Source organism: Carex rostrata, chromosome 30 (assembly GCF_964058835.1).
Source record: "Carex rostrata chromosome 30, lpCarRost1.2, whole genome shotgun sequence".
Lineage (NCBI taxonomy): Eukaryota > Viridiplantae > Streptophyta > Magnoliopsida > Poales > Cyperaceae > Carex > Carex rostrata.
In genome coordinates, this window is record NC_135947.1 from 5349523 (window position 1) to 5419932 (window position 70410).

General features: G+C 33.1%; 4 protein-coding genes across 4 annotated transcripts; 1 reads left to right on the forward strand and 3 right to left on the reverse strand.

Moving 5' to 3' along the window:
- Positions 1-4718: 4718 nt before the first annotated feature.
- Positions 4719-8191, reverse strand: LOC144546763 (uncharacterized). Its single transcript, XM_078295311.1, has 4 exons — positions 7824-8191; positions 5766-6996; positions 5252-5593; positions 4719-5144 (listed from the first exon to the last, which is right to left on the reverse strand). Exons 1-4 carry the CDS (start codon positions 8189-8191, stop codon positions 4719-4721), a joined length of 2367 nt encoding a protein of 788 aa, XP_078151437.1.
- A 4872-nt stretch (positions 8192-13063) lies between these two features.
- LOC144546660 (uncharacterized) lies at positions 13064-16648 on the forward strand. The gene is made up of 4 exons (XM_078295191.1): positions 13064-13262; positions 13859-15072; positions 15527-15613; positions 16044-16648. The coding sequence occupies exons 2-4, from the start codon at positions 13867-13869 to the stop codon at positions 16455-16457; spliced, it is 1707 nt and encodes a 568-aa protein (XP_078151317.1). The 5' UTR covers positions 13064-13262; positions 13859-13866; the 3' UTR covers positions 16458-16648.
- A 6051-nt stretch (positions 16649-22699) lies between these two features.
- On the reverse strand, positions 22700-34630 carry LOC144546661 (respiratory burst oxidase homolog protein A-like). The gene is made up of 14 exons (XM_078295192.1): positions 33700-34630; positions 33456-33615; positions 33309-33357; positions 32310-32423; positions 28237-28659; positions 26064-26447; positions 25790-25885; positions 25593-25708; positions 25075-25242; positions 24598-24757; positions 24108-24305; positions 23864-23992; positions 23679-23757; positions 22700-23116 (listed from the first exon to the last, which is right to left on the reverse strand). Exons 1-14 carry the CDS (start codon positions 34358-34360, stop codon positions 23007-23009), a joined length of 2847 nt encoding a protein of 948 aa, XP_078151318.1. The 5' UTR covers positions 34361-34630; the 3' UTR covers positions 22700-23006.
- Positions 34631-60309: 25679 nt separating this feature from the next.
- On the reverse strand, positions 60310-63928 carry LOC144546892 (putative WRKY transcription factor 43). Its single transcript, XM_078295480.1, has 2 exons — positions 63386-63928; positions 60310-60686 (listed from the first exon to the last, which is right to left on the reverse strand). The coding sequence occupies exons 1-2, from the start codon at positions 63799-63801 to the stop codon at positions 60509-60511; spliced, it is 594 nt and encodes a 197-aa protein (XP_078151606.1). The 5' UTR covers positions 63802-63928; the 3' UTR covers positions 60310-60508.
- Positions 63929-70410: the final 6482 nt, after the last annotated feature.

Below are 70410 nucleotides of genomic sequence, written 5' to 3' on the forward strand. Positions count from 1 at the left end.
GATCCAACGGTGAACCCCTGATTTTACTGTTTGGCAAGCCACCGTTGAATCAGCGATTTTCAAAGTGGCTTAATAAATAGCAAAAAAATTCCAAAAAATGTAAAATTTGGTCTCCAAGCAGATATTAATATGGAGAACAAGATGAACGGTTCGGATCGACTGTTTGGATTTTGAAAAATCGAAAATTGGGTGGCAGCACTTCGGGCCAAGTGCTTATGGAAGCACATTAGCCTATCTCATAATATATATGTTAAAATGTGCTTGCATATCAAATTTTATATTTTTTTGAATTTTTTTACTATTTATTAAGTATTTAACAAAATCGCTATATTCATATCATTGAATTTTTGTACCCATCTTAATAAATAGTGACACGGTCCAGAATTCAACAGAAAATCAGAACAGTTCCAGAAGCAGTTCAAATGTCTAAAACAGCCACATGTGACATGCTGCACTGTTTTATCCATATCTAAGCCATACGAACTCGGATTAAAGTGATTCAAAGTCCTACGGAAAGCTTACAAAATACTCTACAACTTTGATGTTTTGAGATTGTCCAGAATAATAACATATCATAGTAAAAAGAGCGTGTCAAGATAAGTAGTCTGTTTTGGGCTGTATTAATTAATTAGGTGTGAGTTTTGAGTGTGTTTTAATTAGAGTCAAATAGTATTTATTTCCAGCTGTATTTTGGGGTTTCTAGAAAGATAATTAAGTATATTTTGGGAGGATAAAAAGTAGTTGAAGTTGTATTAATAATTAGGTGACTTTTGGAGGTCTTTGTAAGGCTATAAGAGAAGCCATGTTGAATTTGTAAAACAGCTTATGAAATATTACGAATTTTAAATTCTGAGTTGAGTTTATCTCCTCTTTGCCTCTTTGAGTTGAGCTTACTCCTCTTTGAGTGTTCTCCGTTGAGATAGCGTGTGTCCTTGTGAATCTCATTGGCCGGGCCGGTGTCAAATAGTAAAAAAAATTAGAAAAATGTAAAATTTGATCTGCAAGCACATTTTAAAATATCCATCATGTTGAACGGTTTGGATCGACTGTTTGGACTTTGAAAACTTTGAAAATACCGATCGTTGAATGCCTACCGTTGAACGAAAACTTAAACTGAATTTTTGAGTCACTAAACGAGGGTTCCAATACCTCATCATACCTCATATTTTATATATTCATTTTCTTCATATTCAAAGTCTAAATTGTCGATCCGAACCGTTCAACATGATATCCATACGAAAATATGGTTAGGGATGAAATTTTATAATTTTTGAAATTTTTTTATTATTTTTTAAGATGGGTAGAAAATCACTGTTTTTTGAATGGTTCGGATCAAATAAAAAAATTTATTGAACGGTTCGGGTCGAATAAAAATTTTAACATATATATTATATTATGAGGAGGGATCGGATGACACTCTTTTTTGGTGACATCGAATAACATCGTGCATTTTCAAAGTTTTCAAAGTCCAAACAGTCAATCCAAACCGTTCAACATAATGGATATGTTAAAATGTGCTTGCAGATCAAATTTTACATTTTTTGGAATTTTTTTACTATTTATTAAGTATTTAACAAAATCGCTATATTCAGACCGTTGAACTTTTGTACCCATCTTAATAAATAGTAAAAAAATTCAAAAAAATGTAAAATTTGATCTATCAGCATATTTTAACATATCCATCAAGTTCAACGGTTTGGATCGACTGTTTGGACTTTAAAAATGCACGGTGTCATCCGATGTCACCAAAAAAGGGTGTCATCCGATCCCTTCTCTTATATTATATATACATATACATATATTATATTATATTAATTTTTCTTATGGCCATAAAAAATTCGGCATGAAAAATGTTGATCCGCATTATTTGTAGCAGTCTTTCGAATAAATCAAATTATATAGTATTTCATCTATTTTTTAAAAAATATGTTAAATATTTGTAATACTTCAATACAAAAAATAAATAAATTATAAAAACTGAAAAATGAAAAAAAAAATTTCGGAAAAAAAAATTTCCTAAAAAAAAAATCATAAATCCGGAAAAAAATATTCTGGATTTAATATCCAATTTCCGAAAATTGGTATTGAAACCGGAAATTTTTTTTCCGGTTTGAATAGTTTTCGAAATAAATAAGAGGTTTGGTTAGTTTTTTAAATTTATATTTTTTTTTTGGATATAAATAAAAAAATCGGACGAGCAAGTCTATAGCTAATTAATTGTTACATTCACTTTAAATTTAAAGATTGCTCTGAGTGGATTCCAGGTGACTTAATTGTACGGATATATATAGAGAGAGAGAAGAACTAGGGTGCTCTTAAGCTTACCAAAGTTTTGGTGAGCTTAACTCTAAAATTCATCAAATCAATTTCAAATGACGAATCCGAACCGTTGAAACCCGCCTACCTTACGTGTGATGTATCTACATGTGAAATTTTTAAACATTCGAATTAATTTAATATAAAGTCAAGCGGTCAAAAAACGTTCAAAAAATGAATGCACTAAAATTAATTTATTAACCTTCTAATTTTGACCGCTTGACTTTATACTAAATTAATTTGAATGTTTAAAAATTTCACATGTAGATGCATCACACGTAAGGTAGGCGGGTTTCAACGGTTCAAATTTGTCATTTGAAATCGATTTGATGAGTTTCAGAGTTAAGCTCACCAAAACTTTGGTGAGCTTAAGAGCACCCTAGTTCTACCCATATATATATATATATATATATATATATGAGTCCGGCTAATTTGCTACCGGCATCATTTCTACCCAAGATGCTGTCGCTCCTTTTTTTATTTTGTGATGTCCAAACAACAAATCCAAACCATTAGATGTTTAATCTATATTATAATCTACTTGGAGACCAAATTTTACATTTTTTGGAATTTTTTTACTATTTATTAAGCTAGTTTGAAAACCGCTGTTTTCAGTAAATTTCTACAGCATTGAAATCAGCGGTTTTCAAACCAACTTAATAAATAGTAAAAAAATTCCAAAACAATGTAAAATTTGGTCTCCAAGTAGATTATAATATAGATTAAACATCTAACGGTTTGGATTTATTGTTTGGACATCACAAAATAAAAAAAGGGGCGGCAGCACCTTGGGCAGAAATGCTGCCAGCAGCAAATTAGCCGGACCCTATATATATATATAGAGAGAGAGATAGGCTAATGTGCTTCCATAAGCACTTGGCCCGAAGTGCTGCCACCCCATTTTCGATTTTTCAAAATCCAAATAGTCGATCCGAACCGTTCATCTTGTTCTCCATATTAATATCTGCTTGGAGACCAAATTTTACATTTTTTGGAATTTTTTTGCTATTTATTAAGCCACTTTGAAAATCGCTGATCCAACGGTGGCTTTCCAAACAGTAAAATCAGGGGTTCACCGTTGGATCAGCGATTTTCAAAGTGGCTTAATAAATAGCAAAAAAATTCCAAAAAATGTAAAATTTGGTCTCCAAGCAGATATTAATATGGAGAACAAGATGAACGGTTTGGATTGATTGTTTGGATTTTGAAAAATCGAAAATGGGGTGGCAGCACTTCGGGCCAAGTGCTTATGGAAGCACATTAGCCTATCTCTCTCTCTCTCTCTCTCTCTCTCTATATATATATATAGAGTACGGCTAACGCGCTTCCTCTAGCATATGGGCCGAAATGCTTCCGGTGGAAATTTGAAATTTCAAAATCCAAAAAGTCGATCTGAACCGTTCATCTTCTTCTCCATATTAATATCTGCTTGGAGACCAAATTTTACATTTTTCTGAATTTGTTTACTATTTATTAAGCCACTTTGAAAATTGCTGATCCAACGGTGGCTTACCAAACAGTAAAAATCAGAAGCTACCGTTGGATCAGCGATTTTCAAAATGGCTTAATAAATAGTAAAAAATTTCAGAAAAATGTAAAATTTGGTCTCCAAGCAGATATTAATATGGAGAAGAAGATGAACGGTTCAGATCGACTTTTTGGATTTTGAAATTTCAACTTTTCACCGGAAGTATTTCGGCCCATATGCTAGAGGAAGCGCGTTAGCCGTACTCTATATATATATATATATATATAATTTTATAAGAACTAAGATGTCAATGAGTACCTTGTAACTTGTTTGGTGATCTCCACTTGCCACAAAGGATCCTCATAAATAAAAATTTATTTTCTTAATAAATACCTCATAAAAAATAGTTCTATTATAAAATTTGAATGTTTTAAAATTGGCCATCATATAATTTCACTTTTAAACAGCAGAATAAGTAGCTTCCAATTTTCAAACACCCAAAAAAAATTATAATAAATTATCATTTCGGGTAAGTAAGGAACAAACTTCGACACAAGCTTCAATGTTTCATCTACTTCCAGCTACCCACCTTGTATAACTTCAATGCGGCGGTGGATAGACAATTTTGTCAGACAGATTTAAGGCACTACACCACTTGGCACATCTCAAAATAAATTCAGTCGGTGCGAAACAAGTATCCAAAAACATAATCAACAAAATAAAATTACAAAATAATGCCAAAATAAAAATTACACTACATCATAATCATAAAGGAGATCATATACAAGAAAAAAAAATTGTTTGAATTATTGTTTTATTAATCATAAAAAAAAAATCTAATTACGGGCTAAGTAAATAATAGGTTTGAATAAATCAAATGCAAAATGTCCGAAAGGCCTTGCTTCAGAATTTCCTAAAGAGCCGCCTTGCTGCTTCATCTCCGGCCCAATAACTTGAAGGCCTCGTCAAGGAGCAACTCAAGACTGACTTGATGCTTGCTCAGCCAACTACCGGAGAAAATGTTACAGCATTCTAGCTCTGATGTTGTCTCTGTCACATGACTCAGTTCTCTAGCAATTCCAGCATCTTTGAACAACTTCACATACTTCCTATTAATCGTCATCATCTCCACTGTAAGCTCAATAGCATACCGCCTAATTCGCGGTGCTTTGATAGACGGTTTCCTGTAGGTTGCTAATATTCCGACCAACTTTTTTACGAGATCATCATCTGAGATGCAAGCTCTACGAAGCTGCTCGGTGAATTTATGAGGGCTCATTTTAAGCATCTGAGTAGCGAGGCCAAGAGATACCTCTAGCAACTGCACACTTCTCCTTTCCTCCATGATAGCAATCCAGACCTGACCAAAAAAATAATACAGTATTATTAATTTATTATGTTGTACTAAGTACTAACAATTCAGAAAGATGAGTAGATATAAATGTGGAATTAAAAATTTTAATTTACCGGAGTAAAGCCAGTAATGACTCTGATCAACTGCGTATACCACTCGGGCCCTGCGAAAGTGAACAAGTTGTGCAAAATCCGAGAGGAAATGACAGAGAGCAAGGGATCCTGGAGACCCTCTGTAAGTCTCTCCATGGTTCTCTCATGTTTGAGTAGTCTACTACAGTTGTCTTTGTTTTCTAGAATGAGAATGACCAATGCCTCACCGGCCTCTACTCTCAACATATTTTGGTCGCGTGCCTTTCCTGGCAGCGTGAACAGTCCAAACAACTCATTCACTATCCCACCTATGCTTCCAATTCGCGCTCGTGCCTCTCCATCCATTGCCAATTTTGTAAGTACCTAAAACAAATAAAATTAATAATGCATTCAAAACAGTTAAGGGTTAATTATTTAATACGTATCACTATTACTCACGGGAATATCCGCAAGAATAATGACACTGTTAAGCACTTTTATTCACGTTGATAAAACAGATTCTTCGAGTGATGTATGTATGCAGACAAACATGTACCTCCAAGGCTAGCCTCTGAAGTCCCAGAAGGTGCCCTCCATGACGAAGAATGTCCCTGATATTGCTGATGGTGAACCCAGCCTCTGATATCTCTCGTCGGAACACCAAGCCTGTGTTACCCCTTGTGCCGGCAAGCATCTTCAATATTTTTAGCGACCTCTTCATGGCCTTCAGGTTGATACCTTGGCAGATGCTTGTGAAATCAATTATCTTGCCGAGCAGGCCACAGGTGTTGCCCATTTTCACACAGTTGTCATGGTCTTTTGCAAGCTTCTTTAGTATGAAGAGCCCCAGCAAATTAAAAGCCAAGAAATCATATGTATCACCATGGGTCACGGGACTCAAATACAATAAAGAGGAAATCGACTCCATCGCTGCAGGGATTCCCGCTATACGCAGTGCATATTGCTTCTTATTAACTAATTTTGATACAATCATAGCTGCTGAGTATCTGATCTCCACTTCAGACGGGTTGTTTTCCCAACTTAACATCTCAATCAGCCGCTCAATCACAACCGTTGATGTTCCGATCTTACGAAGTGCAGCATCAGACAAGTGTTCATGGGTCAAGAGTGCCAGCAAAATCCTTGCGCCCATCAATTGTTCACTGCCGAAGCTTGAAAAAAGGAGCTCTTCCGCAAAGCTGACAAGATTCATTTTGAGCCCATCAAAAATGCTCCCACTCACGCACTTAGAGTACGCATCATAGAAGAACCTCTTAATTGAGACCATGCCAGATGGGCCGAGTCGGCACTCGGCATTCACTTTCTCAAGCAATCCGCAGTAACTCACCTTCCATTCCCAAACCACCTTCTCAGCAAGGAACACCAGTGCATCTGTGAGTGCCAGGGCATAAAACGCATTTAAAGCAAAGTCCCGGTTTGACTTATCTGCCTCTTCCGTTTGGCCAAAATCCTGTGAGGCTATCCGCATCATAGAGAGAACAACACAAGCCATGGCAGAGACAAGCTGGAGCCAGTAGAAGAGCCCGCTAATGAAACGAATCGGGAGCGGCAACTTTTGCATGTTATGTGAGTGCCACATGTTCCTCCCGGACCCTGAGCTGTGGTTGCAGGGTTCAAGTGCTCGACTGCTATCGGAAAGCATGTTATTTTCTACTCTCGAGTTGTTGGCCGAGAAGGGTGCGAAGATGAATTTCAGAGATTCGACAAGAAACCGAGACCTTGATTTGATTGCATGGAAGCAGGACTGACTAGCCTCAGTTAAAGTCCTGAAATTTTGACAAGCAAAACGTCAGCCACTAGACAGATGTGTAATTAATTATTAATAAATTATTGAAGTTAAATTTGAAAGAGCTGCACCAAGATTTTACAGAAAAAGTCTCGCATAGAATCTAAACGAATAAATCAAATAGTTCAAATGTTTCAAGATTGAAAATTTGTACAGACCAGCAAGACGTTAATTTCTTTTGTTTCTTGGGGTATCCTCTAAAATATATATTACATATGTGCACTCCATGAAAATTAACTTTATATATTAACAAGTTCACTTTCCCTTTTTGTGTGTATAGCGGTATACGTTTTACCCCTGACTCTGAGCTAGTTAACTTTAGCACGTACAGTAGCTAAGGACATGAGGGGTAATTGGTAACTCATCAGCTAGGTAGTGCAACTTGTGTGTTATAAATTAAACACAAATTAAAAAAATGAATACACTAATCAGAGAGCAGGACGTACTGAAATGTCTCATAGTGATTTTGTACCCATCTAGCAAATAGTAAGCCAAAATTAAAAATATATAACTTGATCTCCAAGTACATGTTAATAGGGAGTTCACACTGAACAGTTCGAATTGACTATTGGACTTTAAAATTGTAAATAAAAATGTGAAGTACGGTTGATTGAGGTACAAACACAATAAAAGATTTTAATCTTAGTTATATATGAGTTGAAATAATTGAAAAAGTTTTTTTTTTAAGCATGATTTTATATTAAGTTATTTTTTATATGTAAATACAGTACTTTGAAATAGTTTGAATTTAACGATTAATTAATTTCAAGCAAATAGTCATATCTATGAACTTAATTATATATATACCAAGTAGCTTGGCGGCGCAATTCAAGCTCATGGCTGCGGCCGAAGATGCGGGTGCCTTCTATGAGCAATGTCACAGTGACGAAGCCAAAATCCTTCCATTGCAGTGTGATCGCGAACCCACCCAGCAACACCACCGTTGCCCACACAAAACCTAGTGTTCCCAATCCGCTGGCTGCCTTCTCTAGCACAGCCAGCTGGAGCGCGCACAACATCAGCTCCTTCTCCGGTTCTACTATGTTACTGGAACTTGCTTGGGCATGATCACCAGTCGATGCGGGGCATGATGAATCCCAGTGCATGCTGGTGGTGCTTCGTTGGTCTCCAATAGGTACTTGGATGTATGCGCCTTCGTCATCATCATGCACCATTCTTAACAAATATTGAATTAGCTCCTTGAGAATCAGTCTTTGGCAAAGACTATATTTTTCGAATGAAAAATTGTAGGTTAGAAATTCAAAAGAACAATATTTTATGGTATTAAATAGTTGAATGGCTTGACCTCCAACCTCTACTCAAAAGGAAAAAATTAGCTCTCGAGATCGCCCAATATATATATAGTCGCTTAACTGAGGTTGCTTGGGAGCGTACTAATTTCTAATATCTGTTTGTGGACTTAGGAGGGATATATATACTTGTAGCTAATTTAACTTTCCTTATTTTCTCGATGACTAAAAATAGTGCCGCTATTTTGAGATCAAAATTTAGATTAATGACAACTAAGCGAAACTTTTATCTCTTAATGTCTAAGTTATCCCTATTTAATGCTATTCTATATATGGTTTGAAATTAAATATATTTATAAAAAAAACTATTAAAGAGATCCAAAATAAATTATTCCACATGTTGCCTTTTTTATTTGCTTTTGAAATTATTACATAACTAAGCAAAAAATTGACACCTCCCACTAAATATATACTAGTAATAAAATTTCTGTTTACAGTTTTATATTAGAACCAACCATTGAATTCATAAGAACCAAATAATTATACGTAATGCTTTTGTTTTTCATTACAAAATTTGAAACATAAAAAAGCCTCTTTCAACTAAACAAAACCTACTCCCAAATAATATTGAGACCTATTTCAAAACGGAAGAAATAAAAAACTTCTATTTGTATTCAACATTAAATTAGAATCATAAAATTAATACATCACATTTATCTTTATGTACGTGGCTTTCTATGATAAATTTTACCCCGTATTTACTGTTAGTCCGCATCCTCTAAGGTAACAAAATATTTGAGTTTAGATTCGGACCATTCAACCAGAATTCATATCAATATTCAGCCATATGCATATGCTATGGCTGAATTATATTGGACGATCCGTATATAAACTCCAAATTTGAGCCGAAATTTTTATTAATATTAAAAAAAAAATCAAATTTAACAATCTACACCCGTTTTCAATTTATTTCCAATTCTGATGGATCTGGAGAATTATTTTTCGAATCTAGCATCTCTTTTCTGAGAATAATTCTATGGATTCAAAAGTTCACTTTTCGAAAACTTATTCTCGAAATTTAAGTTTTTTTTATTAAATAGAAAATGTTATGATTAGTTGATTACTCATTCCCAAGAATAAAAAAGTATCCAAAAAATCAATTTCTTTAATAAAGTTAATAATTCTAACCCCATTTTTTTTTATCGGACCAGCATTCTTTTTTGTCAGTTCTGTAATGAAACTTTAAGAAAACTTTAAGAGAGACCGGGATCAAATAAATTTTTTACTAGTAAGTCTTGGGTAAAAATTACATTGTATCTTTTAACATTAATTTAATGTAAATTATATAAATAGTACGCTGTAGTCTGTACGCATCTCCTGCTTCCTCACAATTGAAGAAGAGCCGTGCTATTCTAAGTGCACAAAATAGTTGAGCACTCAGAGAAAACTTTCTCAGTGAATACCAGTTTTGCCCCTACTCTCTTTCTCCGACTTAATTAAGAAACAAAGCGACTAAATAAGAAACGGAGTTAATAAAGGAAGTGAGCCTTTCGAGAGAGAAAAATATACTTTCATGATATTCAGTCTCTAAATCTCCTTTCTCCTTTCTCCTTTCGAGATCGTTCTTCATTTTGTACACAAGAATGAAAACGAATAGATTAATTGTAGAATTAATCTGAGAAAATCAAAATAAAATCAAATTTTGTGATATTGATTCTAAGTTCCTCAATCAGTAGCAAAAAATTAAATCCTACTAGGATCACCAGATAGTTGGTCGTTGACTGAGGATTAATTGAGATATCTAATTTGAAATCAGACTACATTTTTGGAGCAAAACAACATTCAGTTTTTTTTACTCTGAAATTGTTTACGCAAGGACACTTAAGGGCCTGTTCGGACGAATCACTGTTCACGTGAGAAAAAAAAAAATTCAGTTGAACTGAATTTTTTTTTTCCCACGGTAACAGTGTTTTTCAGTTCAATTCCTGTGCCCATTTCCATTTGTCGGCCGAACAGGCCCTAAAAGATTCTGACTACAAACAAGAGAACAAGAAAAAGAGGTTATTAAGTTGCCCATCTTATTGTTGAATTCAACTCATAAATAATGTATTTATCTCTCATCTCTAAAAATTCATAAAATAAAATGATTAGCTGTATGTTAATTCCTTGTATATGACGTATGAACTATGCAAAGCTACTAATAGTTGAATACCATTAAGGTGTTTGATAAATTACTTCAAATAAAAGCTAAGAGAAGATTATTGAGGATTTTGTGAGTATGACTTCTAAAATTATGAATGAGAAACCGTGGTTCATGTCGGGCTTGATTATTGGTATTGGTTATATTTTTACTAGTTTGTTTTACTTGAATTATGATCACTTCTACAATAAATTATGGTTGGATAAGCTTAAAGGTGTCCCATGATTTCTTAAACCAAAAAAGTTACTATCAATTATTGAGTGTTCAAACCCGTCAATTACTAAATTAATCAACATGTATAGACTATATATAGAGACTAAACCACTTGATTACTGAACCAACTAAACCTGTGCAGGTGGTAGACTGGTTGCTAGGGTACACTTGCTCTGAATGACCTGCCAAAATAACCTGATCATTATTAAAAAAATAAACAACCTGAGCTCAAAACTAAAACTGATCTTTATGAAAACTACCTGGAGTAAGCTGGTCCCCTTTTTTCCAAATCTCTCAAGAACAGGTTCAGGACTCTGACTGGAAGCAGTGACGTTGGACAGCTATGGGAAATTTTACCACTGCATCATGGCCGCTTATGGAGTCTCAAAATACCTTTGAAGGTCAGAACCTTCCTCTGGTTAGCCATTCAAAATAAATTTTCGCCCAAGAAGCACTCATATCCAGAGGATGCAATATTACGCCGGAATATGGCCTTTGTTTGAATCAAAAGGAGGATACTTCAGACCATATACTGGGATCGTGTACCTATGCGAGAATTTTCTGGAGGAAGTTGACTGGAGAACTAGACGTACTAGTACCAGTTACTGGTACAGTACCGGTTACTGGTATAGTGCCAATCATCACGACATGGTATCCAAACCAAACAATGGTCTCGGCAGATATCAGGCAGCCTCTAGAGACCCTTTTTGGCAGCAGGAGCATTGGCCTTATGGCGCGAGAGAAACAGACGGCTCTTTTTAAATGAAAACAAACCGTTCGCATTGCTGACGCGAGAGACTGCATCACAAGTATGTCAGTGGATGGCGCTGCTATGAGTAGAAGGAACAGAGAAAGAGGAGATTTCTTTTGCAATATATTTCTTTCTCGTTACCTTAGTGGTGTTTTACTAATTAATTTGATGGCGACTAGTTAGCCTTAGAGTCGTACAAAATGTTTATTTCTTAATAAAAAAATTGTCAGAGAGCTAATTTTGAAATAAAATAATCATTTTTGAAAGAAAATAATCATTCTAGTAATTAGTCTAAGTTTAGGAATTTAATAAAAAGAACTAATTTTACCAAATACTGTAATATGATCGCAAGATAATATGATTATAAGATGAGGAGTGACGAAATATAATACAATGTTAATATAGCAATTGCCCAGGTGTGGATGTGGATGGGACAATGCCATAACAGATATTACACTTGGTCCTCCATTGAGGATGTTATACAGTTGGCATGCACTTTATCTAGAGTTAATAGAATAGCATTTCTTATTGTTGTTTGTGCTGTTATTTGGAGTATATGGAAACATCGAAATAACTTGTGCTTTAGTAATGTTAGAATTTACACTGCTCGTATCCTTATCTTACAAATCTTGTCTTTGATCACTTATTGGTCAGGTACCATTCAAGAGGACATTCAACAGGCAATTGGGACTTGGACTCCAGGTGATTTAGATGCGATTCCATTGCAAGTGGTTGATTCGGCTGATGATCTCATTGGCGAAGAAGATGAAGAATGATGCTGCTTTCTTTTATTATCACATTCATTTTGTTGTACTCAATCTCTTGAGTTTATCTTCAAGAGATGGGTGTAGAATGTGGTATATCCCCCTACATATATTTTGAATGCATGTGTGCATCAATAAGCACTTGGACTTTGTTGCTTCTTTAGTCTCTATGGTTGCTAGTAGGTACCTGTTAGGACTGTTATTTGACTCTATGGACTGAACTCTAGGTCTGTCGTATAGGGAGACTGTGTAAGTTACTGGTTTCAAATATATGAAATGGGTCTTTGCTTTTTTTTAAAAAAAATATAGCAATTGCCATAAACATACACTGATGCACGGCAGTTGTATATCAAATAGCTTCTATAAAAGATGCATTGTAATATTTAGACAGAGAACTTTTAATGAAGGGCAAACTAGGCATATATAAAAAAAATCTCTCTCTGCGTTCAAATTTGTAATTTATAGGCTGAAGAAATATACCCAAAAAAAAAGGGAGAAGAACGCTAAGAGTATTACATAAATAACAAATAACTCAGGTTTTGAATTACGATAATTAACCAACGGCACATACAAAATTACAAATCCACTTGGGCGGGACCTTTTGAAAGTGCATGTTACATAATAAGCCACAAAAACAATGTCACAGACATTGCGACCATATTCCCAAAAGTACTCCAAAGTTTGAGCTTTCATACGAACCGTACGATCAGAATTCGATCCGAGGTAATATGCCTTTGACCCTTTAATGTTCGTGTCCAAACCAATCCCACGGTCGAGATTTAAATTCAAAATTTGGGAGACTATAGGATATCCGAATTCACAGATATCGGCACCTAGCCACCAACAATTAAATACATTCCTTGAAAGAGCGCCTCCTTTGCGAATTCATCTCTCCTGCTGCTCGATTGCTCTTAAACCCTCTTCGTTTCTCTTCACAGAACCCTAGAAAGGACAAGATCTCTCTCTCTCTCTCTCTCTCTCACCAACGCACACAACACTGAATACACACTCGCACATGCACGCGATCGCAAAGCGAAGTAAGGATTTGATCGCGAAAAACTCAAGAAGGTTTGATCTCTGATAAATTTCTCTTCGTTTCTGATCTACTCTGTTTAGTAGCGTTCTTGGTTAGAAATTTATGTTATTCTTTGTCAAAAGTTAACTTCTTTGTTGGAAAATTTATGTTATTCTTTGCTAAAGTAAGTTCTTGGTTAGTTGGTTGGAAAATTTATGTTATTACTTGTTAATATTAAGTTCTTGATTGGATTTAAGTAATGGATAGCTGTCCCTTGCTCGTCCTTGTACAAGTTTTGATTTGTTATTTTTTCTGGATTTTCTTAATTTTAGTTTCGATTAGGTTTTCCAAAAAGCCCCTAATTTGCTAGGTGCCAGAAATTAGTGCAAATTTGATAGTGAGCAGCTATGTTCTGAGTAGTATGTGTAAACTAAGGCTCTTTTGCACTGTTATTATAGTTTCTTGATTACATATTTGTTTGTATTAAATGAATTGCACTAATTTGAGTAACTATTTCATGCACAAATGAATTGCACTAAACATATGTTCAGTGATCTAATTTTTTTAATTAAATATATGTCAATGTTAATTATTAACTCACTTGTGTTCTGAATTTCACAATTTTTTTGTTCTAAACTTCTAATTTCAGCACATATAATGGCTAAAGCTGCTAGCCCAAGCTTTCAAAGGCAACTACAAAATTCCCAAAATGCCTCAATTGAAGCTACAATGTGTCAGATCGAAAAACTAAATCCCAAAGAAATCCCCATGTTTCTGTCCCATCTCTCAAATGCAAAAGACCCCGAAAATTTTAACGGATATCAGAAGTTATCCATATTAAATGCCCTTGTCAGAATTCAATGCCAGAATATCATACCATATATAAGCCCAATCATGTCTGTACTTATTCAAGCCTTAGAATTCAGCCATGTGCATTCTACCTCTTCTCTTCACGAGATATGTGCTAGTTTGACATGTGCAATTGCTCAATACGGGATTGACCCCTTGGTACCAGAGAGTGAAAAGATCGAGATTATTAGCTCTCTTTGCAGACCTCTTTCAGATTTCTTAATGAGCCCTCAAAAGAATGTTGCCTCGGTTTGTGCATTTTGCATAAAGGCCCTTGTTGAAAGCAATAACTGGAAGTACTCCTCCAGCGAGCTGGTAAATCAGATTTGTTTAAAAGTTGTGGGTGCTCTTGAAGAAGAGGTTGGCCGTGCCGGGACTGGTTCACACTTGGGTTTGGCTATATCTCTGGTGAAGCAAAACCCATATGTAATAGAACCCTATGCAAGGTCTCTCTTAACATCAGGGTTGTTTTTCTTGACTGATGGTGGGCCCCAAATGAAGGTGCTTTCTGTGGAGATGATCCAGTCAATTATCAAATGTGTCAACCCGAGAGCTATCTCTTCTGAAATCCGAAATGTCATCAATGTACTTGAGAATTTGGCAGATGATTCTTTACCGGGTGTCAGTGGTGCAGTTTTTGAGGTGCTTGAGACAGCTAAGATGGTAGAGGCCAGAAGAAGAAGTGTTGGGTTGGAGAACAGCTGGAGCCCGGTTGCGGGTCTGGTTTTGAGCTCCAAAATGGATAATGGTTGCAATTATGGATCATATGGAGAGATTGATAGTAATTGGGAGACAATGTCAGCCAAAGATACACACTCCTTCAAGTCCACTGGTGGGCGGGTTAACAGGTTTGGTTATGCGGGTTCAGGATCTAGAGAGCATTATCCAATGGAGACCTCTCATTCTGGCGATATTGTTGGATCGGGTAGTGATGGATGGGGAATAACAAGGTGCATGTCGCATGATCGGGGTGACAGGTGTATGTTTGAGAAAACCCCCAACCATCTTCATCAGGTACAAAAAATTTTGTTCTAGACCCTTAATTTGGTTATTACTTTATTTTTTTAACATGTCATGGATTCAGATGGTAATTATTTGTTTGGCTAAGTGCGGTTCAAAGTGCCCAACAAAAACCTTCCAAAGTCGGTACCATACTGATATTGCTACTTATTCTAGATTTCTAGTGCCATTGACTAGTACCAATACTCAAACAGTTGACTACTGTTTGGATTTACCACACAGCATGGCCATGAAACCTGCACCATGTCCTGATCGATTAGTACCAGTAACTTACTATCACCACTTAACCAGTGTACCAGTGCACTAGGTGTCATTTAAATGCAGGTCTGGTAACATTACCAACTAAAATTCTTAATACATGCACACAGAGAAGTTAGCATTTTTATTTTTTGTTTATCCTTTCCCCCACCAAAAAAGATATAATTGTGTTTTGTTGTGTTGATTTTAGAGAATCAGTCGGCACAATTCTGTGGACAACTTGACGCTATTGTCAACTCCACAAAAAAGTTGTTCTACCCCTGACCATCTTCATCAGGTACACATTTTTTGTTCTAGACCTTGTAATTTGGTTATTCCTTTATTTGTTAACTTATCATGGATTAAGATGGTATTTTTTTGCTAAGTGCTGTTCAATTGAGATTCAAAGTGATCGTAAACCTAAATTTAATAGAAAATTGTGAAATGCCCAACAAAAACCTTCCAAAGCTGGTACCATACTGTTTTGATTTACCACACAACATGGCCATGGCCCATGAAACCTGCATCACATTCTCATCCATTGATACCAGTAACTTACTATCACCACTTAACCAGTGTACCAGTGTACTAAGTTTCATTTAAATGCAGGTCTGGTAGCATTACCAACTAAAATTATTAATACATGCACGCAGATAAGTTAGCATTTTATTTTCATTTATCCTCCATGCGCCAAAAAGATATAATTGTGTTTTGTTGTGTTGATCCAGAGAATCAGCCGGCGCAATTCTGTGGACGACTTGAGGAGGTTATATTTGTCAACTCCAAAGAGTTATTCTACCTCTGATCAGAAGCTGCAGAGTCAGTTCTCTCTTAGTTCAAATTTCTTGCACAGACAGGGCCCACTCGTCAGTCCCGAATCAGCAGAACACAGAGTAAACCTTCTCCGTGGTAACAGCTCTGAAACGGAACAGAGAAAGACGGGTGGTGGCAACTTGGATGGGACCCACGTGCCATCTTGCAAAGCTTGTGGCGAATGGAAGAGACGAGAAATAATGAGCAGAGGAGAACGCAGTTTTGGGGTTTTTAATCTGGTTTTGGGAGCTTTGACTGCCATGTTTGCAATTATTTTTGGGGTTTGGTTGATGGATGATGATCAAGGGTGTCAGTTAGTTCCTACTTAACAATTTTTCTTCTTGTTTTCTTTCTGGTTGTTTGATGTAAATGTAGTTCATTTAGCTCTTAGTTAGATCAAAAGAGAAAATAACCCATTAAAATAGCTGCTGGAGGGTATAAATGTAGTTACTCTTTTTAATGGATAGAAAACCTCTTTCTTTGGTTAATGCTGCTATTTTCATGTTATTTGTTCTGCTAACGACAAGTTCGTAAACTCTTAACATATTCCAAATAAATTATGACATTTTTTTTATTATTGTGCGTTAGACGTATTGACTATTGAGAAACATTAACTATGTAAAGACTTCATTATTTATGTTTTAGTTTCTCAAACAACTGCATTCAACAAAACATTGAAAATAACAATTAAACAGTATCTTTTAAGAAGAGGTGATAAGGATTACAGTGGATTATATTTTCTCCATTGGTCCAGATGTTGTGCACTAAAGATTACTAGAAGATTAGGAATATAATACTTAATCGAAAGAGTATCACTTTTTGCACGAATCTCTCAAAATATATACTTGAAAATAGATGGAATTTTTTGAATAAAAAGCATACAAGTTGTCGTTTTGTATATGAAATATGATATGTAAGTTACATACTACTGATATTGAAAATAGATGAAATACTATATATAAAATACAGAGAATCATACATTACTAATTGAATGAATATCACTTTTTGCACGAATCTCTCGAAATTAAAAGAATTGCGCAATTAAGTCTCTCAAAAAAAAATGCCAGCCCGCATGCCGTTACAGAGTTGTATTTCAGAATTCCTAGTACATCATCTAAAAAAAAAAGTTCGTTGTGCAAAATCAAATATCACATTTTTGATGGCTTATGAAAAGACACAGATAATTTATAGAAAGAAAAATTTCACAAATACCCTTCAAAAAATTTGAAATTATGTATTTCCCATCTAAGATTCATAACATCGTATATACTCTTTTAAATTTGAAATACTCAAACCTTCAAAAAAAATTTGAGATACTCACAAATTTATCCAATTTATTATCTTTTCTATTAGAACTCATTTTAAATTTATAAAGTTTCCATTTTACCCTCTATTAAAAAAATAAAAATATGTAAGCATGTGCAAGAGAAATATTTGTTCTTCTAATTTGCCGGTTTGTGAAAAAAAATATATTATTATTTTACTTGTGATGTACACATAAACGTATGCCAAAATATCAATGTGCGCATCATAAGTAGTTAAATAAATCATTTGCCCTCACAAATAAGTCAATAAGAAGACTGAATATTTTATGTTACACAAGCTGCGTATTTTTTTAGTTTTTTAATAAAGTATAAAATGGGAACTCTATAAAATGAGTTTAATAAAATTAATAAAATGGGTATTCTCTTATTTCTTAATTTTAAAAAGATAAATATAATATTATAAATTTTAGAAGGAGAAAATACGTAACTTTGATGTCTTTTAAAAATATACATAAAAATCCTCCCAAATTAAATCATGGACCTTCTGATCAAGATCGCATCACATGCTCCCAAAACAAACTCTGCACAGAAATGCAGAGAGTGCCGATCACAAAGACATTTCTGAGAACAAAATAGAGAGGGAAAAAAAAAAAGCCAGACTGATCGGACGATTCAAAACTTTTGCTGCTCTCCAATCGAATTGATCTGGCGGTCAGACACGTGTAAGAGAAGCCAGTTGTCGCAGTCTCAATGGACTGAATGAAAGATACTAGCGCGGGGCCCGCTATGCTTAGACGCGCTTTCTTTTTCTGTTCTTATTCGTCCTTTTTTTTCAAAATGCAAGACTCACTATTCAGTAAAGATCAAAATATCCGCCCACGAAGACTTTATAATAACCTACCGCGCTCTTTTTTTTTTATTTTTTCAAACATTCACAGAAGCTGCGAAGTTGTGAGGGAAATTGAACTCTCGATCTTTGAATACAATAACTTTAAAACTTTTTTCTAACTAATTGTGCTACCTCCTCTTTCTTAACCTACCGCGCTCTTGATCTTCGAGATTGTGCTAGAGCAAAAAACACGTGTCATGACATGACTAGCACGTTGTGACTTTAGTCTCGTGTTGTGCCGTACCGTACTGTAATTAAGTGAACAATGATCCGTGCCGTGTCCAAACGTAACTGGTCACGTTTCTCACGTTTATTCAAGATTCACCATTTAATTAAGACCTAACGATCATAATTACACGTGACTCGCGTGATTACGTGCCATGCTGTGATCAGATCCTTCGTGTGCCATAATCAAAATGTCAAGAGATGATCACGGCATGCGACACGCAAGTCACGGCACGGAACAGTAACACGTTACTGTTCCGTGCTGTAATCGTGTCGTTCCGTGACAGAGCCGGCTCCGCAGTGCCATTTTTCCCACTAATTGTGATGCAGAAAAATTCTATAAAGTTCTAGAAGAATCTAATCTCGCCGTCCAGTGTAATTGATCAGACGGTGTATATCACGTCCTTTGGTTCGATGCTATGCCACCATTGCATGGAGCAGTTGGTTAAGGCATAGTTCCTCTACGGAAGCGACATGGGATCGATTCTGCTTGGGAGCAGAATTGGAGTCTACGGACTTTACTCAAAAAAAAAAAAAAAGATGCTATGCCACGCGGCATCTTGCTAAATGCTAATGGTCTCAATGTTGGGCCCTCCATGTGCGGCAATTTCTTTCTCCATTGTTTCGCTGAGCTTATCCTCTGTGTTTCCAACACCCGAAAAAAGTAGAATAGACAATTCCCCGGAAAAAGGCACCAAAATTCGACGTACTGGCAACCGTTTCATCTTAATTTATCAGTATCATTGTATCACGGAGCAAAAATGCACTTTAAGTCTTTAATACATAGTAATAAGATTTGTTGATAATTCAAATTTGAGTTGTTGGCTAATTAATTCCCATAATATTTAGATTTTTTTTTTTAATTTTACGAATTATTTTTGAATTATTTCTGAACTATTCGCAAATTTCTTTTGCTCGCTTGTGAGATATTGTTTTTTTGCTCTCGATGTATAATTTTGAATTGAGGAGGGTTCCTAATGAAAATCGAACTAACTCGGACTCGAATTCAGACTCGGACTCGGTACAAGCTAATTGTTCTTTAATTTTCAGTATCATTGTATCACGGAGCAAAAATGCACTTTAAGTCTTTAATACATAGTAATAAGATTTGTTGATAATTCAAATTTGAGTTGTTGGCTAATTAATTCCCATAATATTTAGATTTTTTTTTTTAATTTTACGAATTATTTTTGAATTATTTCTGAACTATTCGCAAATTTCTTTTGCTCGCTTGTGAGATATTGTTTTTTTGCTCTCGATGTATAATTTTGAATTGAGGAGGGTTCCTAATGAAAATCGAACTAACTCGGACTCGAATTCAGACTCGGACTCGGTACAAGCTAATTGTTCTTTAATTTTCTTGAATGACCAAGTACAAGTTCCAGGGGTACCATAGGTTCATCATTTCCTATGAAGAATAATTACAATATTAAAGTATGTGGTGTTTTCTATAAGACTTTATTATATTACTATTTTCTAGGTTTGTCTATTTATATTTTCCATATCATTTTAATTGTGTTAGAGTTTCCAAAAGTTAGTCATTATGTGTTGTTAATTTCTAAGTTTGACTTTTATATTTTCTATGTGATGGATGTACTATAAGAAGAGATGACATGTCTTCTTCTTCATGTTTTTGATAATATATGAATGTTTCTTATCTTCTCTCTTGTGATTTCTTTCTTCTTGTCTTGATTCTTTTTTTATTTCTAAATTATTCAATATCTCACTAAACCAAACAAAACCTATACACGTGGAGTAGAGTTTGGAACGTGCCAATGCCTCATGTCTTTCATACCTCATATTTTATATCTTCGTCTTCAAAGTTAAAATTATCGATCCGAACAATTCAACACGATATATATAATAAAATATGATTAGGAGTGAAATTTTATAATTTTTGAAAATTTGTTACTATCTTTTAAGATGGGTAGAAAATCATTGTTTTTTGAATGGTTCACAAACAGTGATTTTGTACCTATCTTAAAAAATAGTAAAAAAATTTCAAAAAATATAAAATTTTATCTCCATGCATATTTTAGTATAAATATTATGATGGACAGCTTGGATCAACAATTTGAAATTTTTTTTTTTTTTGAAAATGAGGCTGCTTAGGCCCGTTTCATTGTAGAAACTTAAATTATAGTACAAGTTTCAACTATCAAGTAAGACCTGATAGTATAATGGCCGTTCTCCTAAGCAACTACCCCACTGTAAAGTGGTACTGGTAGAGAGGATATGAACAAAATCAAACACAACAAACACAAAACCAAAGGGTTCAGCTGATCATAGTCAGCAATTATATCAAGTTTGGAACAACAATTTGAACTTTAAAAACGAAGATATAAAATATGAGGTATGATGAGGTATGAAAAAAGATGAAGTATTGGAACCGTCTTCTTTTGAATTATACTCAAATTATTTTCGAGTTATGAATTTTTTATCCCGTTGAATTTTTTTTCGAATTATTACGTTGTCAATGTACTTTAACATGCTAATATACATGAAGTTTTATCCCGTTGAATTTTTTTTCGAATTATTACGTTGTCAATATACTTTAACATGCTAATATACATGAAGGGTAGGGGACCAATATAATGGCTTTACAAAAATGGCAACTTCTACGTGGGATTCTTTATGGGATGTCGGATGTTGGACAATATAAAATGAACACAACCCCAGAAATATTTTGAAATGGAAGGCCATGCTGCTATGAAGTTTGATTGAGGTCTGAGGAGGCAGGCCAACCTTAGACCAAGAAGGAGGTTGTCAAATTGTTGATACCAGCAAGATTGAAAAACAATTGTATATTTGTATGGGCAATAGGTGAAAGTAGCATACAAGTTTTCTTTTCATTTATTTAATAAAATTGTTGGTTGGTTGGCAATCGGACCTAACCGTAAAAGTCTTGTATAATTACACTATCACCAAACATTGAACATTTGTGCATTGAAAATGACATTGACTTGGGGGTGTAAACGGATAAGGATAATTCACTCCGTGTTCGCTCTGTATTAAAGAAATTATCTGAATAATTGTGGATACAGATATATTTTTGTATATGATGAAATAATGATGGATACGGATACGGATAGTTTCATAAAGATGTAAACGGAGTAAATATTTGGATGTATTTGAATATGAAATTGCTCTTAATCGGCTTCGACTTTACTGCTCCAGATAGACGTTATTATATAATTATTTCATATTTATTTCAGTCTTGGTTGTGAGATAAATAATAATACGATCCGGTTTCTAATTTAACATCTTTTTCATTGGTGATGGTGCTATAATAGCGTTATTTTCTTTCTTTTTTATCTCCATTTCTTCACTCTTCATTCTTTTCTATTGAAGACTTTTGTGACTATAGTCTGCTTTTAGCTTCTGTTAAGCCCTTGTTTCAAGACAATAACAAGACACTATTTTGTCTTTATATTATTTTTATTAGGTAATTATAACTTTTTATTTATCATATTTTTATTTATATCTTAAAGTGTACAACTCAATTATCCGACATATTCATTTCGTATATGTAATCAAATTCGTATTCGTAGATTATTTGCTCCGTATCCGTATCTGTGTCTGTATTAGCTTTGAATTGCGGATAAGAATATGCTATTAGCATTATCCACTCCGTTTTCACCCCTACACTGAATTCTCCAAGAAAAGTAAAAAAGATGTACATAACCAAAACATTGAATAATTTGTACAATATCACCAAATCATTTGCTGGCGGACGTTATCAAATAAATGTTCTTTTCATTTTATTTTTGTGGTTTACAAGCTCGGATAAATACATATACAATTAGATATATCAACCACTAATGGCTTCAAAATCAATCGTTAACCTAAACATTTTTTGGACCCAAAATAACACCTATCCAATCCTGATCAAACTTCATTTTCTCCCATAAAATTAAATCAGTAAATCACAAATACACATAAAATGCTGCAAAGTGGAAACATAGACATACTAAAGGTGCTTGTACCAAACTACCCTCAGAGTGGCCCCCAGGCCACAGATGTTTGTGCGCTTCAATTCCGAAATAACAAATGTTTCCCGGCCTAATGTTTCTCCATGCTTAAAGACAAAAAAAAAGGTCAAACAACAGCTGTAGAGACCTCGACTCCACCTTCTTTTTCCCTCTTTTTTGCCCCTTTATTTGGGCCAGTTGTCCCTCGAAACGCCAAAAACTGTACATAATTTCTTTTTTAATTTTTCAACGACGTAACCTGTATGCCTATAAGTACATTTACATTAGTATTTCTTTTGTTTGTTTTCTTTTTAAATGGTGAAGAAGGCTCCATTTCCTCGTCCTGTCTTCGACCAAGTACTTTAGTCTTTTTGTCTTTGCTTTTCTTCGTCGTCCCTCGAATCTCAAACAAAGTATAAAGACAAATCACCTCTCCTATACTATTATAGTGCACATTTTTAATTATGGACAACAAAACTAAACAAAATAAATAGTAAATTTTATGAAGTTATGTACGTGCAGATTTGCTCAAAAATGCTCCTTGTGGAACTCAAAACGGGTCACACCTCTTTGGTTGAACTCAAAGCAAAGTCTGCTTAGTTCTTGGGCCAGTAGTGGGACCCCACAGTAAAACACTCCTGCATAAACATAATATTACACAATGACCTCAAGAAAATGCAATATTATACTTAAAAAAGTACTTTGTGTGCAACTAAAGGTTGTTTCTTTAATTTGGTGTATGTTTGGACGTTTGTTTATCATAATCATAGTTATACAGTTATGGAAAAAGTTAATGCTAGTATTGTACTAGATTACACAATTTAGGACTAGTGGGTATAGTTGAGGCAAATTTGGAAAAAGTAAATGCTAGTATTGTACTAGATTACACAATTTAGGACTAGTGGGTATAGTTGAGGCAAATTTGGAAAATAAACGTATAATATTTGGCTGGTTCCTTATGACACCACTACTATTTGAGTGAATCCCTAGAGAAGTTATGACCAAATTTTCAATTGCTTTCACATCAAGCATTATACAGTAGGGTATATCTGAACAGACCAGCAGGTATGGTATTAGTATTCCCAGGTAATTATTCCTATGCCAGTCTGTTAATGTAACGAACCAGCTGATCCAGTATCTAAATCTCCAAGAATAGTTGTGCTTTTCTGGTTAAAAAAAAATCGCTGTAATTGAAATTACCTATTTTGGCATAAGGATGCTTGGAACCAATTTTAGACAAAACCTTCTTCCAATTTGGTTTTGCAAAATGGGTTCGAACCTACAACACAGAGAAAGAAATAAAGGTTTCATCACCATGGTTTTGTCATTGAAAACAAATAAGGAAAAAAATGCAATGAATTGATAAGAGGGAACAATGCTCATACTCTGGTTCCAGAGACCACATCTACACCATTCTTGGCATGGTTTAGTGCTTGGAGCATTGTAATAAGAGCTGACCTGGCATCACCTTCCTCATAAACACTTGTCAGGTAATTGTGCATCTCAATTATACCCTAAAAGTATAATTATTAGGTTAGCATTCTCGATGGGTACCAAATATACAGAGTTTCTTTTTTCTTATATCTTATTCTTAAGTTTGAATGATTGAGCATGATGAGTAAAATGTACCCTTTGGTCTAGCTCAGCAACCTCGTTCATGACACCCTTGAACCAATCAAAGGAACCCTGTTCACGTGTGACCCAATAGAAATATGCATTTGTCGTTTTAAACAATCTTTTTGGTCGAGATGAGATTCTCATTAGTGTTCCCAAGTCAACATGCGCACGGTTTATGGGGAGTGGCGGATACAGATCTTCAAATGCTTCCTTTAGGAAAAAAAAAGGGAGAGACATTAGATAAGTAGTTAAAGGTCTGTAAAAGTCGTGAAATACATAATATAATACAGAAGCCCGTAATCCAATACTAAACAAAGAAGGGTTACTCCGCAAATAATCCATCCTAAATACTGTTGTAATAAAATGCAACTACATATAGGATGCAAGTAAATATTATGTTCTCATTTTCCATTTTATCCACAATCGACAGGGATAGCTAGCATGAGTTAGCATCTAGCAGTAACAAAATCATGGTTGCTAACACAATAACAAGAAAACTTACATCTTCTTCCTCCATTTTCAAGATATTGTTGAGTAGATCTTTCAAAATACTAATAAATGGTGTTGCCCCAATCCCTAATCCAACAAGCAACAACACATCATAGTTTTTGTAATCTTGTGCGGGTGAACCATAAGGCCCATCAATCAAAAGCTTTGGCAAGCTGCAGTTAAAAATTACGTCAATGAAAAAGTTTTTAAAAAATAGCATGTTTAACTTCTATGATTTTCAAGAAGAGTTAAGAAAATTGCAACATTTTCTGACAAACAACCTCACTTTAACTCTTTAGATCAACCACCAAATTACTTTCGACTTCCTAACTGAACAGACCCAATAAATTACAAATATACAGGTTTTTTTTATTTTTGTTCTTTATATCTCCATCTGGAGCGAAGAAGAATTTGAATTTCAAGTTTTTGTCATCATAATAACTTATTATCTCTTCCAACAAACAACCTAAAAGATGGAATATAAATATACCTCTTTTTGGTATTTTCATCTGCTCTGAGGAGGCCGCTTTTACCAGCAACAGGAGGCTCACAAGCCAATGAAAAGACTCTTTTAAGCTCTCTTGTCCAGTCACCGAGTTGCCTCACATGAATGCTTAAAAAGTCATCCCCAGGTGCTGAAGTAATTGAAAAGGGATGCCTAATAAAAATGTAACCAGGAATGGTTGAGACAATATACAAATTCATATGACAAATGCCAGTTTTAACTCAAAAATTTCATTCACACATTTGAAGTTGAATTTTAAAATATTCAAAAGCATTTCAAATACGAATATCTATTTAGTAGTAAAGCAAAAAGTTTTTGGAACTTCTAGAGTTATTGAAAAAAATCGACTTTAAATGCAATACTTCCAGCAAAGAGAACAAGCTTTAATGCAGTTGAATGTTTGGAGTATGAAAATAGCAAACATGATTATCATAAATATGAAGTTTTCAATTGTGAGGCCTGTTTGCACCTTATCAAATAATATGAAATAAAAAGAAATGTACCATTCAAAGGGAGAAACAGCCGGACATTGAACAAACATGTATTGGCCACTCTTGTATCTGAAAGTTGGCGGCTTTGACATTTGTAGTGTTAGAACATTACCAGGGTAAATGGCAACCTACATAACACAACTATAATGTTATAATAGAATGGACATCCTAGAGGAATGTTATGCCAAAAGGGTCTTTATTGTACACACCTTTAGCAACCTGACAGAGTAGTAACCAGATCTGAGCACTCGTAGTGTCCGCTCACCTCCATAGATTAAAACTGGAACAGCTAAATACATCCATGTCTGTATCAGCACCAACAAAACTCATAAGGAGATTGAAAAAGAAAAGCATTTGCTATCAGTAAAACTTACATAAGAAGGCTAGGACGTAGTTTGGTTTCAATTAGTAAAAAACAACTGGTATATAAAACTAAACTACAAACCAAAAACTTAGATAAATGCAAAACATAACAAAGCTTACCGTCTTTTTGTACCATGTGTGGATCAGGTACAAGCATTCGCCATGCACCACCAAGCAGACATAAACAATTGCCAACAAATGGTGAGAGTACCAAAATGCATTAAACCCAGTTAGTTTGTCAAAAGGTTTTGGCAACTTGACAAGGCTCCTTCTGAACCAATGGGTTGCGAGTGTGAATGCAATAACCATGCAAATTACCATGATAACCCCAGTGATGCCCTCAGCACCACGCACCAATGTCATATATGTCGGTTTTGTTTCTCCGAAATAGGGCTTTAATGGTGCGTATTTTTCTTCTGATGCATTTATCAGACGAGGGAAGTCACATGCTAGATGGTTGCCAGCATGGAGGATTACACCTACCACAATTGCTGCTGCTATAGTCTGTTACAAGAATGAGTTTAAAATATACATTAGCTGACAGTCCATAATTCAGACTTCTATTGAAGCATTTTGTACACATTGTTGCAATGGCAGAGTATGGCTCAGAAGCGACAACTGCCACATAGGCCTTGTGCTTCAATTTGAAGTCAACTTACAATTCAGTCCCACAATTTTACAGGAAAATCTTGCAAAGATCCAAATTAACAAATATTGGTGCAAAATTGATGCCTATAAAGTAGCCTAGTGATGCTGAGGTGTGAACAAATTAAAAGAAGTAATTATCTATTGAAAAGAATCTCAACTAACTGGAATAGCCTAAGCTTGTTTTTCTGTGGAAAGCTCTTTTATTTATAAAAGGATAAAAGAATATTCCTTGTAAAAGCTGTTCTTAAAAAAGAGTAAAGGAAAGAGTGAGGGGATAGGTTCACCACCACAATTATTTTAGCAATTAAATAAGTACTTCTAAACAATCCAGGGATTAAATTGCAAAATTTAACTAATTTTATTCTGCAGATTCCTCAGAAAACTTTTTAGTTTTCAATTAGAAAATGATGTCCTTCATGTCCAGATGTCTCTTGGTGTATGTAAGAGGAAAAGGTAGTGATAAGTGGGAAACAGGGAGGGAACTCTTAGGAAACACACTAACACTAGGTCAGCTACTAAACTATCTAAAGTGGACGCAAGCAGTATGGTCCAGTATGTGTCCCCACTGTATGAAATGTTATGTTTCCACCTAGCATAAGGATGCATAACTTGTGTATAAAAGAAATATCTTGTGTCTAAGGACCAGAAAGAGACAGATTATGTAAGTTTTAAAGTAGTGACTAGTGGCATGGTATTACTAGAGCAGAGTTGCAAACAGCAAGGACTCATCTTGAAAGTTACTGTAGACTAACAAAATTGTGATATGTTAGAGCACAAAGGTGACAACACACATGAACAGAATAGTGAGTTCCAAAACAGAGTGACAACTATTATAAACTCACAATAAAGGAGGCCACACAATAGATTCATACAATAATTGCTGCCTGCTGCCAAAGCCACATGCATTTGTTGTAAATTATAGAATGTACCAAAATTTCATGAAAGCCCCTGTAGAACATCAAGATTATCCCATTCAACCAGTGAAGTTATGAAAATTCTATAATATGATTTCAAAACATATAAAAATATTCAATATCCTAATAACCCCCTCTCCCACACAATTTTTGAAAATGCTGAAGCTATAAATTCTGCAGGTACATAGTGTATGAAGAATGTTTCCACACACTGGGGGTATATGATTTTTGTGGTATATATAAAATGCTTCACATTTCACAAGGTAATAACATGCACTGTGAGATTTTTCTTGAATCATGAGTATATATAAAAGAGGAGGGTTCAAATGCCTCCATCTCTCTCTATCATTTTCAAAGTTCAAACAGTCGATTCGAACCGCTCAACCTAACCTCCATACTAAAATATGTTTGGAGACCAAATTTTATATTTTTAGGAATTTTTTTACTATATTTTTAGATAGGTACAAAATCAGTAAATCTGAACCATCTAAAAACAGTATTTTTGTACCTATCTAAAAAAATAGTAAAAAAATTCCTAAAAATATAAATTTTGGTCTCCAAACATATTTTAGTATGGAGGTTAGGTTGAGCGGTTCGGATCGACTGTTTGAACTTTGAAAATGATGGAGAGAGATGGAGGCATAATGGAGGCATTTGAACCCTCCTCTATATAAAATTACACTCTCTGAAATTTCAAATAGAAGGCAATAATAAAGAAACATAGCACTAACCTTGTGAAAGTTAATATTATCATCAAATGGAACAAATCTCGAGGCACGAGTCGATCTCAGCCATGTAATTGTGTTTCGACAGACCGGAAACAAAATAAGAGCCATGTTAAGTTTTAAAGTCTCAGCGGCACCTTTAGCAACTGTAAGGCAGTACCCCATGACATGAAAAGCGTATCGGTTTCTATACTGCACGAACTTCCAAATGAACAGGCCAATCATGACCATGATCCAAAGGGATAGGACCCACATGCGGCGCCAGTTGTCTTCTAAATAGTAGCGTAATTTGGTGCTAAGTTTACGCATCGGGCTTTTCTGTCTAAGCGCAACTAGGTTTTGACTTAGCGCCTGGCTTGTATAGCTGAGTGCTTGGCTGTAGTTAATGTATGTGTCCTTCTGTAGCAGTAATGTCTCTAGTTGCCACAACTGTATGTCATTGTAATATATTGTTAGTTCAGAAAATCACAATGATAGTAAAAAAATAAAATAATGGTCATTGTAAGGAACTTATCCTTTATGCTCTTGTAAGTAGATATTTTTTCTGGAAAATTGCTCCAATACACGGTTTTTGTTGGATGGTTCATATTCATTTGATCGATGGTTATGCTGTATTATTGATGTTTTCTATCATAAATGACGATGATATAAAAATAATTATCTAGTTATCCATATTTATAAGGAATATTTTCTTACTAAAAGTTGGAACAAATTTAAAACGCAAATTAAACATTTCCTATTTATATTTGTTTAATCCGACGGTCAAAATTTAACACTGAACAATATTGCTCCTTTACCTCAGACCGAAATTTTATCTAGCTATATTTTTTTTATTTTGTAGCATACATAAACCAGTTTATTTTGAAATATATTAATTAAGCTGACTAGTATTCCAAGTTGAACTAACAATAAAATTGTAGAAAATAATTGAATTGGTACAAATAAATTAAAACCCTTAAATCATTTGGAAACCAAAGAATAAAACAAAAGAACTAAAACAAAAGGAACATTTATGGCGCCACATGTATGCATTTAAGTTTACTGTTCGTTAAAAGCGGTTGGTGGTGGGGTAAGACGTGAATAAAGGAGACAAGCAAGGGAGGTCAATTTCATAAAAATAAAAAATAAAAAAAACCGTAGAATCACAGTTGCGTGCAGCATGTCAATTTCAATTCATAGATTATTTCTGACAGCTGTTGAACCACTATGAAAAGGATGATGAGATTTGATTTGAAAACAAAATTCTGTATTGAAATTCCACAAAAAGTGGTTGTGTGATTTGTGGTTGTGGTTTGTAGATAGTGGGAAACTGGAATTGAATGGGAATACTTTGCTTTTAAGGAAACCCAGAGTCCCAGAGTCATGAAGAGGTCAAGGATTTGACTAAACAGTCCTGCACTCCTGCCTTTTCTTTTCGAGTGCATTCGTTGCCGGAGTAGCTAGAGTTAGAAGTTATTCTTAAAAATAAAAACAAAAAAAGAGCTAGAGTTAGAAATTGTTGGTTCGTCAGCTTTTAAAATATGAAACATTTGCCCAAGTAAACGAGAATTACTGAAAGGCAAATGTTAAAGAGATTACTAATCATAGTGCGTTAGTTAATATGGGAACATAAATAAACTCTCCACCGTCTTTGGTGGAGTGGCAAAAGTACATGGTCTCTATGTAAGAGATCATGGGTTCGAAACTCAAATGGAAAAAATCATTTGTTATATTACAAAGATATTAAAGAGTTTGGTTAATATAACATCAGTGTCATTTTAGCCTATATAACACTAACTCTAAAACCTATCAAATCGACTTCGAACAACTAATTAAAACCGTTCAAACTGATCTACTTCATTTGTTGCTCGTTTACATGTAAAATTTATAAGTTTTTGAGTTTATTTGGTATCAAATCAATCGGTAAAAATATTGAAAAATGAATGTATTAAAATTAACTTAAAAACTCACACATTTGACCACTTGACTTAATACTAAATAAATTCGAAAAGTTATAAATTTTGCATGTAAATGCACAACTAATGAAGTAGATCGGTTTGAGCGGTTTGGATTCACCATTTAAAATCGATTTGATAGGTTTTAGAGTTGGTGTTATATAGGTTGAAATGACACTGATGTTATACTAGCCAAACTCGATATTAAATAGTTAGATAATTTGACCTCCAACCTTTACTCAAAAATAAACTCTCCACCAGAGTACTATTCAACGAGAATATTTTTTTGGATATCTGGAAAAAATAAGGTGAATATATTTGGGATAGTATAGAAGATAGAATTCTCCCGAAATTCTGTTTACAATCAAGTCTTAGTTACTTATTTTAAAAATACATATTATTGAAGTTTATAATATGTAACTTTAATAAGTACTAGACAATTTAGGATGGACTTTCCTGATGTGATCTCTCGTATCAGGAGTTCTGCTTCAAGCAAAAAAAGCGAGTTGTATAAAAAAAACAACAGAAACGAAACGGAACAAAGACAACATGCTCAGTACATGTGACAAATCTGTGTACGCAAATAGAACCATTTTGGGATAAAGCCGGAAACAATCTGACAATTTCCCAATTGCAACGCTTTATGGGAATTGGGAAGTGAGCACCATTGTTATTCTAACAAAAAGAATATTATTCACATTTGGCAATGCAAGGGGAAAACAGAACTTTCTTGTGCTTTGCGTGTTTTTGTTTTTTGTATGGTTGTTTGTAGTTACCACAGAAAAAGATAATCATAATTCAAAACATTTAATAACCAATTTTATAGGAGAATTTATGGATTATTTGAAAGCCAAAAAAAATGTAATAAATGAAAGGCAGTAGGTAAATGTGGGAATTATTTCGCAGGAAAACTTAAAAAAAAATATTTAGTCAACCAGTGATGAGTCATGAGTGCATAACATGGGGAGTGGATCAAGTGGACCAAGTCCCAACCAACATGGCGTTTTCACATAAGCACAATGCGCTTTGTCCTGGCTTCCATGTTACTATTTGTATTTTACCCCCACGAAATAATCGTTTCTTTGAAACTGGACAGAGAGTCAGGAAAGAGACGAACGCTTTTTCTTTTTTTTTTACTGTTCAGCTCCCAGTCGATCTCGGACGGGGAAAAGTTCAAGACGACGTATAACTTTCCAAGTATTCACTGCATTGCGTTTCAATATCCTGAACTTTGTTGCTTTTAAATTTTTTTATTTTAATAAAACACTACTAGATTAATATTTTGAAAAGTATGACAAAAAAAAATAAAGATCATATTTTTTCAACGACTTATCAAAGCGATTGCAATTCGCTGTTTTGGGGTTTGTAAACGAAAATACGAGTTTAAATTTTGAAGATCTAGCAAGATAGAAAATCAGCTTTCCCATTCCAAAAGGACAGACATAGGTCGACCAAGAATTTTTTTTTTTTTTTTAAATAGAATTAATTTAAATTTTTTTTTTTGAAAGAACAACTTTAATTGTTTTAATAAAACAAGCATCATTGATTAATATTTTTTTATAAAAAACAGCTCCACTGATTCTAGAGATCTGTCGAGGAAAGAATAAGTATAAATGATCAATGCAGATTCTTTAGAATAAAATTTAAATTCTCTCTCCAGTGATCGATTGAGCTGTTTTTTGTAAAAAAACAAATCAATATTACTTGTTTTAATAAAATAATTAAAACTGATTCTATTTTCCAAAAAAAAACCTCGACCAAGAATGAATAAATAAATATTCTGGAAACAACTACTTCTAAAGTGTTGAGTATTTTATTTAGAGAGGGCATTATTTGATAATATTTTATTTTATACAAACGTATCATGTCTATCAAATGACTTAGAATTATAATGTTCGGAAATTAATAATTTTTAAGCATCATCAGACAAATATGTAAATTGTATGAAATCTAATTGTTAGACTATTTATATAATTCAATAATATACTTATATATTTACTTTCTCAATTTTTAACTATATTTAATATTTTTAAAATCATTAAGTTGTTAAAATAACCATTATCAAATAATTTCTCCTCTTTAATATATTACTTCATATACGGATTATATATTCAATAAAATAAAGTGGGTTTATTGTGTCAAGACCTCAATGTAACCCAGGCCTTCTGGATCCAGCTCTTCCATGATAAGTGCTGCGTATTCCTCCGCTTGCTCCTTCAGTCTTGACAATTTATTGGCTGACGCGCTGAGCATTATTATCTGAAAAATAATATTCATACAGACCTTGTCAAATCAACTATATTAAATCACAAAATTTTATTTAGAGAGACTTCTTCAAAGTCTCTGAACAATATTAAAATTCATTGGTGATAATAAATAATGTCTAGATTATTTAACAGGTATCAGACTTTGCCTGACATTGAGACCCAAAAAAGTCGAGCAATTGTTGAAAAAAATAAAGAAAGAGTCAGTCAATCTGCCAATTTATCTCTTTTGGGTAAGATGTTGAAAATACCCCTCACCAACTACATGTATGATATCTATGATTTCGATCCTAGGGTGGAAAATGTAATTTAATCTTTATTGCTTTGTAACAAAATAACAAATGGTTGATGTTGCTCGTTTCGCTCAACGACTGCAATTGGATTTGGATTTATACGGGATATTGGGAAATATTTCTTACGCCCAAATCCCCAAGAAACTACAAAAGCTGCCTGGGACCCCGCACGTAATTTACAAAACAAAAAAGGAGCCAACAATACTTTTCAAAACATTTAAAGCCTAGAATTACAAAAGCTGTCTCTTATCAAAATTTACGAAAATTTCGTATATACCCACAAAGCCTACCAAAACTGCCAAATTTTCGTTTGTGGTCTTTTCAGAGAATTTATTGCTCGTGAGCCCCGCGCCCCCGCCTAATTTTTGGAGTTGGTGAACTCGTATCTTGTCAAGTTTTACTAACCTGGGATCATTAATGAGTTCCATGGTTTATAACACGCTATTATTCATACATGATACATGTCTTGTTCAATTACATTCAGCACTAAGAAATTTAATGGTCTAACTATAGTAAAAAGTTAATTTCTAATGGTCAACTCTGCAAAGTAAAATGTAAAACGAACGAACCATGCCTGGTTAGCGTACCTCTTTCACTTCCGCTTCTGTAATTCTTCCATCCGCATTCTTATCAACCCTGAAATGAAAATTTCCAAATCAATAAAACTAATAAGTACTTCCATTGATGCACATGCAGTAGGAGAAAACAAGGATAATTGAAATATCAATTAATACATTTCAAAGAAAATCTGGAGCCTGGAATCAAAGCTCTGATCTGTGATCTGGGACCAGATCTCTCTCAGCTCCTCTTTACAGATCTTATCCATCTTCGTCCTCCTTCGCCTTGACAATGTGTCGAACAGTTCAAATGCAAATTCCTTCGATTCCACCATCCCTATTCTCAATTCAACAAGAACTCTCAGAACACGAAAGTAAAACAAAATCACCAAAGTACAAAAAAAAAAATCAATCATCTCACCAATGCATTGTGCAAAATCAGAGCGGGGGATGAATCCGTCCTTGGCAAGCCGATCAAAGTTGCGTTGAACCTCGGCCCACGAATTGGCACGGCTGCCACTGATGAATTTGAGACCACGCAAGGCCTTGTGAGCGCCTGATTTTGTCCTATCGAGCTGTGCCCGTTGTCGTCTGGCCGCACGGGCCGCCAGAGCTGACTCAATGCCAGATTCACTGGCACCGGCAGGACCAGCATGGCTATGAGTTCGCGATAATTTCTTGAACTCCGCCTTCAAATCCTGAGAGAATTGCTTTGCTTTCGCCACTGCCTCGGCCTTCAGTTCTTGTGAGAACTGGACGAGCTTGTAAGAGGAGGTGCGCCTGATTGAAGGAGTCCTTGAGGTAGTAGTGGATCGGGATGAGACAGGGGTGCTAGTGGATTCTGATACTGGATCCGTTCCAGCAGCTGCAGCTGTGGCCGGCTCAACACTTCGAAGTACAATTGTATTGTCATCTTGGAGATCAAGCGTGACCTCAACAAACTCCTCAGAGTCATTATCGGATCCTCTAATGGAGCTCCCTGGGGAGGATCCGGTGCTGCTGAGAACCTTACCCTTTAAATATTGATCAGAGACGCATCTCCGCATTTGACTGGTGGAGGCGGAGTTGCCTCCTCCTCTCATGGCGAGACCAGATATAGAATTTAAAAGAGAGGAAGAGAGAGAGGATTGGTTGTGTGTCAGTATGCGGAGCTAAGGAGACAAGGGGTGTGGCGAGGTGGGGAGATCAAGGCGTAGTAATAGCCCGCCTGGCAGTATGTTAGTAATATATACGAGTGAAAAAAAAAAAAAAAAAAAAAACAGAGGCGAGGAGATAAATGGAAAGGAATCTTTCGGATGGAGAGAGAGAGAGAATCTCTCGCTGGAGTCTGGACTGCGAGTTGATTACAGAGAGGACGGGAATAGCGGAGAAAGAGTATATATATTTTGGTATTAGAAACCTTTGGAAGGAGGAGAAGTTTTCACGCTGGGTTGGTCGATGTGTTATTTATTTTAATTTTTTGTAATGATTTGTTTAATTTTAAATGAAAAGGTACACCAAAAGAAAGTTTAAAATAAAAGAAAACTAGTGTTGATAATGAGAAATTGAGAATCTGTTAGGGAATGTGAATTTTCTGTGGCGGGTGATGTCCGCTATAAAAGGAATAGGTCTCTAACATTAATAGCATATTACTATTTTGTTAATAGTATACATTAATATTGCGAGTCCGGGTAGTATGATATTAATATCATTTCAATTTATATAACACTAATTCTAAAATCTATTGAATTGACTTCAAATAAAAAATTCAAACTAATTTACTTTATTAGTTGTGCGTTTACATGCAAATTTTATAATTTTTCGAGTTTATTTACTATCAAGTCAATGGGTCAAATGTGAGAGTTTTTAATTTAATTTTAATGCCTTTTGTTTTTCAACATTTTCTTTCTCTTGATTTGTTATAAAATAACTCGAAAATATATAAAATTAGCATTTAAACGCATCACTTATATAATAAATCAATTTGAACGGTTTAGATTTATCGTTTAAAATCTATCTAATAAATTTTAAAATTAGTGTCATATGATACTAATGTCATACTAACTGAACTGTAGCATATTACATATTACTATTATGTTAATAGTATAGATTGCGAATTCTTTGAGCATAAACACTGCATTGACTTCGTTCCTTCCAGCGCGATTAATTGATTGTGCTGAGTCTTCTATATTTATGGAAGGGAAATTGAGTTTATAGAGTATACCTTACAGATTATTTTGAGTCAAAGGGGTATGGAGGATAATGTAAGATCTAAAAAATAATTTGTGCCCCGGACCATGGCAATGCCAAGGCCGCCTTGCAGGGGAAATAAATCTGCTGTTATTCCTTTGGAATAAAAGGAATAACATGACCCTGTTATTTTTCATCAAGTCGTTCAATTTCGTTGAGATTCGAATATAAGAAAGTATTTTTGTTGAGATCTGCATATGAAAAAATTGAACGGCTGAATGAAGAATAACAGGTCCGTTATCTCAAAGAAATAACAGCAGATTTATTTTTGTCTTATAGGGGTCAAACAATATGGACAATATCCGATTAGTATTCAATTTATATTAGAAAAATTAGATATAAATATTTTATATTCGAATATTCTTATGAATATGGATACAAATATAATTTTATATTTCAATTATTTGTATTCGAATAGTAATATAAATCATATAATTTAATATATATTATGAAAAAAAATCTATGTTATTCACCGTTATAATTAAATAAATATTATGAATTTCAGTATTTTTCTAATAATAATTTTATATTTTTTTTTAATAAATATCCGATCTAATTCATATTCATAACCATAATCATATTTATCTCATATTTGATTCGTATCTATATTCGAAAAAATAAAGAAATTATGGATATTATTTTACCATTATACGCTCCGTTTTCACCCCTGCCACCTTACCATATTTTTCTGTTCCATGTTTTCTACATCTGTAATTTTTTACTTTTAATATAAAAAATAATGCATAAATCATATCAAGAATATACATACAGATACCGAAAGATAAAAAAATTTTAAGGTTCGAAAAATAATATTTTACTTTATTATCATGTGTGTTATATTTTATTATTTAGTATAGATTGAGAATTAATTGATTCACTAGGTGCTTTGAGTTGGAACGCGTATTCTCTGCATTAACTCAAAAGAAAAAAATTTGAGTTAATAAATTTTAAAGATTTCAAATGAAGCTAATTTAGCTCTTATTTATAACATAAGGGGTCTTCTAATATTAGTGCGGATCTAGTTCGTACAAATTTTAAAACAGATTGGACGATCGAGATTCATTAACTCAAAAGATTTCCTTTTGAGTTAATGCAGAGGATACGAATTCTTTTGAGTTGTGGCTATGCTACAACCATTATATTGTTGGTGTGCGTGAATATTAGCTTGTTGTTGCTGCCTTGAATCTTGATGTCACGCCTTATTAAAAATTAAGGTTTTATAATTTCATTTTCAGTGTATTAACTGTGTATTGAATTTTGAATTTGTGACTTCTTATACAGAGATAATGCTTAACATAGACAAAGTTCCATATAATGTGCATTATGTTTTTTTTAGATTATGATTAATTAATTGTCTTTGCTCTATTACACATTGGCTAAAAATTATAACCTTATTAATAAGCTCGGTTTTATGATTAAAACAAAATAAATAATAACGATTTCCTGTTACGATATTATGCTTTGATGTTTGCACAAAAATGCATATGTACTAATTTTAGAAACTCACATAAAGAGAAGAAATATACGTTTTAGTGGAATACATACATCATTGAAAGAGAAAAAATGTGCTTGATAAGAAAAATTATATACCTATAGTCCTATAACGTAACAAATGCTGTATAGCCCTATAACGTAACAAATGCTGCACATAATTCCTAAAGTGAATAACTACAATTTGAATTTTTCATGTTTCTATTTTTTTAATAATTTGGCTGCTATGATTTGAATTTTTTTCTAGCCGTCTCCCCTCTCTCTTCTTCCATTAATTGATCCATCTCACTCTTTCTAGATCTCATCTTCAAACAACAAATATTCTCTCCTCTCTCTTGTTTCTATCTCCTTGAACGGAGAAGAGAATGAGGGAGAGGGGAGAGAGCTGAGTCGAGCAGAGCCAATCGGAGCTAACAGCATGGTATCGTCGAGCTTGAAGTGTAGAGTTCTTATTTTGCTCGAAGTACAATGGTGAGTAAATTCAGTCGTTGAAGCATGGTCACTAGTAGAAAAACTGGAATTATGATCGAAATTTAACTGATCTTGATCCGGGCTATACTAATACGAAACTAATCTGAATCGGTTAAACAACCGATTCTAAAAGTTTGAATTAGGATCGGTTATTTGTAAAAACCGATCCAGATTAGTACTATTAGGATCGGTTATTTTAAACAACCGATCCTAATAGGTGTTAATCTGGATCGGTTGTTTCAAATAACCGATCCTAATAGTACTAATTAGGATCGGTTATTTGAAACAATCGATCCTAATTCTTTTTTTTTAAATGTTGGTTCTGCAAAAAATAAAAAGGAATTAGGATCGGTTATTTGAAACAACTGATCCTAATTTTTTTTTTTTTTGCAGAACCAACATTTTGTACCTCGACATCCATTTCTTTATTTTAAAGAACCAATCCTAATTTGACACAATTAGAATCGGTTCTTATAACATTAGGATCGGTTCTTTATAATAACCGATCCTAATACTATTAGGATCAATTATTTTAAAGAACCGATTCTAATGGTGTCAAATTAGGGTCGGTTCATTCTAATAACCGATCCTAATAGTGCCTTAATTAGGATCGATTCATTTTAATAACCGATCATAATAGTAATAGGATCGGTTCATTCTAATAATCGATCCTACTAGTAATAGGATCAGTTATTATAGAGAACCGATTCTAATGGTGCCAAATTAGAATCGGTTCTTAAAAATAACCGATCCTAACACTATTAGGATCGGTGTTTTATAATAACCGATCCAAATAGGCCGATCCTAATTCTAGTTTTTTCAGTAGTGGGTGGCGGTCGAAATAGCGGATTCAATTATGGAGCGAAATGAAGAATTAAGGTATTAGAGTGATTATGAGTGTACATAAGTAGGATTAGAAGAGTAGATTTAGGAATTTAGAGTGGTTAAGAGTAATTTTTGAGTAATTTTGAAAATTTCGTGAGAATAAATGAGTATATATAAAAATTAGAGTCACTTGATTCATTATAAATACGTTTTTTATCAATCAAATTGTTAGTTGGTATTAAAATCACTCACCTTAAAAAAAATTAAAATTTTCTTATTGAATTGTGTTCGATAGTCTTCCTATTTTTTTATTATTATTATTATGTTATTGGTAGATTCTTTCCTTCAAAGTTAATTTATAGTTTTATACATATCATTATGTGTTGTGTGCGCTAAATTATTAAATAATAAATAAGAAGGAAAAGAAAGCGCGTGCATTTATATTTTGGCATACTTTTAGTCTTTAGAAATAGTAGATGTGTCAAGTAGATTTCATCAACTTTTCATAAAATAACGTAATGAAAAAAATGTCAGAAAAGCTGTAAGAACTAGCAAACCATGTATCATTATAGATGTTTATCGCATAATATATCTTCATTCTTTAAAATGTCATGTCTTAATCTTATGCTAGATGATCTAGTTGAAGATTTATAATTAACATCTTTATAAGAATATGTTTTTTTGTCGATAAAAGATAATATTCACCAAGTGAGACATTACATATTTAAAATTCTCATTGAAAATATCTCATAAACATTAGATAGTTGGATGACTTGATTCTAATCTTCTCTAAAAAAAAAAAAAAAAAAATCCTATTTTTAGTCCATCGAGACGAATTTTGATTCAAAAGTGGTACATACCGTTCAAAATAAGATCTGGGTCATTTGTTTTATTTTGATACAAATCTCAAAGCAGTCCCCTCCCTAGTATTATAAATAAATTTCAAATAAATTTTTTTTATGAACTCATATATATAGTATTGGATTGTTGTCCTACTAAACTTTTTTTTGTCCTACATGTAAAGTCTAAATTTCTCAACACATAATACAAATTATAATTTTTGAATTTGTACTTTAATATTTTGATGAAATTATAATTGTTAATGTTTTGCTCACCCTTGCTTTAAATCTTGACTACGCCACTGTCGGATACAACATTTGTATCCAAGTTCCATTCACCTTCTTCTAAATCACCATGCAACTCGTTACACAGTGGGATGCCTCCCAACAATAGTATCTGCCTCATTTAATCAATAATCCGGTTCCATTCCATGAATGACAAAAGAACTCCGTATTGCCAACCTAATTTTCGATTGAAATTCCGTTTAATATTAGCAAGTGAAACAAGTTGGTACTAATGTAATTCACTCATCATATGACCATTGCAATTAATATACTGGAAATAAACATTCCATGGACTCCCTAAAATTCTTTTTGGATGAAGTACAGTATGCCTTTTTTTTTAATGAAAAGTACAGTATGAAATTAAAGTTATTTCACAAGTATGTGTTTTTCAAGTAACTGAAGTACAGTATGCCTTTTTGGATGAAGTACAGTATGAATTTTTTTTAATTAGTTATTTCCTTATAACTATATTTTATTATTGCAATTAATTTTTTTTCCTTATTTCTCCATTTTCTAATCTACTTAGCAATTTGTTTCCTTATTTCTCTTTGCAACTATATTTTATTCTTGCAATTAAATTATTTTCTTCTTTCTCCATTTTCTCCGTTTCATTTCCCTGCCATCTATAAAAACTAATTAATCTGTGCATGCCACATTTTGTTAACTCTCAATGAAGGTTTTAACAATAATCAATTGTCATTAATATATGTAGACTAACTTATATATAAAGTTTTTTAAATACCGAAAAATTAACTCACATAATGAACAAAGATAGAAAAATACAACCCAATGTATTTTATGAAATAATTAATAATACCACAAGTTATCTAGAGAATAATCATTATAATGAATATAAAAATATAAAAAATAATAATAAGAATATCACAAGGTATTCTTTATACAAAGTTATCCAGAGAAGAGTTTCAATATAACAAATTTAAAATGTGCAATTTGGGTTATAAATTTTCAAATATAAATAAAAAATAAATTTTGCTACAAAGTGTCGTAGCATTATAGAGATTTTTTTATTTTTTAGAAATTATTATTAAATAATATAAGAATATAGATTCAGTACGTGAATTTTTTTTATGTCTTAAGAGGCGCTGAGTGGGTAACTCAGATTTAAATTTTGGACTTGAGTTAGTAGTCTAGGTTCAAAATTTAAGTCCGAACCACTAATTTGGTTTCAAATTTTACATGTACATAGATAGAATGATGTAGATCATATCCAACCATTTTATTTTAGCTTTTAAGTTTCAAATTTTGAGTTATTAAAGTTTAAAAAAATAGATACATAATAGAGGCACAAAAATAAAGGCATTTGAACCCTCCTCAATGAATATACTTAAGACATTTGTATCTCCTCTCAATGAATATACTTAGGGCCTGTTCGGCAACCCCATTTCCCATGGGTATTCTAAGGAAAAAGAGAGGTAATGGTATATTTACCTATACGGTGTTCGGTAGCTTGATAAAATATCCATTATTGTATCCATTTTGGAACCCACCATGCTCTTTACACTAGCTTTTGTTGGGAAAAAAAAATTCACTCAAACCTCCTGTTTTTTTTTCCCAAATTGACTTGTGGCATCACTCAAATTAAAGATGGATGAAATTAAAAGATGAAATTGTACTAATCAATGCTTATTTAAAATTAACTTGTACAACGCACCACCATTGTAAATTGTGTATAATATTTTGTTATAATTTTTTTGTAAATTGTTATAAAATTGCCGCATCACTATTGTTATAAATATTTTCGTTTCTATTAAGTCACCAAATTTATATTTTTATAAAATTACTTATTTCTAATATTTTGTAAATTATAATTTTTTGCATGAAAATCTTATTGGTAAAATTTAATTTTATTAAATTGTAGGTTTTAAATTGGTTTAATAAAGAACATTATATATTTAATTTATCTTTTTAATTAGCTAAAATATGATTTCCTTAATTCTAAATGTGTCGCAAAATTTGTATTTTAAATTACGTAAACATTTAACATTATATCGTTACCCCTTATTCATTTCGGATCTAACGTCTTGATTTACCTTTCGGATTTAATTTAATAAATTTTATTTTTTTGTGTTAGTTTATTGTATGTCTTCATAATTTAATTTATTCTTTAATTAACTAAATGTTTTAATTAGCAGTGATTTACAAATTGTTAGTTACTTAAAGATTTAAAATTGTTAGTTAATTAAATATTTAATTTTTTTTAGAATATGATATATACAATTATATTGATCATAATCAGTGATTAGTATTAATACACTTAATATAGTTTAATTGTAGTATTACATTTTCTATAAAAATAAAAATAACAACCAACATTCTAACAAATTTTCCATGCATTTGTCGAGCACCTATATTCTAAAATTTTTCATGAGTTAAATAACTTTGGTTTTGACAAATTGAAATCTCCATTCCCATATTAAAAATTCTCATTTCCACGAAATTCCCGTGTTGCCGAACAGGCTCTTAGTTTGTCATGTATTGTTATGTGAAATTTTGTTAACCAATATTTATTTTGTATTCGAACTTTGAGAGTCGTGTCTATTAAGATACCTTTTTTATGGAAAGATCTTTGTTAAAAACAGACCCAACAATTTTGCCTCGATATAAAAGAAAGAAGTGACAAAAAAAATATTGTATTTAAATTTCTCACGAGAGAATAAATAAAAATGACAATATCACCCTGCCCTGGAATCAAATTGTGCGTGTTGAAACTTGAAACGATTGCAGGTACAAAAGTTCATATCCCATTCCAAATATGTATCTGTGTGAATGGAATGGAGAAAAGATCTATAGATTTTTGCGCTACATTGTGTGCCGACGAATACCAACTTACAAAACGGAATGGACAAGTTTCCCCACACACGTACGTGGCACATCTATGACAACTATTGTTGAATGTAATTTTAATTATTGTACGTACAAACAGGAGTGGATTTAGAATTGTTAGGTGACTGTGTTTTTTTTTTTATAAATAAAATTATTTATTTATTATTTACACTCTATAATATTTATCTGTTCTCTTATACAAAGAAATATTGCCCTACCGAAGAGTTCAATGGAATCGAACTTATAATTTGATCCCACTAATTTTTATAATTTACCACCCAACAACTACACAGTGTGAAAAATTAATAGATTTGAATCATTGATTCAGATCTATTGACCTCTCCCCATTGCCATTGGGAATCAGGCAGAAGACAAACGAGGAAGGAGAAGAGGGCCGGGATCAAATCAAACTAATAATTTATTTAATGAAAAAATAATCAATTCTTTTTTCAATATATATTTTTTTTAAGTTTTGTAGTGACTATCAAAATAATAATTTAATTTTTTATTGTAAAAAATTAAAAAATTGCTCCCTGCTCTCTCCCAGTCCGACTAGATCTTGACTGCACTAGGCCTCTCTGTTAAGACAATATATATAACTTGTTAAATAATAAAACAAACCGAGAGAAACTAATCAGCACGTGTCTCGTAATTACTGCATTATACCAAATAACCTCGAGGCATACGGTAGGTTTTGCCCAAAATTTACTTGACAACGTCACAATAATTATTGAAATTTAAAATTATAATTATAATTATTTAGATATGTTACCTATTAAATTTGATCTAATTTAAAAACCGACTCGCCATTTATTTTGAACATCAAAATTTTATCTGTACTTCATAATTAACCATATAATTCTCGCATCATAATAAATTTAATATACGATCTTTCTAAATAATACCTTTAGAATCCTAGTTTTCGATTTCAACAAATTATTTATAAAAAAGAGATATCTGATTAAGTCTTGATTAGCCGACATTTTTATTTTTACCCCATTAAAAAAACATTTTAATAATAATAATCAAAGTTTAGTAACAATTTTAAAAATACCCCACCCGTGGAATTTTTCCACGGGTTGGAATTTTTTTTTTTTTTTATAAAACAGAAATTTGTTTTTATTTTTTATTTTTTGTATTGAAATATTAGAAATGTTGGATATATTTATTTGAAAATAGATGGAATACAATATAATTTGATTTATTAGAAAGACTGTAACAAATAACCCGGATCAATATTTTTCAGGCCGGATTTTTCGCGGCTGTAAGAAAAATTAATATATTTCTTTATGTGTAATTGGAAAAAAATAAAAATGCTTAGATTCTGAGTTATTGATCCCGGTTCAAAAGTCACTTCTACGTAATCTAGAAAATATTGTGATCCTTCTAGGACATTTAATTTATGAAAAGTTGTATCTATTTTTGAAAAAAAACAAAAACTTTAAGTTATTTAATAATTATTATTCAAAAAGATTTCTCAAAATAGATACAAATTTTTATAAATTAAATGTCCTAGAAGGATCACAATATTTTCTAGATTACATAGAAGTGACTTTTGAACCGGGATCAATAACTCAGAATCTAAGCATTTTTATTTTTTTCCAATAACACATAAAGAAATATATTAATTTTTCTTACAGCCGCGAAAAATCCGGCGTGAAAAATATTGATCCGGGTTATTTGTTACAGCCTTTCTAATAAATCAAATTATATTGTATTCCATCTATTTTCAAAGAAATATATCCAACATTTCTAATATTTCAATACAAAAAATAAAAAATAAAAACAAATTTCTGTTTTATAAAAAAAAAAAAAATTCCAACCTGTGAAAAAATTCCACGGATGAGATATTTTTAAAATTGTTACTAAACTTTGGTTATTATTATTAAAATATTTTTTTAATGGGGTAAAAATAAAAATGTCGGCTTGATTAGTCATAGAAAGTACAGTGAAAAATCATATCTATAATATATTTAAAAGAGTACTTATTCCAGAATTGGAAGTATTAAACGACTGGGGACGCATTGAGATTTGTGCCATCTGTTACTGGCATTTGTCAAGATCATCTGTACGAAACTGACGACCATGAACATGAATGCGCTGCAAAACTTGCAGTCTACAGAGGATAAGCATCTCACAATTGACGCAATGTATCAGAATATGTTTTGGATAAATATAGCAAAGACGTGTCAAGATAATTTCTCTGTAATTTTTTATTGCATGATTAATTCATACTTCTTATTTTCTTTGGTAGAAAACTTGGAAGTGACATGCATGATTTATACTCGTACAAATATTATTATCCATGTCCGGACAAAGAATAAATTGGATGAAAGGGTCGAGGTAGACTTTCAACTTATGATATTCAATGTAAACAAAAATCAATCATATATATTTTTTATTCTGCATTAGATCAAATTATAAGCATATAATTCTATCAAGTAAAAAAAAAAAAAAATAATAGTGGACTACTCCACCGATTTCATAAATCAAAACTATACAATGTTAGGCAAGTACTGGTACCAGTGGTACCAGTTCTTATACCAATCAATTACAAAAGAACGAATGTAAACCAACCTACAACATATCAAAGCGGAAAACCAAAATCCAAGAGTAAAAAACAATAACCAACCAATTAGCAAACACTAATAAAAGAAACGGCCTCAAAACTAAAAAAAAAATGGCTGCACTCTAGTATCAAATTTCACCGTCCTCCCGTGTGTTGGACCCATTTGTAAGTAGAGGGACCCTATACTCCTGCACTCTCCCATCCAAATCCTCCTCCTGTGTAATCAAATCATCACAAAAAATAGAAATATGCAACACATCAGTAGGAAGTACTAATGATAATTTAAGGACAGATCCATTATCTTTTGAAGTCACCCAAAATTTCGCGAGAGAAATAATTTTAGCACCTATTACTCGAGGTTTAGCTCTAAACCCCTGAAAACACAACTTATTTCTTGCCAACCATAAAGACCATAGAACAGCTCCTCGCACTAATTCTATTAATAGCCTATCTTTTAATGGTATTAACGCATCAATAAACCAAAGTTCCTCCATAGTGCTAATATTAAAATCAAAGTTGTTATATTCAGCAATCCAGTTCTAAATTATTTTAGCAAAAGAACACTATAAAAATAAATGATCAACAATTTCTGATTCACCACAAAAAGGACAACCTACGTCACCTTGCCAACCCCTTTTACTCAAGTTAACCCTCGTTAATACTTTCTTTTGCTTTACTAACCATAAAAATATCTTAATTTAAAAGGAATTTTGGCTTTCCAAATAGTATCAAAATATTTCTTTTTCACCCCACCATATTCAAGCCAAGTGTAAAACGAATGAACTGTAAATCTACTAGTAGTGTTCCATCTCCAATGTAAAACATCCAATTTATCTCGAATCAAATGTATTGAACTCAATTCATTTATCAAAGTAATCCATTTTTCTCTATACGACCCTGTCAGCTGTCGTCTAAAAGTGAGATTAATTTGTCCATTTCCTAAAACTGAAACTACTGTCAAACCAATATCTGATGCAATTGAAAATAAATTAGGAAATAAAGCACTAATAGGACACAATCGAGTGTCAATCTGCAGAAAATAAGATCTAAGATCTTGAACAATCAAATCACAACCCTTTAAAAGACTTGACAAAATCATAAATTGAGAGTTGTTGTGGTGATAAAAGATGCAAACTTCGTGTTTAAAGAAAAGTAAAAGTAAATATAATAGTAAAATAGGAGATGTTAATTCTTAGAATTTTGACAAACTATTGTTACTTCAATCCGCTTTAATTCTTACTTTGTTTGATGTTGGTTTTCAATTGTTGTAAGAGAGTTTCTAATCCAAACACAGTGACTACCGCTTTCGCTGTTACAGCCACACTACTAATCAAGCATTCCCGTTAAAGTTTGACTTGAAAAGTGTAAGGAGACATGTGATTAGCCCAAAGTCACAACCTTCACTTGACTAGGTGTCACACCCCAAATCCACGGGGGTCTGACAGCCTGCCGCGTGTATAAATCAAGCGGCACATATACACGCAAGGCAGTGGATCTTTTATATGCATTGCCAATATCCTCATCTGCTGCGTCCGAGCAACAAACCTGAAAATAATCGGGGAGAGGGTGGGGGTGAGAATAAATTCTCAGTGCGAATTTGCCACAGTTGAATTATTGGACTTGCAATCAAACTCTATATTCAACAATGAAACCCAAACAATAACAGTTCAAACAGATATATATTCATAAAAACATAAATAACAGAATGCCAATGCACGACAACAATTTATCAACCTGCAACACAGTTTACGGAATTTCCAAGATGAATTTCAAACACAACATATATTTTGGCTTAACTCGATTCATAACTCAGTTCATTAGGGCTTGTAGCAATTACAGATGTTCTTTCGAGCTGAACCTTTATCAAACCCACATCTGTAGGGTTACTGACACCTACAGATGGCCAACCGCTGGACCCTTTATCTGACACCCATCTGCAATCGCTTGGCTTAACAGTTTATTAAGGTCTGGTTCGAATCATATAAAGAAAATCCTCTTTGGAATCATTCCAATAGTCGTAATATTCAATTGACCTTTCCAAATGCATTAACACGTAGGAGAATGCCACCGAGCCACAGACGTTACACAAGTCACTCACGACCTCAAATCACATATCATAACATATCACATATCATCACATAATCACCCTCCCTCGTCCCAACCGGTACTGGGAATATCGAGGGCCGTTCACCTAAGGCCATTTAGGATCCTGGGAATCCAAGTCAGCATACAGCCCGACTTGGCAAATTTATTGGATCCAAGTGCTTAACTTCGTAAATCCATTCACATCCATATCAAATCATTTAGTTCGTGGTGACTTTCAATCAAGATCAGATCACAATAGATCAACATAACCTATAACCATACCAGCATGCAAATCATTCAATTCAGATCAATTCGAGTTTAATTTGATTGGGCTATGCAAATGCTCTACACAATTCAATGATGCAATCAATGATATTCAACATGACAAACGAATAAACAGTTTAATTCCTGAAAATAAAGTATCAAACAAGTCCAAGAATCCCGCACCTGTTTAAGACGTACCGCTTAGTTATGGATCAGGCGTCTCGAATTGCCTCGTTAAGTCTTGCTCGACCGAGCCTACACCTATATTATACGTATACTTGGTTTAATTCGGGTTCAGTGGTCTATACGTTCACTTTTAGTTTACAAATGGTTCATACAATCCTAATTCAATTCTTATGCTTTGGTATCGGTTCTTTTCGGTTCCTTCTTTCTTACTCAAAAACCTTTAAAACTCACACAACTTACTTCTGGGTCCCTCAAACCCTACACAATTCCACTTAGGTTACCATTCATTCACCGTTTCACTACTTTGGTTCTCGGTTCAATTCAATTTACCTTTGGGTTAACCCTAATTTGGTCAAAACCTCAATTTAACCGTTAAACGTTCTAAAAATTCACGATCAAGAGGCAACCCTACCGATTACAAGTCTAATTGGTCGGGTTAAACAAATCAAATCACGATTATGCCAACTTTCATTTTTGGCACGAAACCCTAGAAATCAGATTTCACAAATCGGAGGAAATCGGGAAAAAGATTGACAAATAAACAACCAAGGAGTGTAGAGGAACTAGTCCTCGAGCAATTCGAACACAAATCTCGAGTTTAAAACGAAAACCAGAGAAATCGAGAAATCGTAGATTTTAGAGAGAAACAAAAAGAGAAAAGAATACCGAATAGGAGAGTTAGAAGAGATCCACGGGCGTTTACTCGGTTCCGGTTTTGATTTCTCGCAACAATCGGGGGTTTGAGAGGAACGAGAAACTCTCTCGCTCTTTTTCTTCTCTTTTGGCAGAAATTTCACTTAAAATGGTAAAGGAATGAAGTGGGAGAGAGAGAGAGAGCAGGAATTATGCAAATAAGCCCTTGGAATCACCCAGTGCGGATCACTCACCCGCACTGGATCTGAGTGCGGACGCACTCGGCAGTTTGTAGGTCCTTCCAGCACTTTCCAGTGCAAAAATCGATGTCGGTGCGGGTCCTCCACCCGCAGTGCGGGTCACTTCACTCGCACTCAGCACTTAGTCAGTTTTCAGAAATTAATTTTAACACAGAAATCACCCGCAGTGCGGGTGGCTTCACCCGCAGTGAGGGTCAGTTCACCCGCAGTGCGGGTCACTTCACCCGCAGTGAGAACTTAGTAGATTTTTGACAGAATTTCAGAAAAAGTCCGAGCCCAGTGCGGACGCACTGAGACTCCAGTGCGGGTCGGCCACCCGCACTCAGGACTTGGTCGATTTTCAGATAAACACAGAAATTCATGAGTGCGGCCGCACCCACCCGCAGTGCGGGTGGCCTCACCCGCACTCACAGAAATTTCAAAGGCAATTTAAGGAAAACAGAAGTCAGTGCGGGTCAGTCACCCGCAGTCACCTACCAGTGCGGACGCAGTGAGCCTGTAAAGTCTCAAATTCTCGAAATTTTGACGCGGTTTCGATTCACACTTAACTTACTTAATTAGAGGAACCTAAATTAAGGTTTTAACTTCCATTTTGTTAATACAATTCTCGATTCTTGCTTTTAAATCAATTCAAAATTAATTATTAAAATTTCGGAATGTAACACTAGGTCACTCGATTGATCCTATAGGGTGTCCCCATGGTAAGGCACAACAATACAACATTCATTTACGAATGTTGAGACTCCCATGTATACTTTTGTTGATCCGACTATTGGCTTCTTCCGTTAAGATCTCCCCCAATAGTCTAGTATATTAATTCTCCCTTTCCCAAGCCAGTTAATCTAATAGTGACTAACTTCCATGTGTGGCCATCACAGTGGCGATCTAGAATAACAACCAAAATCAAGAGAGATCGAACATAAAGCACAAAAATAATCAAACGATAAAAGACTAAACAATGATCAAACCAAAATGTATATCAAAGCATCATGAGTAACAAGGTCTACTGCCTAGCCCTAATAAATATGCTTAGCCGTTGAACAACATGATTACAAGAGAATAGAGGAGGGATACAACCATACACGATGTACTCGCCTAAATTTCTACACACCCCTCTCGACTAAACTATAAAAGAAAAACACAAAGTAGATCTAAGATATCTTCTTCTTTAGTCCAGATGGCTTTTTATAGGAGTTAGGAGCGCTAGAGATGAGTTGGAGTCCAATGGATCTAATATGGATACAATTGGAGCAGTTATTCACCAAAGGGCATCTTTGGTTACAGTCCGTATGGAGTGATACAGACCGTACCCATACAATATCGCTGCTTGATTTGTCTATCTCCTATTCCGTAATGGGTTTGGGTCTGTATGAGTTCGGGTCTATACGAGCTCTACAACCCGTAACAGAGACTTAGAATCGATGATGCACTTTTCCGATCGACCCAATTCTTCCTTCATATGATGTAAAATAGCTCCAAAACATAGTTTCTGCATCAAAACATAAATTCAGACAATAGTAAGTAGATTCATTAATTAATTAAACATAAATGTGAGAAAACAAGACAAAATCTAAGCTAAAATCCTACGTAATTCATCATAAATATAATTATTTTAATCTAACTTAGATTGGAGATTAGTTTGAAATTAAACCACTTATCTAAGTTAACTTATTTCATCTATGAAACCCATTCTCATAGAAAATAATTTATTTTTAGATTTGTCTCTTTTCTTAAAAGTGAAATTTAACTCATGATTAAAAAAAAAACCAGTTGAATCAAACAAGAATAGTGTAAGTATTTAACTTGAAATAAGTTACTTAATTCTTCTCAACTGTAAGTATCACCTAATATCTCCGTTAATATTTACTGTGATCTAATGTATAATTATTTATAGATTAATCACATATATGCTTTTCAAAAATGTAATATAATAGACATTGTTAGAATTCCGACAGACGTGGTCTTTTTTTTTGCAATATAATAATACATATATTTTTTGCAATTGTGGAAAGGTCCAAGTCAACATTTCGATCTCGTGCAGGATAGTGGTTAATTACCAAAACAATTTCTTAGACAAAACATGAACTGAACTTGATATTTTATTTTTATTTTTTGATAAATTTTCCATGGCGAAAGTCAACAGTCGTTGGAACGCTACAAAGTCCGTATTCGTGCATAGTATACGGTACTGTACCGCTTGCTTTTACCAACTGTTCCCAAACAAAAAATAAGGAAAAAAAGAATATGGAAACGCGTTTTCTAATACAAAAGTTTAAAGCCACTAGAAAAATATACATGCTACTAACATGCAATAGAATGATTATTTTGCAATTTTCATCATTTTATTCATTCGATTGATTCATAAAGATTTTTTGCGTGGCATGGCAATGACTCGATAATTAATTAGTAAGACTTACATCATAGTAAAAAGATTTTATTTATATATTTTTTTAAAGAGCTTTGTAATAACCGAACTTTCCCCATTTTTAATGAATAATGAATAATCATGCGGTCATTCCCCTTCAATGAAAAGTCTCAATGAAATTAATTAAATGAGCTGTCAATTGCCGATGATCTCATCTTTGAACAGCAAAACAATAAAAGAAAATATACCATAATAAAGGCCAGAGTAGTAGTACAAAAAAGGACAATAGACTATGTCTAAAAGTACAAAAATATATTGAAAAGGAATTGTCTTGATTAAGACTCCAAATGATAAAATATATTATGATGATGTCCAGCTCGGAACAAAGGATTAGAGCATCTCAGTAAAATTAAGAAGAAGAAAAAAAATTAAACACAGCTGTTAAGTACTATATAAAAATTAAAAATCATTTTTTGTTTAGTGCAAAAGGGTAACTTTCTCAGTATGAGAAATGGATTCAAAATCCAGATGGAAATCTTTTGTGAACAATGAAATTTGAAAAGCAAAATCTTCATCTTTCTCTTTAAAAAAAATAAAAAATAAAAATTAAGTTAATTTAAAATTTTAAACCTCTACACTCCTGCAATAACTTTTAATTACTTGTACTACAAAAATAGAGCGACGGAACAAAAGTCAACACAAACAATTAAAAAGCGATTCTTACTTTATGAAAAGTTACGCTACGTCTCAAAATATAAAAATAGAAAATAAAAGCGTACTTTTATAAATAAAAAAAGGTCCAACACAGATGCTATTAGAAGATTTCAATTCAATTCAAAATTTCAAAGTTTCAAACAGAAGTTTAAAAGAGACGAGACGATTAAATGAAGCCCAAATACGAAATTTTCAGTAATATATTGGCCTTAAATTGAATAAATTGTAACAGCAAACAAGGCCTTGTTTGGAACTATCCTAAACATAGCGTAGGACCCTCTTTTATCAGACTTCACACTTCACTGAAAAAATCATACTTTTATTTGCACAGCTGCAAAAGCATCATTATATTTCTGACCCCCTACATCACCCCCGAATAGACACCGGACACGTCGGTCACGCAAAAGTTGAGATATCTCAGAGGATACTCACTCGAGGGGTGAGTTTGTGTGTCCGCGCGCGTGCGTGTGTGTGTCTGATGCCCATCGAACTGAGTTCGGTCCGATGGGCAGTCTAAACCGTTTGATCTTGATTTTGCGATCGATCACTTGATTAGCGGATTGATGAGTACCAATACTCAGATTTGAACCCGTTATCTCCACCTGAGTAGAAAAGATAGACTCTGACTGTTACCTCGACCTAATTCTAACTATTACCAGATTATAAGTGCCTTGATTGGTTGGAATTTGAGCTTAGAAGTGTAAGGTTACTTGATTAGTAGATTAATTTCTAATTATTAAACCAGACACATCCTATGGTATATGTTGATGTCATTGATACTATTTTAATGCGATTATTTTTATGAATCAGTGTTTTTCAAATTTTTCAAAATCAGTGTTTTTCATAAAATTCTAGACTATCAAAGTAAAAAAAATTTCTAAAAAATATAAAATTTGGTCTCCAAGCACAATTAATATGGATATCAACTTAAACGGTTGGGATCGACGTTTTGAGCTTTGAAACTAGAGATATGAGCGCAAATTAAAACACCCACTTTAATTTGCAAAGCATGGTAGCCTCTCTGTCTCTCTGTCTCTCTCTCTCTCTATATATATATATAGAGGTTGGCTAAGCTCAAAACGTTTTTTCTTAGTCTCCGGAACAAACGACTTGATTTTTCGATTTTCAAAGTGCAAATAGTCGATCCAAACTATTAGATGTTCAATCAATATTAAAATGTGCTTAGAGACCAAATTTTACATTTTTAAATTTTTTTTTACTATTTATTAAGATGGTTTGAATATCGTTGTTATTTTTAAATTTTTGTACCATTGAAAAACAGTGATTTTCAAACCATCTTAATATATAGTAAAAAAATCGAAAAAAATATAAAATTTGATCTCCAAGCACATTTTAATATAGATAAAACATTTAACAGTTTAGATCGAATGTTTGGACTTTGAAAATCAGAAAACTAAGTTGTTTGTTCCAGGAGTTAGGAAAAAACATTTTCAACTTAGCCAACCCCCCCTCCCTCTCTCTCTCTCTCTATATATATATATATAGAGAGAGAAAGAGTGACTAATATGCATTCGGTAGCATATGGGCCGAAATACATACAGTCCAAATTTGAAATTTCAAAATCCAAAACGTTGATTCGAATCGTTCATCTTGTTCTCCTTATTAATATGTGCTTGGAGACCAAATTTTACATTTTTCTAAATTTTTTTACTATTTATTAAGCCACTTTGAAAATTATTGATCCAACGGTGGCTGCTGATTTTACTATTTTGTTAAGCCACCGTTGGATCAACAATTTTCAAAGTGGCTTAATAAATAGTAAAAAAATTCAGAAAAATATAAAATTTGGTCTCTAAGCACATATTAAATATGAAGAACAAGATGAACGGTTCGGATCGACGTTTTGGATTTTGAAATTTTGAATTTGGACCGTATGTATTTCAGCCCATATGCTACCGAATGCATATTAGTCACTCTCTCTCTCTCTCTCTCTCTATATATATATATAGAGTGACTAATGTGCATTCAAATGTATATGGGCCGAAATACATACGGTCCAAATTTGACTTTTCAAAATCCAAATGGTCGATCCAAACCGTTCATCTTGTTCTCCATATTAATATGTGCTTGGAGACCAAATTTTATATTTTTCTAAATTTTTTTACTATTTATGAAGTATTTTACAAAATTGTTGATCCAACGGTGGCTTAACAAAACAGGAAAATCAGTGGCCACCGTTGGATCAACAATTTTGTAAAATACTTCATAAATAGTAAAAAAAATCAGAAAAATGTAAAATTTGGTCTCCAAGCACATATTAATATGGAGAACAAGATAAACGATCCGGATCGACCATTTGAATTTTGAAAAGTCAAATTTGGACCGTATGTATTTCGACTCATATATATTCGAATGCACACTAGTCTCTCTCTCTGTCTATATATATATATATAGAGAGAGAGAGAGAGATGAGCTACGCTATTCCATGGAGTAAACGCGTTGGTGCTTCATGGCACTATAGTTTTATTATGAAAATCCAAATGATCGATTTGAACCGCTCAACATGATCTTCATATTGAAATGTGCTTGAAGACCAAATTTTTCATTTTTTGGAATTTTTTTACTATTTATTAAGCAATTTTGAAAATCACTGATCCGATGGTCCATAAATTTTTACTGTTTTTTTACTGTTCACAGCAAAATTGCTTAATAAATAGTAATTTTTTTTTGAAAAATGTAAAATTTGGTCTCCAAGCACATTTCAATATGGAAATCACATCTAACGGTTCGGATCGGTCATTTGGACTTTCAAAATGAAAATACGGCGTGGAGTACAAACGCATTTTACTCCATGGAGTACCGTAGCTCATATATATATATATTTTAATGTAAAGTTTGTAGGCGATTTTATTGATATAAAGAGTTACAAACTAGCTTATACATATGATTAGACAACAAGTGTCTTATAAAACATTCAATTGTAATCAAACTAAAAATGCACACGGGTATGTGTATCATGTGGAACACAAATTTGGTTATCCTAGTGATTGTTTTCTTAGTGCGCAAATTTGTCCTACTGGCAGACTTCATCATAGAAGGCACTGAATCAAAACCGGATCGGGAACTGAATTCACCAGATTAGAACGTGACATTCACCATTCAAAAGTCCTAATTGAGGCACTGAATCAAACCGGACCAGAAACTGAATCAATCGGACCAGAACTGTCATCACGTAGAGGTCGAATGAAGAGCTGCTAGCGTAAAAGCCAGAAAAAAGAGAGGAAGAAAGAGAGCCAGTAAGAGAACACAACAAACACCAACACAAAACAACAAAAACAAACAACATATAAAGTAACTACATGTACAACTCGTTCCAACCACTCTTCCATTGTCAAAGAAAAGAATAAGAGTTTGAGAGAAGAGAAGAAAAGACGAACCACTAGTTGAATAAAAACCTCAAAAGACTGAAGAAAAATATGAAAACACCTGCTCGAATGAACACGGAGTAACAAACAGTGATCAGATCTACTAGATGAAAGCATCGAGAACGGTAGTCAGATTCATAAACACTTCAAGCTGCTATCATTATTCGACAGAGGAGCTTTTCCTTTTTTTTCGCCTGGTGTTTCTTCATTTGTTTCGCCGCTTAGAGAAAGCGGTGAGCGGTCACTCGAGAGAATTCTAATGATAGTTTGAATACATATTGTTCATAGAGTGAGTCTATGGTACTATGCATATTACGATTTGGCACCGTGCTATGGCTCTATATTCGAGTTTTCAAATCTTAACGGTCGATCTGAACCGTTCATCTTGTTCTCCATATTAATATGTGTTTGGAGATCAAATTTTACATTTTTTTGAAATTTTTTTACTATTTTTTTAGATTTATTGAAAATCACTGTTTTTGGATGGTCCAGAATTTTCAGATCAAGTGATTTTCTAAATATCTAAAAAAATAGTAAAAAAATTTCAAAAAATGTAAAATTTGGTCTCCAAACACATATTAATATGGAGAACAAGATGAACGGTTCGGATCGACCGTTAGAATTTGAAAACTCGAATATAGAGCCGTAGCACAGTAACAACCCGTGATATGCATAGTACCATAGACTCACTCTTGTTCATATTAAATAAAAGAGTATGCGTTGTATTTGCACAATGGCTAATCTATACTTGTGACTAATTTGATTATTCATTCCAAATATAACATTCCTAAAAAAAAATACAAGTTTTTAGTTTTCAAAGTATGTACTTTTAAAGTTACTAGTGGGTTACCTGCTTGACGTTTTTTTTTTTGAATAAAAGGTCAAAGGTCCGTTTCATTGCAGAAACCAGGTTAAGTTACAATGTTACATAATATATAGTTGTCCTAGCAGGAGTATCTCACGAGCTAAAGTTACCTGCTTGACATAAGGCCATTTCCTCATCTTATAGAAACGCGCGTTAGATCCGAAGAGAGGACATAAGTTAGACACCTGCGTTTCCAAATCCATGTACTAATTCCTAGGCATTTATTAATTAATAGCTACTCTCCCGGACATGTTTTTTTTTGTTTTGTTTTGTTTTTTTTTATAAACAAAGAGGAGGATTCAAGTACCTTTATTTTTGGTGCTTTCATTATGCCTTTATTTTTAAAAACTTTAATAATTAAAAATTTGAAACTTAAAAGTCAAAATAAAACCGTTGGATATGATCTACATCATTTTATTTATGCACATGTAAAATATTATGATATTTCAACTTTGTTTTAGTTGTCATCAAGAGATTGTAAAAAAATGTACTAATGTGGATAATTTCTAAACGTTAACTTTTGAACTTGTTAATTCACATAAAAAACAAAATTAAAATGTGATAATATTTTATGAGCATATAGATAAAATAACATAAATCACATCTAACAGTTTTATTTTGACATTTATAATTTAAATTTTGAATTATTTAATTTTTAAAAATAGAGGCATGATGAAGGCACACAAAATGAATGCATTTGAATCCTCCTCATAAACAAATATGAAATATTTATCCAAATTTTGAAAGTTTGTCTTTATATTCATTGTTAAATGTTGTCCGTTGTTTATATGTACGTGAAGCATAATTTATATACCATTCTATTATAGATTTGATAATGGAGAAAATTGATGAGTGAAGCTCAATAAAGCGATAAAAAGAGAAAACTAACGGTTACTTGTCATCATTCGTCGCCCATTATTTGAACTTTGTTTTCTCTCGGAGCGCCTTGAACAGTATTTATTTGCATTTTGATTCTTTGCGGCTGATTTATTCTTCGTTTGAGAATTTTGATGCTTGAAAAAAAAGAGGCGATACGTGAAAATTTTAATTTGAGTCAGAAAGAAAATTAGTTAAATATTTATATTTCATAATCTAATTTAATGATAGAAAAAATTGTTTTGCTCTGGACAGAACTGTCGTTTTTTAACATTAGCTAGGCTTAAGCCCAAATCCATCTTTCATTTTTATTTATTTTAAACATAGATCAAAGACTGATTCTCGATTAAGATCAAAGTTAATTTTATATATATATATATATAGAGAGAGAGAGAGAGAGAGATGGGCTATGGTGCATTGCAATGCATGGAGGGGTTTGTGCATTGGACCATAAATCTAAAATTCAAAATTCAAATGACCGATCCAAACCGTTCATCTTGTTCTCCATATTAATATGTGCTTGGAGACCAAATTTTACATTTTTCTGAATTTTTTTACTATTTATTAAGTATTTTACAAAATTGTTGATCCAACGGTGGCTTAACAAAACAGTAAAATCAGCAGCCACCGTTGGATCAACAATTTTGTAAAATACTTAATAAATAGTAACAAAATTTAGAAAAATGTAAAATTTGGTCTCCAAGCACATATTAATATGGAGAACAAGATGAACGGTTTGGATCGGCCATTTGGGTTTTGAATTTTAGATTTATGGTCCAATGAATAAACCCCTCCATGCATTGCAATGCACCATAGCCCATCTCTCTCTCTCTCTCTCTCTATATATATATATATATATATATAGAGAGAGAGAGAGAGAGAGAGAGAGATAGGCTAATGTGCTTTTGGTAGCATATTGGCCGAAATACACACGGTCCAAATTTGAAATTTCAAAATTCACAAAGTCGATCTGAACCGTTTATCTTGTTCTCCATATTAATATGTGCTTGGAGACCAAATTTGACATTTTTCTGAATTTTTTTACTATTTATTAAGCCACTTTGAAAATTGCTGATCCAATGGTGGCTTAACAAAACATTAAAACTGTTGGATTAGCGATTTTCAAAGTGGCTTAATAAATAGTATCATACCCGTGTGTTGCAACGGGAACATATTATAAGAAACAAATATATTAATGAAAATAATAATTATTTAAAAATTAAAACACATGTTAATAGAAAATTTATATGATTATGCATTTTTAATTAACTTTAATCGTGATCTCTGATAACAATTTGATGATGTGATGATTTTTTATTTTTAAGTACCAATGATATCAAATAATAGCTCGATTCGAATCAAATATCAAATATCATACAACAATTCAATATCAACATATAATATGATATCAAAAAACATAAATAAAAAGTGTTATCGTGTGTATGTATAGGATACACACACACACACACACACACACACACACACACACACACATATTATAAGAAAAATATATATTTACACACACGTTCCAATTTATATTCTTCTTTGTTTCTAATTTAGAACACACACACACACATTGATATATTCTAAATTGCCCACACCAATATGTATAAAAACAAAGAAAGAGAAATAAGGAAATAAAAAAAATGATTTTCATTGTGATCCGTATAGAAACGAAGAAATAAGGAAACAATATATAAGAAAATAGAAGGTGGAGTCTTCTTAATTGAAGAGGAGAAATATGGAAACAAAAAAAATAAGGAAACAGATAAATATATGCTAAATTTCAGAATTTATTCAATTTTAATTGTAACATATCGTGTGGCAGCATATGTGGTGGGTATGTTTTTAACTAAATTTAGACTTCTATACATAAAACAAATGCATTTAATCAAAAGAAGACAAAATATGTAATTGGAAATAAGCTGAGATCAAATCCGAAGTTTCATCTCTCAATCGTAGCCGTTGGCGGATCGGACACCCAATGTGCTTAATAATAGAATAGAGATATATATATAGGAGTAAAGCTAGCGTGTGACATGCTCACCAAGAAAGTTTGGTGAGCATAACTCCAAAAGTATATCGGATCGACGTCAAATGTCAAATCCAAACCGTTGAAATCCATGTACTTCATGAGTGATGCATATACATGCAAAATTTTGAAAGTTTTGAGTTTATTTGCTACACGGTCAAGTGGTCAAAGAAATAATAAAAATTGAATATATAAAATAACTTATAATAAAATGTTCATTTCTTTGACCACCTGACCGTATAGCAAATAAACTCGAAACTTTCAAAATTTTGCATATATATGCATCACTCATGAAGTACATGGATTTCAACGGTTTGGATTTGACATTTGACGTCGATCCGATATACTTTTGGAGTTATGCTCACCAAACTTTCTTGGTGAGCATGTCACACGCTAGCTTTACTCTATATATAGTATGGCTAAATTGCTACCGGTAGCACTTCGACCTAAGTGCTGCTTACGGAATCAAATTTTAGTATTTGATGTTCAAACAACAAATTCAAACAGTTAGATGTTCAATCTATATTAAAATGTGCATGGAGACCAAATTTTACATTTTTTGGAATTTTTTTACTATTTATTAAGCTGGTTTGAAAACCGCTGTTTTTCAATGCTGCAGAAATTTAATAAAAACAACAGTTTTCAAACCAGCTTAATAAATAGTAAAAAAATTCCAAAAAAAATGTAAAATTTGGTCTCCAAGTATATTTTAATATAGTTTGAACATCTAACGGTTTAGATTTGTTGTTTGAACATCAAATATTAAAATTTGACATCGTAAGCACTTAGGTCGAAGTGCTACTGGTAGCAATTTAGCCATACTCTCTCTCTCTCTCTCTCTCTCTCTCTCTCTATATATATATATATATATTAAGAGTAAAATGGGGGTGTTCTTAAGCTCACCAAAAGATTGATGAGCTTAGCTTCAAAATCTATTGAATTGATTTCAAATGATGAATTCAAACCGTTAAACTGATTAACTTCACGAGTGATGTGTTTACATATCAAACTTATAAAGTTTCTAATTAATCTAGTATAAAGCCAAGTGGTAACATATAAGGTATAAGTTAATTTTAATATGTTCATTTTTCATCATTTTTTCACTGGTTGACTTTGTACTAAGTTAATTCAAAATTTTATAAATTTCATATGTAAACATATCACTCGTGATGTAGATTGAATTTTATGGTTTGAGTTTATTATTTGAAGTCAATTTGATATATTTTGAAATTAAACTTACCAAAAAGCATGGTGAGCTTAAGAACACCCTAGTTCTACTCAATATATACATATATATAGGAGTATATATAGGACCATTATGTGAAACGTATATAGATTATGAAACAAGTGCAAGCCATTGGGAATGATTTGAATATCTTTTTTTTAGTAAAGGTGGTTGTCTTTTTTGAAATGATTGGTAGTAGCTACTAGTGTTTACATCATACCAAGGTTTACAACAGTAAAGTGGATGTTAAGTCACTCAATTAGTTCAATATTCACAAAAAAATATTTATCTGAATTTTAAATATGCGATCTCCCACACAAAAATCGACATTGTAACTTTGTCACTAGATTAGAAACTGTTTTTTAATGATTTAAAATTTAATCTCATCCCTTTCTTAGAAAAAAAAACACTTCAATTTTTTTAATCAAAACATGTCATTCGTACGTACCATCTTTAAAAAAAAAGGTATTATTGTTAATAAATGCTTCAACCACATAATTTTCCCCAAATTGCATCATCAAATTAAAAATAATATACAGGGACTACATCAACGAGTTAGGGTATATAATCAATTAAAAAGGGAAATATGAAGATGAAAGGTACATTAATTGTGCAAGACTGCGCGCCGCGCGTATTGTTATCTCCATTACATTTGGACCACCTTTATACAATTAACAACATGTCTAAAGTTGCACCGGGGTTTTATGCAACAACAGTACTCTAAATTACACAAACAAAATCAAGAAAGACAGTTAACCTGGGAGATTTCGTATGATTAAGACTAAACTAGAACTGAGAAAGAAACTGGATTTGCTTGATTAGTGGACTCAGTGCCTCCATCAACTTCTCACAGGGATGGTTGTGGACTCCTTCATACGTTGTAACAACAACGCTGGTGTCTTTTGACAAACGCTGCACCTGTTTTTTGACATTGCATGTGTGATGTGTGCATCGGTAATAGCTCCTGCATCAATAGTATATAAACACTGTTAAACACAAAGCACAGGGAATAAATACACATAGTTAATGCAATTTATCTAAGTTCTGCTACATATAGTTAAGATTTTGAGTATGTTTAATTTATTTGCAGATCGCATGGTCAAGATTAAAAGACCCTGGCCTATCATCATTTGTGTCTTCTCTTGCAATTAAGTAACAACATATGTTAACATTTTTTTATTATAGTTTATCCATAATTAGTTCATATAAAATCAAGTCTAAATATTTACATTATTAGGCCAAACGATTACTTAGGTTTTTGCCTAAACTTAATTGATAATATTAAAATAGAATGAGTTAATATATGTACGCATTATGCAAGGTATATATATCTATATCACTCTATATAGGAATATGCTAGCATGCTATGCATAGCATAGAGCATGCTAACATATTCCTATATATATATATATATAGATGGGCTATGGTGCATTGCAATGCATAGACATCATTGTGCATTGGACCATAAATCACCGATTCAAAGTTCAAATGACCGATCCAAACCGTTTATCTTGTTCTCCATATTAATATGTACTTGGAGACCAAATTTTACATTTTTTGGAATTTTTGTACTATTTATTAAGCCACTTTGAAAATCGCCAATCCGGTAGTCCAGAAATTTTTACTGTTCATCCGGATTTTCAGATTTTCAAAATGGCTTAATAAATAGTAAAAAAATTCAAAAAAAATATAAAATTTGGTCTCCAAGTACATATTAATATGGAGAACAAGATGAACTGTTTGGATCGATCATTTGGACTTTGAATCGGTGATTTATGGTCCAATGCACAAGGATGCCTATGCATTGCAATGCACCATAGCCCATCTCTCTCTCTCTCTCTCTCTCTATATATATATATATATATATATATGAGATAGACTAATGTGCTTTCGGTAGCATATGAACCGAAATACACACGGTCAAAATTTGAAATTTCAAAACCAAAAAGTCGATCTGAACCATTCATCTTGTTCTCCATATTAATATGTGCTTGATGACCAAATTTTATATTTTTCTGAATTTTTTTACTATTTATTAAGCCACTTTGAAAATCGTTGATCCAACGGTTTTACTATTTTGTTAAGCCACCATTGGATCAGCAATTTTCAAAGTGACTTAATAAATAGTAAAATAATTCAGAAAAATGTAAAATTTGGTCTCCAAGCACATATTAATATGGAGAACAAGATGAACGGTTCAGATCGACTTTTAAATTTTGAAATTTTAAATTTGAACCGTGTGTATTTCAGTCCATATGCTACCGAAAGCATATTAGCATCTGTTTTTCCCTCAAAGAAATTCACAAAAAGATACAGAGAGGTACAGCTTTATTTCTTAAGAATCTAGTGTTTTTCCCTCAAATAAAACTAAGTCGTTAGTAGTCACACTCACGGGCATGCATGCATCTGTTTTGCTAGTAGACATGCGAGAGCGTGCCTTACAAAATCGTAACATGATGTGTACGACTAATGACTATGAGCTAATTAAGTATATATAATAACAAGAAAGTAGGTAGTATTTGTGAAGAAAAAAAAATACATTTATGATGATAATCTTTCGCGAAAAGTATCGTCACGAATAGAAAATACACAATAATAACGGTACTTTATCGCGAAAAATCACTTTTTACTCTCGCGAATACTGTCTCATTGTTGTTATATATATATATTCGCTTACACAAATTAATTCCTTTAGTCATCACTAGTTGAGGATTTATTTGTTGGAATGGTCTGTTGTTTCTCCTGGGGATCTCGATCGATCTCTTCTGCATGGGACATGTTTAGAAGAGGTTACAAAAAAACAGACCATTAACCTCTTAATTAACCTTTATTGGAGCATGATAATTAATCCCTTGTCGACGCCACCATTCCAGCATTAATTGAGGAGGCCATGAAAACAGCATATATATGTACGTTACTAAAGAAATAAACACACTATAAGAAACTAGGAGGGGATGACAGAAGAGGCAAATAGGTGAAGACTTGATCAGAAAATGAGAAGACATACATATCAGTGAGATGAGGGGAGATATGCATTGGACTACTGAGCACACGCGGGATCGCTAATATCATATTAGCAGATTTAAATATGATTATGATCAATGATTACCGAGTGTTGGAAGGTTGAGATGGATTCGTCCGAGTGCGATATATATCATGTTCTAATCCTATGGTAGGTTTAACAGCCTGCGTAATTACTGTAGCAAAATGGTGTTGTCTTGAAGTGTTGACTAATGGTTAATCTCATAATCTTAGTTAGCTCAGCGAATATCTTAGAACAATAACCAAACACAAGTCCAGGCAATCTCCTTATGCATGCATGGATCAGCAGACAGGTGAGAGTAGGTTAGGATAGTATCTAAATTAAGTCCTCCTCACATAGTCCCATGTCTGCTCCGAGCTTCAAACAATCGATTTCTATTTTCCTTAAAAACGCGTAGACGAAGTGAGCGCTCGATCTATTTACTGCCCGGAAACTAAACTCTGCAGATCGGAAAAATATTAACATTTGACTTGACAATATAATTGTTCATTCTCATGCACCATCTTAATTAGGATATGCATGCACTAGTTTGATGAAAATATGCAATTCATCTGACTATCTGAACATGCCTTATAGTATATACTGACAATAGCTAGTGTGATGAAAAAACCGGCACAAACCTAGGATATGCACTATTCTTCACAGCCTTCTGACCATATTTCCTCCACCGATATCCATCGTCTAGTATATCATTTGCACTCCTTGTTTGAAACGCAAACCTTGGCCGGGTCACCTTCTTTCCCCTCCCGGTGCTCTTTCCTTTCTCCTTGCTGCTACTTCCACTACTTCCACTTGCACCATTTTCTTCAGCTTCTTCATTCATCAATGATCCCTGTACCAGCTGCTGGGACCCAACCGCAGAACCAGATAGTAGAAGTGAGGCCCAGTCAATCTGCGGCACTGGTTGCACCGCTTGATTGGTTACGAGATTGAGAGGGTTGAATTGTGATGATGAACCAGGCGGTGCAAGGAGAGGCGAGAAGTTGTATGGTATATTTTGTGGTAGCTGTGCTTGTTCTTCCAAGTGTTGCTCCATGAAATTATATGTTAGTGTAATTAGTAATCGCTGGTCAAAAGTAGAGGACCCTTTGGTTTTATAGACGAATAATAATGGTGTGTTCAAGACTTCAAGGTGTATCTTTTAGTGAGAGAGAGGTGTAGAGAGAGAGGAGAGAGGGAGAGAAGATTTGTTTGTTGTCTTGGTCTAGATAAAAGTGGAAGGTGAGAAGATGGTGAGAAGTATCAACTACACTGAACAAGATAAAAGAGGCTAGAGAGAGAGAGAGAGAGGATACAGAGGGAAAGAGAGAGAACCAACAAGATCTCAACCACCATCTTTCAGTTCAACTGCCTCGTCCGCTCCCATGAGTCATATATATGAAAAACACTTATCCTCTCCAATTTTATATTACTGGAGAAGTCTATTACCATATAATACGCCAACCGAACTATAAAAACCAAGGAGATGGACATCTCCAGTATTTGTAACAGGAGATTATAAAGATTTCCTAAAAATTACTTGGTTTTTTAATGGGAGCTTCATTGCTTGAATATTACTTTAACGGCTGATGCATGGACAGCATGGTGTCTCCTGCTTCCAACTGGTCAACTCGATCGTACCATGAATTATAATTTCCGTATGTGGATGAAATGCACCGTTATAATAACTATGCATTTAATTGTACAATTTGATGACTCATCTCTCAAATATAAGCACGATTCTTCTCTTCCATTTATAATATACTAATTTCATTAATGCATATTGTTGCATTGAGTACAAAACCACTGGAGACAGAATGCTAAATTTAACCACATCTTGCCAGCAAATTAGTTAACTAAGCTTTGAGTAGTTGAAATAGCTCATCTATTAACCTGAAGAGTTAGCTAGAATTTTGACCTTTTAAAGCATAGTAAATTCAAGGGCTTATGGACTATTGTATTAATTGGTTAAACTATATATTTTTTATACATTGTGTGTAAAAAGATTGTAAAAATTATGGGCCTTTGCTTTGATCTTGTTTATTTTACAAAGCTTTAAATGTAATCTGACACCATCATGAAAATATGTTACAATGCATGAAATAATTCTTGACTGAAATAACAATGGTATACAGAATTCTGCCCCCTTTTGGCTTAAGAGTTACCATACAGGCATACAGCTTATTAATTAGATTATTTTCATAGATATTAATTTTTTATTTTTTATTTGATGCATTGAATATGCTGCTCCTATATAATTCAATAATTAAAATATGTACAAAAATTATAATTAATTAAACATGCGAGTGTACAAATTAATTTCTTTATAAGTAATTAGTTTACTTTTTCTTTATGCAATCAACTTCAATTTTTTTATCATTTATGTGCAAGCAATAATATATATATTATTGAAACTTCGAATTAATGATATATAGCAAGAGACAAGTGCAGGCGAAAGTCGACGCGCGCACAATATGAAATATATATTTAGTTTTCTCTTCTGTCACAATTGACTTTTAACTGTGCGAAATAGGCGATTTGTTAACCGACTCAAACCCTAGAGCAGCCGCTATGGCAAATCTTTTATTGCACATCTCTTCCTCTTTTCTCATAATTGTCGCTGTATATATATCTCTGTTTCCAAAAGTGATCTCCTCTAGATCTAGAAAAGACAAGTTTCAACATCGATCTTCATTTATAATTAAATATGGTAAATTGTTAGGTGAAATGTGCACAAAAATCTCTTCGATCATCTTACAAAGCTTCAGCAAGAAGTTGAACACACACACGTGAGAGTGTGATTGTGATTTGTGAAGCTGATCATGATCGACAAGCTTCCCAAATTTTGTTTCCAAAATTTCCTGCCAGATTTGCCTAACCAATTCTGTCAAAAGGTAATAATCAGATAAGAACTGATTTTGACATGATATATTATGGAACAAAATAAGGCAGGAATGAGAAAACGTGACTTTTACCTGAAGGCTGTTTTTGTAACACGAAATCGATCTGATCGATAGGTACGAAAAATTCAAGCATGGCGACGCGCGGAAGCGTTAATTTCTTTAGATATATCGATAGGGAGCTTCTCTCTTAATACAAACAGCAATTGGTGCATTAATTACATAATTAATTTTATTGGAATATGACGGGGTTTGATTAGTTGATTGTGATTTGGCCATACAGAGTATATATGAAATAGGGTTCAAATGCCTCTATTTTTTGTCTCCATTATGTTTTTATTTTTAAAAACTTTAATAATTTAAAATTTAAATCTTAAAATTCAAAATAAAACCGTTGGATATAAACTACATCATTTTATCTATGCACGTGTAAAACATTATGGCATTTCAACTTTGTTTTGGTTGTCATCTTGAGCTTGTAAAAATGTATACTAATGTGGATAATTTCTAAACATTGATTTTTCAACTTATTGATTTATATAAAAGCAAAATCAAAATATGATAATTTTTTATGGACACATAGAGAAACTAACATAGATTACATCTAACGGTTTTATTTTGACATTTAAGTTTTAAATTTTGAGTTATTTAAACCAAAACAACTAAACATAGATTACATCTGTTATGTTTGTTGTGCGTTGTGCTATGTGTGTATGTGTTTGTTTAGTTGGTTTAGCCTGTGTGGCTTTGTTATTTTGGGTTAGATTTCATATTGGCGTGGTCCAATTTTTGTTCTTCTGGTTTAGGCCAGTAACTCTGTAAAAATTTCCTTCCTCCAGTTATTTGGAGTTGGGAGTACAATACTTGATTTCTAATGAAATCAGTGGGATTATACCCACTTTTTCAAAATTTTTTTTTTTTTTTTTGAGTTATTTAAGTTTTTAAAAATAGAGGCATGATAGAAACACATTTAAACTCTTCTCATATGAAATTGATTCTCTATGATGAGTATCAAATGTCAAAGCGTGCGAAGCTAATAGTTACATATCTATGGAAAAAAATTGTCTATTTTTTCGCAACTTAATGTAGTAGAATGGGACAAAATATTAGGATAAGACTTAATTATATAATTATTTTGAATATTAAGTATATTTTTATAATTTAGAAAGAATTTTTTTTGAATTTAGAGTGAGGATAACTTTATAATTATTTGAATCGTAAGTGTTGAAATAAAAATATACTTTGAAAAACAAAATTACCCTAGCCTCTTGACTCATGTAGCTCCAATCTGTTGCGAATGCTGTTTACATAATTTCTTTACATGTATTTTTTGCAAATACGTATATACGGCCATTAGATTAAGAAGAAAATTAATATATTATAGGAGCAAATTTATTTATTATTACACAAATACGTATATATAAACAAACCTATTTGATGAGCATAATACACGCTAGATTAATTTGCTCCTACATTTTTTTTTTTGAAACAAATTTGCTCCTATATATATAGAGAGAGAGATGGGCTATGGTGCATTGCAATGCATGAACCCTTTTATGCATTGCACTCTAAATCATGGATTTAAAGTCCAAACGACTAATCCGAACCGTTCATCTTGTTCTTCATATTAATATGTGCTTGGGGACCAAATTTTACATTTTTTGAAATTTTTTTACTATTTATTAAGCAATTTTGAAAGTCGCTGATCTGATGGTCCAGAAAATTTTACTTTTTTTACTGTTCACAGCAAAACAGCAATTTTCAAAAATGCTTAATAAATAGTAAAAAAAATTTAAAAAAATGTAAAATTTGGTCTCCAAGCACATTTCTATATGGATTAAACATCTAACGGTTCGGATCGGTCGTTTGGACTTTAAATCCATGATTATAGTGCAATGCATAAGGGGGTTCATGCATTGCAATGCACCATAGCCTATCTCTCTCTCTCTCTCTCTCTATATATATATATATAGAGGTTGGCTAAGATCAAAGTGGTAGTTCCTGAGCTTTGGTGCTACCAATTCGTTTTTTAATTTTTAAAGTTCAAAACGTCGATCTGAACCGTTCAAGTTGTTCTCCATATTAAATTGTGCTTGGAGACTAAATTTTATATTTTTCTAAATTTTTTTACTATTTATTAAGCCACTTTGAAAACAGCTGATCCAACAGTGGCTTCTGATTTTACTGTTTTGTTAAGCCACCGTTGAATCAGCGATTTTGAAAGTGCCTTAATAAATAGTAAAAAAATTCAGAAAAATGTAAAATTTGGTCTCCAAGCACAATTTAATATGGAGAACAACTTGAACGGTTCGGATCGACGTTTTGAACTTTGAAAATTGAAAAATGAATTGGTAGCACCAAAGCTCAGGAATTACCACTTTGATCTTAGCCAACCTCTATATATATATATATATATATATATAGAGTTAGGCTGGGGTGCTATGGATAGCATAGAGGCCTCTATGCTACGGCTCAATATTCGAGTTTTCAAAATCCAAACGGTCGATCCGAACCGTTCATCTTATTTTTCATATTAATATCCGCTTGGAGATCAAATTTTACATTTTTCTGAATTTTTTTACTATTTATTAAGTATTTTACAAAATTGTTGATCCAACGGTGGCTGCACAAAACAGTAAAACCGTTGGATTAGCGATTTTTAAAGTGGCTTAATAAATAGTAAAAAAATTCAGAAAATTATAAAATTTGGTCTCCAAGCAGATATTAATACGGAGAATAAGATGAACGGTTCGGATCGACCGTTTGGATTTTGAAAACTCGAATATTGAGCCGTAGCACGGGAGGCCACTATGCTATCCATAGCACCCCAGCCTAACTCTATATATATATATATATATGAGGAGGGATCGGATGACACCATTTTTTGGTGACATCAGATGACAATGTCCATTTTCGAAGTTTCAAAGTCCAAATAGTCAATCCAAACCATTCAATATGATGGATATATTAAAATCTACTTGCAGATCAAATTTTACATTTTTTTGAATTTTTTTACTATTTATTAAGTATTTAACAAAATCGCTATATTCGGACCATTGAATTTTTGTACCCATCTGAATAAACCCAAAAAAAATTCAGAAAAATGTAAAATTTGATCTGCAAGCACATTTTAACATATCCATCAAGTTGAACGGTTTGGATTGACTGTTTGGACTTTGAAAATGGACGGTGTCATCCGATGTCACCAAAAAACGGTGTCATCCGATCCCTCCTCTCTCTCTCTCTATATATATATATATATATATATATGCATATATAGGAGAAAATTAATACACAAATACGTATATATTATTCAGTCTATTTGAATGATTTATCAAGACCGGTTAAGTTAAATGGTAGTGATGATGATAGAAATAAAGAAATTGCTGACCAAAAGAGTAATTGTATACTTTTTTACTTTGTTTATTTCTTCTTCTTTTTTTAGAACAGGGAACATAAAATTGAAGTGAGAAAAATAATACCATCTTGGATATCTTTTGCTGTGGAACATCACATTTAGTAGTAAATCAAGGACAATATCAGAAACAGAGAAATCTTTAGGGGACCTACTTGTGATCTGCGGTAAAAGTCTACTGTCCTTCCAGAAAATTGTACCCAAAATTCAACGGAAGCCGGTTGTCTTTTGTTCTAACAAATTTGGATAATTTTTTTCTGCCTATTGCAAACAAAGAATTTATAAATATATAACTATACTCTTCTGAAAGATTTGGCAGTTATAAATTAATTAAATATGCATATATATAATTTATGTAGAAATTAATATATTCAATGAACAATGCATCACAACATAGAATTCGTAAATACCACAAAATAAAACCAACCATTACATATCCATAAAAATTACCTACAAATTTTTAAACCTAATTGTACTCGGTGTTTTAAGCCAATTTTTTATTAATATAAAAATAAATAAACAAATATTAAAATAGGGGTAGAATTTTGTGAAATTTCGGAATATAAGAATAACGTGATGGAATTCCACGTTCATTGGACATTATAAACTATCACGTCTAGCTAATTAAACACCGCATTTGCTAATTAACTAAAAAACAAAAAAACAAAAATCCTGGACATAATAGAGTATCATGTTCAACCAAAAACCATGCCAACAATTCAAATTGTCCAATGTGTATGTGTTGCTTTTCTTGAAAATTTTAAATTTAAAATAATGACCAAAGCATAAATTTTTTTTGCTGGACGTGATTGACTATTACGTCCAGTAAATTTGTTTTTTTTAGTTAATTAGCAAATGTGGTGTTTACAGTTTAGATTAGTTGGACGTAATATTCCATCACGTTCTTCTTATATCCTACATCTATTTTGATATTTTTTTTCTATTAATAAAAAAATCGGTGTTTTAAGCATGTAGATCTCGTCAATGATAAATGTCTTAAACTCTTAATTATTGCAAAATTTTAAATTAAATAATACACACTCTATTGTAGTGGTTTGTTAACGGGTAGGGTACGGGTACCTCGAGTATACCCGGGTCGGGTAGTCGGGTAGGGCGGGTAAGGGTAGGACGGGTAGTCGGGTAGACGGGTACGGGTAGGTCGGGTAGGTTTTTAAAAGAGTGTATCCTACCCGTTTCAAACCCGTACCCATCTCGGGTAACGGGTACGGGTACTGGTAGTCGGGTAGGGCGGGTAGGGTACGGGTATTATTATTTTTTTTGGTTTTTTTTCATTTTTTAATACTGTTTTTTAGTTTTTTTTTTCTGTTTTTAATATTATTTTTTTTGGCGG

Bases quoted from the DNA above. Each gene is read 5' to 3' on its own strand.
- LOC144546763 (XM_078295311.1), bottom strand. From the start codon at position 8,191: ATGGTGCATGATGATGACGAAGGCGCATACATCCAAGTACCTATTGGA. The intron at 6,997-7,823 runs GTATATATATAA...TCAAAATTTCAG, and splicing joins TTGCGCCGCCAAGCTACTTG to GACTTTAACTGAGGCTAGTC. The intron at 5,594-5,765 runs GTACATGTTTGT...TATTTGTTTTAG, and splicing joins TTCAGAGGCTAGCCTTGGAG to GTACTTACAAAATTGGCAAT.
- LOC144546660 (XM_078295191.1), top strand. From the start codon at position 13,867: ATGGCTAAAGCTGCTAGCCCAAGCTTTCAAAGGCAACTACAAAATTCC. The intron at 15,073-15,526 runs GTACAAAAAATT...TGTTGATTTTAG, and splicing joins CCCCCAACCATCTTCATCAG to AGAATCAGTCGGCACAATTC. The intron at 15,614-16,043 runs GTACACATTTTT...GTGTTGATCCAG, and splicing joins CCCCTGACCATCTTCATCAG to AGAATCAGCCGGCGCAATTC.
- LOC144546661 (XM_078295192.1), bottom strand. From the start codon at position 34,360: ATGAGAGGAGGAGGCAACTCCGCCTCCACCAGTCAAATGCGGAGATGC. The intron at 32,424-33,308 runs GTACGCTAACCA...ATTATTTTTCAG, and splicing joins CAGAAGCGGAAGTGAAAGAG to ATAATAATGCTCAGCGCGTC. The intron at 28,660-32,309 runs GTCTTGACACAA...AATGACATACAG, and splicing joins AAGGCCTGGGTTACATTGAG to TTGTGGCAACTAGAGACATT.
- LOC144546892 (XM_078295480.1), bottom strand. From the start codon at position 63,801: ATGGAGCAACACTTGGAAGAACAAGCACAGCTACCACAAAATATACCA. The intron at 60,687-63,385 runs GTTTGTGCCGGT...CTATTGATGCAG, and splicing joins AAGAATAGTGCATATCCTAG to GAGCTATTACCGATGCACAC.